This window comes from Podarcis gaigeae (assembly GCF_964106915.1).
Source record: "Podarcis gaigeae genome assembly, chromosome: 17".
Classification (NCBI taxonomy): Eukaryota; Metazoa; Chordata; class Lepidosauria; order Squamata; family Lacertidae; genus Podarcis; species Podarcis gaigeae.
In genome coordinates, this window is record NC_139694.1 from 25,320,666 (window position 1) to 25,392,754 (window position 72,089).

The 72,089-nt window shown below is 41.9% G+C and overlaps 2 protein-coding genes across 6 annotated transcripts in view; one reads left to right on the forward strand and one right to left on the reverse strand.

Annotated features, from left to right (window-relative positions):
• Window positions 1–6,521: 6,521 nt before the first annotated feature.
• TTC39B (tetratricopeptide repeat domain 39B) lies at window positions 6,522–58,116 on the reverse strand. Of its 3 annotated transcripts, XM_083719127.1 has the most exons (19): window positions 57,669–58,116; window positions 38,479–38,513; window positions 29,561–29,665; window positions 28,950–29,081; window positions 26,538–26,614; window positions 25,957–26,024; window positions 22,483–22,547; window positions 21,367–21,472; window positions 20,995–21,060; window positions 18,933–19,041; window positions 16,918–16,985; window positions 16,765–16,824; window positions 14,822–14,983; window positions 13,796–13,887; window positions 12,754–12,874; window positions 12,003–12,114; window positions 10,379–10,496; window positions 9,423–9,539; window positions 6,522–6,914 (listed from the first exon to the last, which is right to left on the reverse strand). In XM_083719127.1, the coding sequence occupies exons 1-19, from the start codon at window positions 57,726–57,728 to the stop codon at window positions 6,818–6,820; spliced, it is 1,770 nt and encodes a 589-aa protein (XP_083575253.1). In that variant the 5' UTR covers window positions 57,729–58,116; the 3' UTR covers window positions 6,522–6,817. The 3 variants fall into 3 exon arrangements, with proteins under 3 accessions (XP_083575253.1, XP_083575254.1, XP_083575255.1); XM_083719128.1 differs by lacking the exon at window positions 38,479–38,513 and having other exon boundaries at window positions 57,669–57,980; XM_083719129.1 differs by lacking the exons at window positions 38,479–38,513; window positions 57,669–58,116 and adding an exon at window positions 32,769–33,055.
• A 5,357-nt stretch (window positions 58,117–63,473) lies between these two features.
• Window positions 63,474–72,089, forward strand: part of SNAPC3 (small nuclear RNA activating complex polypeptide 3) — a 24,355-nt gene continuing 15,739 nt past the window's right edge. The window contains exons 1-3 of one of the 3 annotated variants that reach the window (XM_083719375.1): window positions 63,474–63,819; window positions 68,156–68,230; window positions 71,702–71,786. In XM_083719375.1, the coding sequence (XP_083575501.1) occupies window positions 63,572–63,819; window positions 68,156–68,230; window positions 71,702–71,786 (408 nt within the window). In that variant the 5' untranslated portion in view covers window positions 63,474–63,571. Of the gene's footprint in view, window positions 63,820–65,164; window positions 65,344–68,155; window positions 68,231–71,701; window positions 71,787–72,089 lie in introns of those variants that run through there. The other 2 variants (XM_083719374.1, XM_083719376.1) reach the window with 2 other exon arrangements.

Here is a 72,089-nt window from a genome sequence, read left to right on the forward strand (position 1 = left end):
AAGGGAGAGGGGAAAACATGAGGAGGCGCCAGAACCAATTAATTCTATATTTACCCCAACAAGACAGAAGTACAGGGGGGGGGGACAGACCCTCCAAGTGTCCCTATTTTCCAGGGACAGTCCCAGATTTACAGAAGCCGTCCCAGTTCCAGATGTGATCCTGGAATGTCCCACTTTTCCTTAGGACGTCCCTGTTTTCATCGGAGGAATATTAGAGGGTAGGGATCATCGGCCTAACCTACCCCTAACTCCTCTTGACTGCATTCTGGTGGCTGTTTTTACACAGCAGTAAATCACATTTAGTTCAGGGGAGAAATTGTAATTAGATAGCTAGCCGTGATTCGAAAGCTGCCGCCATCCTAAGAACATCATTTCTAAAATTCATGCACAGTCCAATTCCAAACCTTTCGCGTGTTTGTGAAAGGGTCGTTAGCGCCATCTGGTGCTCCTTTACGAAAATTACCAGGATTTTAACGTTGACGCATGCAGAAATCATATTATGCCAGCCAAATGTCTATTATTTTATCTTTTTTTCTTATACAGGGTGAAGCAGTTAATAGAACAGCCTTTACCAAAGGACAAAGGGGAGAAACATGCTAAGAGGAAGGCACGCTTGGCAAATCCACACCATGATCAACTCCAGCCCGGAAACCTATGTCCCCACTGTGGATGTGTGGATCCAGAATTGGCCTCCATAGTCACTTACAGGCTCACTGTTAAAGCCATGTTTATGGAAGACAATCTTACTCGGCTACGAGTGATCACCAAAGAAGTTATTAATCATATATTTATTTTACTATTTCATATTTTTTAATGTTGGTTTTTATTGAATTTTCAAAGGTTTTAACAAATTTACTTCACAACGTATCCATCACTTATATGTCTCTTTTTGACTTCCCAACCCTCCAGCGCTGAATGGCACCCCACTCCCCCAACAGGGGGGGGCAGAATTTTGAACAGCACCACCCTAGTGATGGGGTGATGACACCTTCCCCAGTAGCTCTTTAATTCAAACACATTGAGGGGTTTCCCCATCTTTCAGGATAATACTTTCCCCCTCCATTTGTATTTCAGGATGCCTATCATCTCTCCAAATTCCTGGGAGAGAATTCCAAAATAACGCGTCCCATTGTCTATGCGCAAATCCGCACTTACCATCATCTTTATATACACATCACCTAAACAACCTGAGATTTTAACTCTGCCCAGTTCCAGAAGACCCTGCATGGTTTTAGAATGACTCAGCCCTGGACCATAGAGGAGGAAGTAGTAATGGTAGATCTCTGTGTGATTTGCAGTTCAGAGAGGATTTCTGACTCCCAGTTGTCAAATAGCTAAAATACTCTCCCTTGCCAACAATCCCATGCACACCCGAAATAAGACTCTGGGAAGGAAACTTTGTGCAGGAAATACATTTGTGGATTTTTGTCCTCGGTTCAGAGGGAGGCTCTGTTCTTCATTCTCATTTTTCATTACCCTGCTTTGGACCTGGCTGTCATGAGTGAACATTAGGGTAAGGAAAAAATAAATTTAAGTAGATTCCACTAGCCTTAAATGCGGTCCACCCAATGGACTATAGGACCACAGAAATCTGGATTCCATCTTCATATCCTCCAAGTGTCCCAATTTTCCAGGGACAGTCCCAGAATTGCAAAAGCCATCCCACCTTCTGATTTGATCCTAGTACATTTCGGAGCACCATTCAAAGTTTGGTGCTGACCTTTAAAGCAGGCTTCCTCAAACTCGGCCCTCCATATGTTTTTGGCCTACAACTCCTATGATCCCTAGTTTTTTGCAGGGTGGTGAGAACCATGTTTTTTGTAATTGCAGAAACTGATTGTGAGTATTGGATGAGTGAAGTAAGTTCTGAGATCTTAGAATGGTTTCCACTGGAAATTATATTTAGAAAAAGTCAAGCTCAAGAGACTACACAAATCACGCTGAGCTGCGGAACAGCGAATAAGCTTGGCATATGGAGAAAAGCAAAGGTACAATGAGAAAAAAACATATTTGCCTTTATTTTTCACGAATTGTAATGAATGCCATTAAATAATACACAAAGATCTCATACAGTATACCATAGTTCAGGCTGTTTCGGCCCAATAATATAAACATGTCAGGACCTGCTATTCCTAAGGCATAAATGATCATGTAAAAGAAAAGAAAACCCTACATGGTATTCTTATACAAACGGATACAAATGCTTTAGGACTGAAGCTGAATTAAGTGGGAAGAAAAATGACATACAAAAATAGCTGCTATCAAAGATAACAAGACCCGAAAGTTTAGGAGAGGCTGACAGCATCAGGACCAGGACAGCTGGGATGGTTGTACATATTCGGAGGCAGGTTGGTTCCCCTTTAAAACTGCCCCCAGCACATACCACAATGATTCTGAAACTCCATTGATATTATTATTATTAGCATTATGGCTAAACAACGATTCGCCATGGCTATTTCTTTTCTATAGTTCAGAAGAAAAGCCGGGTGCAGTAAGTTAGGTTTTATGGACCAGGGCTAATGCTTCTACCTGTGGACATTAAGCACATTTAGCATCAACTTGGTCATAAGCTTGCTGGCAAACGACAGAAAGATTCACACAAGCACCCTTCTTCACGTGTTGGGACAGCGGAGCCGGCCCTCTCGGTCCCACCCTCATTAGCAACACTCGTGGGCCACGTGTTCAGCACATGTGAGGAGGAGCGCACTTTGAATTCAAATCTGTGTTGTGTCTAACAGTGCGTCATCGTAAGGACGCACTGGGAGCGCAGCCGGGTGGGAGGAAGAGACACAGGGTGCATGCGGTTGTGGTCGGGAACCCTTTTAACCACCAGAAGAATTCAAATCACATTGCATTTGTGCTTCTGTTCTCTTTTGGGTACTATTCTAACCCTGGCCAGGTAACAATGGGGCTTAACGAAGACCCACGGCCGCCATCTGCAGTCCTTCCTCCCAGGGAAAGCCGAATGTTACACTAGGGTCCAGCAGATAGGCTCAGCACTGGCCCCTTTGCTACAACTTGCAGCTCCCTGGGCCAGCCTTGGATCCAGCGATTCCTTGGCCGTATCCCGGACATACCTGTTCTGAAATGCTGCTTCAAGGCTCTACACGGCTACCGTCAGTGTGAATATGCGCACTTGTCCGCACTTCCATTAGGCAGAAGGAATAACTCTGTAGGAGCGCAGCCTTCCTGTCTGCAGAGCCCAACACAACCAGACAGAAGGACACCTCTCTCTCACCCAAGCGCTTCTAGCAGGGGGGATCGGGGCATCCCCAAACGCGGCCCTCCAACTGTTTTGGGATGATGATGATGATGATAATTATTATTATTATTATTATTATTATTATTATTATTTATTTATACCCCGCCCATCTGGCTGGGCTTCCCCAGCCACTCTGGGCAGCTTCCAACAGAATATGAAAATACAATAGTCTATTAAACATTACAAGCTTCCCTAAACAGGGCTGCCCTCAGATGTCTTCTAAAAGTCAGGTAGCTGTTTATTTCCTTGACATCTGATGAGAGGGCAGGCACCACCACTGAGAAGGCCCTCTGCCTAGTTCCCTGCCTAGTTCCCTCGCTTCTCACAGGGAGGGAACCGCCAGAAGGCCCTCGGTGCTGGACCTCAGTGTCTGGGCAAAACGAAGGGGGTATACTGGACCGAGGCCAACTCCCATCATCCCTGACCACTGGTCCTCTTAGCTAGGGATGATGGGAGTTGTAGTCCCAAAACAGCTGGAGGGCTGAGTTTGCCTATGCCTGCTCTTGTCAGTTGCCTTTCCTTTTAAAGGAGGGCAGAGTAAGAGAACCCGATGGCAAAATTCACAGCGATATATGAATATGATTTCTGCCTAAATTCTGCTCAGTTGCACTATAAACCTATGCCTTGCTAGAGCTGCAACTCTGTGTAAAATTATTTGGATGTAAACTCCCCTTGACAAAGTCAGACTTCTTTTCCAAGTAAATATGTGTATCATTGGACTGCACATCTCTCCAGGGTTTCTTTTTTTAAAAAACTACGGGTTAAGTGAAAATTCTTAGACAGCTTGCAAAATAAAACCAAGACAAAAAAGTATTTTGAGCTAAGAAGTACAGAAGCAAAAAACCCCCACTACATTCACCGTCAAATCCAGAATTAAAAATGGATACAGAGCGTGAATTCACTCCTTATGGATTGTTATGTTGCAATTGGCAAAACCTTCTAAATTTATTTACCGTATTATTTTCTGACCTTGATAAAAACAGTACAAGAGAGCTGTAAAACATAACCATTATAATTTACACCAATGTAACCCTTCAATAAACTTTCAATAAACTATTAATAATTTCATTGATATTTCCATTAAAAGGTAAAAACAGTTGCCAGTTATTAGAAGCACAATGCATTGTGTGTGTATATAATAGATATATATATATTTAAGCAACACGTCACTAAAAGAATCAAACTTCTAAATATTAATAAGCATATAATTGTCATAATAATGTAATGCAAAATGATAAGTCGGATTGATTTAAGCATCTTGAATAACTGCATCCCTATATTTAACAGCACATTTATTTAAAACTAAAAGTGACTCCACATGTTTACCATGTTCTTGTCTAATAGGATGGATTAAATAACCCAGTGATATTAATGAGATTTTGTACATAAAACCCTGGACACATAAAAGAGTTCTAATTCGCAATGATATTTTAAGAATGCTTATATGGCATGAGTCGTTCAGAAACAGTAAGATTAAAACTGCCACTAGTTAGCAAACATAATAAAATGTATTTTTAGATCGCAACTGCTTGTCTGCGAGCCTCATATTGGAACTGAAAACAATGTGATGAACATGAAGCCTGTCTCATGGATTGAAACCAAAGAAGCCATAAGCGCCAGAATTTGTATGTGCTTTTCTTGGCAAAAGTATGAACAACTCAAATCTGAAAAGGTGGTTTGCAAAGTGATCCTCGGACGTGGCATGAACTCTCTTTCCTATCTGAATTTATCCTGAATGTTACTAGGCAGACTCGCTACCTTGAAATTCTATTACAATCATCTTAAAATGCCCAAAGAGAAATAGGAATGCCACCTAAAGGAGGACGTTAAAAGTTGAAAAGGAGCCGGTGGCAAAAGTTATTGCAGAATATGGCAAAAAAAAAAAAGGCTGTTGGCTTTCAACAGAAAACCTATTTGTTAAAGTTTAGGAAGCTGTGCTGAGAAACCTAGACTGAATTGTCCTTTGACTCCTGCAGCTGTTGCTTATGAATGTGGACTGTGGGTCCAGTATCAATTAGCACAACTGCGATCATAGATCATCTTTTAAAAATAAAAATCTCTTATAGTCCAATTTCCCCATTAATTTAGCAGCTCATAAATTAATAGTCCAACTTTGCCATTCATTTAGCAGCTTATAAATTAATAACCGAAGTACAGAGTTCCAAAGAAGAAGAAAAAAGTTACCTTAAACTGTGTAATGACACTATGGGGAGGCATCTGATTACATCCTACTCAGAGGAGACCCATTGAAATCTGTGGATTTAGCCTTGGTTGACTTAAGTTCATTGAGTGAGTGTGATATAATCAGATGCTGACCATAACACTGTAAATACACAACAATAAACAGTGTATGTTCACGACAGATGACTTTGGTCCTTTACACTAACAGGAGTAGGACTTGCATTCTGGCATATTGAATTATACTGAGAAAAAGACCAAAAATAAAAAATGACAGAGAGACATTTCTGAGAGAATGTGCACACTATCTGTCTCCAGGTTCCATAGCATAATACACATAAGATGGTTGTATTAGTAAGGGAACGAACTGGGAAATAAGAAAGTTTAAGTGTATTACCATAGAACTGTATTTAAAAAGGTACAGCAATGCTGGCTGTATTTATGAGCATCAATTTCCTTGTGAACTGTTCACAATGAAATTGCAATTTCCCTCAAAAAAAATTACAGGAATCTCAGAATCAAATGACATTTGGTGGTGAGAACTGAGGGGCTGTCAAATGTCCACAGGACAGTAGAAATGTATTTTCTCATCATACAGTTCACTCCCAGTGACATCCCTTAATTAAATATATCTAGATATGGGGGAAATGACTGAATTGCTACCATTATCCAAGGGTTGCCCCCCTTTAACTCTACACAACTGACTTTGTGTATTGTAAAAAAACACAGCTTTGGAGGGCAACCCTGCGAAACCCCCATTTCTTTCCCTAATTTTGTTTAGCTGAATATTGTCAGTATATTGCACAGAATTCAAGCTAACATTCATGAAATGACTCATAAGTCCTTCACCTTTTGGCTACAATATGAAAAGTCATGTCTTTGGTACGTAAATCTAAGCTTTAAATCCAAATATACAACTATGGCTACCGGCAGCCAACTTTCTCAGTCTTAATTCATAATAAAAGTATTGCAGACATTCAAGCCTTCATGGACTGCTGAAACTACGAACAGAACCATCGCATAGTTCCGCACATAAACAATATTAGCCTTTGCATAAAAAAATAAAGTGTTTGAATTCCTCTTTTATTGCACCAGCAATTTTTTTTTATTTTTATAAAATACTCTCCTTTCACGTCAAGCTTTAAATTAATCCATTTATAAACAAAATATAAGATTTTTCCCTCTAAAATGTGAAGCGGAGATATGGAAGTGCGCCATAGAAAAAAGAAGCAGCTCAAAGGGGTGACGAACATTCAAATATCACAAATGATAGAAAATATAAACTACATCTCTTTTGTTACATCATTTACATGATTTCTGTAGGCTTCCAAGCAGTAACTTGTAGACACTTGTGTTGTGCATCACCCTCAAATGACATCAAGGCGTCGGAGCAGGAGTCACTTTCATACTATTAAGAGCTGCGTGGATTCGGAAGTGTAACCTAGATTCCATGGAATATTCCTTGTAATTGTTTCTGTAAGAGACAAAACGTTAGTTGGGCAACTAACCTTTTATTCCCTGTTGTTGTTTCTTGCTGGGCTTTTTTTTTAAAAAAAAAAAACACATATAGAAATTCAATTCAAATCTTTATTACAGTCAAAGACTAGCATAAAAGGGTGGAATACAGTCATTTAAAATCTAAAAGCGCTTTGGAAAGCTGAAAGGTATTAAAACAGAAGGTGAATATAGCAGTCTGTAAGAATTGAAAATAAGCTAGGAGCATTGGGCAGGTGTGGAAGAGCATAAAAAGGTTGATATTCAAAAGACTTTAACTATTAATTTGCAGAGGCAGTGGAAGACAGGGGTGCCTGGCAAGCTCTGGTCCATGGGGTCACGAAGAATCGGACACGACTAAACGACTAAACAACAACAAATCTACTTTTCCCCTTTGTGGATCACTGCCTTGTCATGGCAAAGGGGCTTGAATAACCCCAAGAAGCTGTGAGCTATGCTGTGCAGGGCCAACCAAGATGGACAGGTCATAGCCGAGAGTTTAGACTAAATGTGATCCACCTGGAGAAGGAACTGGCAACCCACTCCAGTATTTTGCCAAGAAAACTCCATGGACATAAAAAAGGAGAAGCTTTGAGAAGGAAGTGAGAGTTTCCAAGGCATGCTCTGGTTCATGGAGTCACGGAGAGTTGAACACGACCAAGATGACTAAACAACAACAAATCCAGTTTGTGGCACAGGTCATCCTCCGATGAATTTTGAGCGCTGCTGCACAGAATCTAGCAACGTTGTATGTTGTAGCAGGATTGGTATCTCAGAGCAGCAGGGAGGTATAGAATTGTCCTGTGTGCCCTGAGTACTTATGGAGTAGTGGGGAAATCAGGTTAATACAAATGTCTCTGTAATGCAGGCAATGGAGAAGGACACACTCTCCTGTTTCTATTTGTCCCGAGTCACGGGGGCATTGAGCATACAGAAATAAATGAAGAAACATGGAGAGAGAAAATGACAGAATAAGTATGCGGCCTTAGAGTCTGACCAGCTGCCACTGGAAACACGCCTGGCGGGCACCAGGGTTAAGATCTCCTTATTAGTGTGCCATAATTTTTGAATTATGGTGCTGGAGGAGACTCTTGAGAGTCCCATGGACTGCAAGAAGATCAAACCTATCCATTCTGAAGGAAATCAGCCCTGAGTGCTCCCTGGAAGGACAGATCCTGAAGCTGAGACTCCAATATTCATGAGAAGAGAAGACTCCCTGGAAAAGACCCTGATATTGGGAAAGATGGAGGGCAAAGGAGAAGGGGACGACAGAGGACAAGATGGTTGGACAGTGTTCTCGAAGCTACCAGCATGAGTTTGACCAAACTGCGGGAGGCAGTGGAAGACAGGAGTGCCTGGCGTGCTCTGGTCCATGGGGTCACGAAGAGTCGGACATGACTAAACGACTAAACAACAATATTAGTATTTCACTCCTCCAATGCTGCATTTTGTGATTCGTGTAATTCACATGCCTGTCTGAGAAGATGCGTGAGAACCAGATACAGTCCTATCTGTATGTACTATGTAATGTATTGTCACTTTTACTAGATTCCTGTCTGTTCTCTCGGAGCTGGAGAGAACGGTCGCCATTATGCTGTAGTCTGTATATAGTGTGTAAATAAATAGTAGATTAGATCTACAATGTTTCATGCTTCTTGCTGTGTTGTGCTAGAAGATTAGTGTGTATAAATCAAGCTGGTTTATGTCGCTGAGCACACTGGAGAAGAAGGGAGATGCCTTTTCCAGTGCTGCGCGCACCGGAGGACGCTCGGAGTTCTGGGGGCTTGCAGGCGGAGTTCTGGGGGCTTGCTTTCAGATGGGTTGTGGAAACTGGGACAAGCATTTGGGGTATAAGCTGTTCTGCTGTTTTTTACAGCAGAATCGACTCCTGCACAGGTCTGAGTTTAATGGCAGATTGGAGGTACATGGGTAAAAGCTGTAGGAGTGGGAAACAACAATGACCTTACTGTATGTGTCTGCTATAGACCTCCAAGCCAGACTGACAACTTGGATGATGCCTTCTGACAGCAGATTACCAAATATTCAAAAAGGACAGATATAGTGGTCATGGGAGACTTCAATTACCCATCAAGATCTGTTGGATCTCAAAATCTGCCAAGAATTGGGAGGTCCAACAAATTGCTCAAGAGCCTCGCTGACAATTTCTCAGAAGGTGGAAGAGGCCACAAAGGGATCATCAGAAAGGAGATTCTGACTAAACATCAGGAAGAACTTTTGGACAGTATGAGCGGTTCCAACAGTGGAAGGGACACCCTCAGAAGATGGTGGGCTCTCCTTCTTAAAGCAGAGGTGGGATGGCCATCTGACATGCAATTCCTGCATAGCACGGGGTTAGACTAGAAGACCCTTGAGGTCCCTTCCAAATCTACAATTCTATGATTGTGTGATATACTAGCTGTAAGTGAGCTAAAGTAAATAAGCTCATCTGTTTTGAGCTAATAATTGTATAAAGATTATCAGCACTTACTTTGCAGCTTCTATGAATCTTATTGCTTTTTCTCTTTCATCCTGTTGTTTGTACAGAAGACCCAATTCGTACATAGTGTATGGTATCAGGTAATTATCATACTTCAGCTGCTTCTCACTAAGAAATCAATAGGACAGTATGTCAGTATTCAAGGGAACCAAACATAGCGCAGAACCCAGGCAAGCCAAATGCCCCCATGCTCCCTTGCTTTAGGGTTTAGCAGGTAAAACTTTCCCCATATACAGTCATACCTCATGTTACGTCTGCTTCATGTTACATTCTTTCAGGTTACGTCCCGCGGCAACCCGGAAGTACCAGAAAGGGTTACCTTCTGGGTTTTGCCGCTCACGCATGCGCAGAAGCACAAAATGACATCACGAACATGCGCAGAAGAGGCGAATCTCAACCCGTGCATGCGCAGACGCACCGCTACGAGTTGCACTCTTTTCATGTTGCGAACAGGCCTCCGGAACGGATCCCGTTCGCAACCAGAGGTACCACTGTATATATATATTTCTCTCCATGCCAGGAAAAAAACCTAACTGCTTAATTCCTGCTTGTCTGACAGCTGTTAAATGCATGGAAGCTTTGGGGGGGGGGAATGTTAGGAACCCTAATCCATGCCCCCACCCCACTTTACACTGCTAAGAATCAAAGATGAACATTGTTCAGGAAAGCACAGAGGAGTCAATGGAATGTGAGAAAGAGGCTTTTCCTTTCATTCAATGTGTTATACCTTCAAACAGTGAATAAGGATTTACAACCATTGAACCACATATCAGCTGGGGAAGATCAGTTTTGTCTATTTCAGAAACTAAAATAAGATTCTTCCACAAAATCCAAATACTCTAAATTTAGGTGCAAAACAAACAAGCAAGCAAGCAGCAAGTGTTTTTGGATGCTTTCTGATGTCACAGGTTATCACTGTTTCCAAAAATCCCACTTCCTGTTTTTACCTTTGAATAACTTGATTGAAGCAGAGTTCTGCTTGTAAGCATCTTCCTAAATGTTTCAAACAGAGACCTTTTAGCAGTTGTAGCAGACAGATGTCATCCATGTAGTATTCATTGTGATCTGAAAATAAAGCAGCACAACATTTAAAATTGAAAACGTAACAATGGATGTGTACGTGGGATGGGTGGGAATTACTGACTCATCTGCAAAAGATGTCAAATGGCAACAGTGGACCTAACAGAAATGTGTAATACATTTAACTATCTATTTTTCTTATCAAAAGCAATTAAATGAAAAAACTGCTTGTTTAGCAATATTCTGACGCAGCAATGTAAAATATATCGTTCCACATTTCCCACCTGCTTTTTAATTCATTGAAACCTGGGAACCTGCACTCCAGCCTTTTAACTGATTGAAACATGTAGCTGCAGATATACATAACTAATTATCATGTCAGATCTGGAATGAAAATAGTTGATGAGTATGCCAAAGTTATCTATGCAATATTCATAGCACTGCCTCACAGGGATCTATGCAACTGTTAAAAAGTTAGTCAAAACCTAGGTCCTTGAAGGAGCGTCTCCACCCCCATCGTTCAGCCTGGACACTGAGAATCATAGAATCATAGAGTTGGAAGAGACCACAAGGGTCATCGAGTCCAACCCCCTGCCAAGCAGGAAACACCTCTGAGGTCCTTCTGCGAGGGCCTTCTGGTGGTTCCCTCCCTGCAAGAAGTGAGGTTACAGAGAACCAGGCAGAGGGCCTTCTCGGTAGTGGCGCCCGCCCTGTGGAACGCCCTCCCATCAGATATCAAGGTGATAAACAACTATCCGACTTTTAGAAGACATCTGAAGGCAGCCCTGTTTAGGGAAGTTTTTAATGACTGATATTTTATTGTATTTTTAATATCTGTTGGGAGCAGCCCAGAGTGGCTGGGGAAACCCAGCCAGATGGGCAGGGTATAGATGATGATGATGATGATGATGATGATGATGATTAAGAATTCTCCCACAACTGAATTTTGTCAGCCGCAAAGGACAGTAAAAGATGCTGAAAAAGAGGCTGAACCAACAATTCAGGGGACCAATCACCTGTTGTACATAGAGGCTGTCTATCAAATAAGACTACAGTACTTTACATCTTGAAACTTAACAGACTGTTAAGAATTTCTCTCTCTCCTCTACACTCCAGCACCTGTTTTACCCTAGACAAACAGAATTCTGTTTCACAGTGAAAGCAAAGCAGAACTGAAATTTTACATCCTTTGCAGGAATGAAGAGAATTTATTAACAAAACTTCTTCTGGAAGACTGGTGTTCTTCTTGCTCTGAACTCAGCTTCACTTCACGCAAGTATTGCATATTGTCAAACAAAGGATGTATGGTATCATGGGGATTTGTGAGTGTGAATTTCTGTGGGTTATATGAGGACTGGGATTATACGGAAAGGACAGCTTTCTATTTATCATGGCAACCAATGCAGTTTTGATGAAACTATGTTGCACTGAACAGACATCCATCGAGATTAGTCACTTCTTCCTTTACAGGATATAGTTAGAGGCCCCAGTAGTATTCATTACAAACACCCCTTTGCAGTTTTCAAATCACTCGTCTAAAACATTACTCACTGGTTTCATTTTTTAAAGCCGTTTCTTCTTTTTCAATTGTTACTAGTAAATTCTCGGTGAGGTCAGCTCTCATGCCAACAATTGAAAAGCCGTTCCAGACGTACATCATTTCCTGACAAGAATAAGAAACAAATATAGTAATAAATATCTATAGTATGCTATCAATTGACTTGAGTGTCTGAACAATCCCTGGATGATCTGCAGGAGATCAGGCAGAGCTTCCAACTCCTAATTAAACAAGGGCAACAACAAAAGGATGTTTCTTTCCTCTGCTAGAATCCTTTATGAGCTGTAGTATCTCAAATGTTTATGTGTGCTTAATGTTTGCAGCTCATCCCAGCTCAGGAGACTCAATATGTGGTTAGCATATTTTGCTAATCTTGCCCCTGATCACCACCATTATGGCTCTGGCTAGTGGATCTCAGGGTTCTAGATTCCAAAAGCCTGCCATGACTGATGTGCAGTTTATATCCAGAACAGAGCTGTTGCAAAGTATTCATAATCCCTCAAGCAAAGGCACATTCAGGCTGTACCTGATTCAGTAAGGCTGCCTGTACCTATAGACAAAGGTGTCTATAGCTGCCTTTCATTTAATAAGAGGTGAAAAGGTAAAAACGTAAACAGCTGATTCTTCTTTGAAAAAGTCAAGTGGAAACGTACTCAGCCTACATTATTCACAGAAACACATACACACAAACACATATTTACTCTGCCACGCAAAAGATGATTGAAATAAGTCGGGTGTAAATACCAGAGCAGGCACTATGAGCTTCACAGGCTGAGAGCCTCCATAGCGCCGAGCCTTTCTCACAGCAAACTTCTCCGTTGGGATGGATTTTCCTGCAATTCTTTGCTTCAGGCCTTCTACTTGCCTGAAAGAGATGGAACCGTGGAATTCTCAGTACAAAAACCAAACCTTTGACAGCAGAAGTTCAATGGTCTGCTGTCGAGAGATTTTGACGAAACCAGCAAGTTCCAAACCTGTAACTATTTCTTAAAAATTGAACTCTATATACTAGTAGAGTTCTTAGCAATAAATACGCATGTGGAATTTCAGGCAAGGTAAGAAAGGTATTTTTAAGGCTTATGAATTTATCTCATTTTTAAGCACTACAAGATGGTGAGCATAGCGTCTCTTCTCCCCCTTATTTTTTAAAACAAGAGACACAAATATTAGGTAAAGGCAGTGCTTTTTTCTGGGGGTACGCATTTTGTGAATCTTTGTACTTTTGTCCATTGTCCTTTTGTATTTGTTTTTCCCAATTTGAACTATAACATGGTGATTTTCTTGAATCAAAAGAAGAGTGCCCCTAAACATTTTTATTTTTTTTTAGAAAAAAAGCACTGGGTAAAGGTAAAGGATCCCTGGACGGTTAAGTACAGTCAAACTTGACTATGGAGTGCAGTGCTCATCTCACTTTTGAGGCCGAGGGAGCCAGCGTTTGTCTGCAGACAGCTTTCCGGGTCCTGTGGACAGCAGGACTAAACTGCTCCTGGCGCAACGGGACACTCTGATGAGTGCCAGAGCGCACAGAAATGCCGTTTACCTTCCCACCACAGCGGTACCTATTTATTTACTTGCACTGGCGTGCTTTCGATCTGCTAGGTTGGCAGGAGCTGGGACAGAGCAACGGGAGCTCACCCAGTCGCAGGGATTCGAACTGCCGACATTCTGATCGGCAAGCCCAAGAGGCTCAGTGGTTTAGACCACAGCACCACCAGCGTTGTGAGAATAGTTTGTGAGAATGACATAATGAAAAACATTTTTTAAATATATATATATATATAAATACCTAAACAAAGCTACAATGTCTTCTCCTGTTGTTCTCACTTCAGCATCTGAAAGCATACACAAAATGGCAGCTTTCTGGAACACGTATATTGCCTATAAAAAAAACACACAATCAAAATACTTATCATTCATTGTAACACATTTGTCGATGAGTCTACCCTTTTCAAATCATTTGTACACCAATTGATATTTAAATAAAACAACCTAATGCCTTAAATACTGCAAGGTTTACAAACGATTTGAATTTATTTTATACATTTTCTTCCCATACAATTCCAATTCATATCACTTCCAGAAGGATAGCTGAGGAGCCTTATGAAAGTGCACACCTAGTCTAAACCCAAAGGCCTCTCTGGTGTGGTGACAGGAAGTCTGCAGCAGCAGGGTGTTGCGGGGAGGCCATGAATCCTAAAATGCTGCTATAGGGACAGGCATTCTGGTGGCCATAAAAAAGAAGCTTATTTAAAAGCTGCCCTTATCATGCCATCATCGAGAGAAGTGTGTTCAAGTAGAGCTAAGGACGCTAAAATGTCTTGCCATTGCATTACTTTCAGGGCTGAAAATATTTCTTAAAAGTAGTCTTTAACAGACATCTTGTTAAGAGTGGGCCTGTTTTTTGACAAACTGTTACGGCTAAGAAATTAGATATTGATATTCTGTCTTTTGCCTTGGGTTTCTTCCTGTGAAAACACTTCACTCAGAAGTATTTAAAAAATAAAATAAACATTATTTATTAAGTGTAAAGTAAATGGAATTGGCTATATTGATATCAAACAAAATTATCTTTCTAGAACATGTTATAACAGGGTTGTAATACAGGCAAAGCATCCCCTTTGCATCCCTCCCACCCCCCCCCTGGCAAAAAAATTAACTGTTTTTCTGAGAAAGAATGGATATAGTCAGCAGTACCACTGTATTTGAATTTCAACACCCAAATTAAATAAGGCATATGCTGGGAAAGCAAGCATCAGCTGTAACTATGAAGGGGCTCTCGCCTCTTCATGACGATATCTGATCACCCATTTACCTTTGACCACCTGCTTTCTTTGCACAGCAGATCTGCATACCGATATGCCTGAAGCCAGTTCTGCTGGAAGGAATAGCACCACATCAGCTCCCAGTAGCAAAGGTGATGGATCTGCTTCCACTCCTGCTGGGCTGCAATGCATTCCTGGAATGTGACCTGAGCCTAGAATTCAAAAATATGTTGCAGAAGTTGCAGGCTGTATAATTAATAATAATAATAATAATAATAATAATAATAATAATAATAATTTATTTATACTAAAAAAATACTAAAATACCATAATACATCAAACATTAAAAGCTTCCCTAAACAGGGCTGCCTTTCTGCTCGACACCAAGCCTCTCGCTCCTATCCTGGTTTTTATTTGATAATAAAAGGCTACAGAAGTTGTCAAGCTACTTGTTTTTGAACAGCAAGACAACAGCCCAGGTGTTCTGGCCCCAAAGATACTTGGGAAATTATCAGGAAGAATCTTACAGAAAAAAGTGTTGTCTCCACTCCACAGCACTTGCTCTCCTCTCTATTTAAATCTCCCTTTGTATAGAGATTTTCAAAAGGAATACATGACAAATCTAAAGAATCATGAATTGTGCAGGCTGTGTATGTTAGCTAGATTTAATATGTTTCCCTTGATGATAGTGAGAGGAAGATATTTAGCTGTCCCAGAATCAGAACGTCTCTGAAAATGTAGTAAACAGGAACCTGATACTTTGGAGCATATTTTCTTTTCTTGTGATTTTGGCATTTATGCCAGAAGACAATTATTAGAGGCTTTACAACTCAATGGGCTGATTTCTTTGCCATCAACGGTTCAGGACCTGCTTTCGGACAGGAATGATCAAATTACTTTAATAGGGGCTGAATTTTTGAGTGCTGTCCATGTAGAAAGATTGGGTCACTATAAAGAAAATTAGTGGTTCTTAATTGATCGGGGATTCGGTAGTGCTGTATTGTATTATTTATGCAAATTGATTTTCTCTGGAATTAAAGATCTGACCGGGACAAACCTTGTTATGTTGAGCTCGTATTCTGCACAATTTGTATACGGTGTCTGTTTGATAATGTGTGGTTTGCTATGCCTAATAAAGGATAACTATTTAATAGCCCAGGTGTGGGGAACCTTTGGCTTTCCAGGGGTTGGTGAGCTACAAGACCCATCCGCTGCAGCCAGCACAGCCCATTGCCAAAGGTTCACCGCACCTGCAATAGCCCATGCCTTCATAAAACTGGAGTGAATGAGAAGTGGGGAGGGGGGCACACTAGGCAGGAAGAGTACAGGGCCATTTGATGATCCAACAAGGTCTTGAACAAAGGGTTTTGAAGAGCAACATGAAAGACTCTTATTCACTTGGCAAAAACCTAAGCAAGGATCTTACATGTTTGATACATAAGTTTATTTAAATTGATCGGGTTCAAAGTATAAGCAAGATGTTCATAGCACAGGCAGTTCTGTACAGATGATGAACATTGGAGCCCTCGGCCCAATTTATATTAATTGAACTAATAGCCATAGTGGGGACTATGCTGTCTTTACTTGAAAAATATTCCAGGTGTGGAATAAACAGAGAAGAGGTTATTAAATTCAACATGTACATTGTGAATTGCTCTTGCGAGCCATTAGCATCCTTGAATACCCATAGAAATGCAGAATTGTGAATGTGTTATAGAACAGGATTACTTTCTGCCCAATACGTCTACTTCATGTTTCCTAACCAGACTCGAGTCCACTGGTTGGCAGGGAATAATTTCCCATACGCATATTTTTTTTTTAAAAAAATGAATTAACAGTTACGTTAGAGGCAACAGGCTTCCCCTGGCTTCAGTTAAGCTTCAGTTAAGCTAGAATACAAGACAACAGAATTATATAACGAGCTCAAAAAGCTAAAAGCAGCTTTAAAACAGCACTTCAAATTTTACTGTTAAAAAGAGTGGGGATTTATTACCTTTTCAAAATTTCCTTTCAATATGTCTATTCTGGCATCATAAAACAGAATGATGGCACCCTTGAGAGAAAGAAAAGCAACACATTAGAGTGTTTTTAATTGCAACAAAAATATCATGTTATAAGGAAAAAGAAAAAAAGAAAAGAAACCAACCTTTGGAAACTTTTGAAGGTAAGGCTGAAGGAGGGCCTCTGCTTCTAAAAGGTTGGCTTCCCCTGTTCCTGTGAAAATAACAAAAGTTTCTATCAGAGCCCAAAGTTGCGGGTTAATCTGCATACCCAAAGTCATGAAAACCTATATTATTGTTTTCTTGATGTTTTCTTGATGTTTTAATATTCTGTAAACCGCTCTGAGATTTTTCTTAAAAATATAAAACGGTATAAAAATGAAATGAAGGAATTAATAAACAAACAAACAGAACAATAAAAATATTAAACTGCTATCAATAAGTTGCACAGTAAATGAACAGGACAGAAATGGAGCAGAATACATACAATTATTTCTGCACTGAAATTCTGCATTCTTTACCATGCTTATCTTATTTATCCTTGAGGGGCTGGTGCAACCAGGTTCTGACCAAAAGGCAGTTAAATAATTAGAAGCCCTGGGAATGTGTGCTCTCAAGTCCTCCCTAGAGCAATGTGGAGCAGTTCCATCTCTCAGCTTTCACCTGGAGCAGCTATTCTATCAGGCTTATAGAAATGACAGGGCTGTGGACTGAAAAACCAGCTCCTCTTATATTATATATTTGATGTTAGCTGCCCTGAGGAGGGCAGGATATAAAATACAGTGGTATCTCGCAAGACGAATGCCTCGCAAGACGAAAAACGTGCAAGACGAAAGAGTTTTCTGTTTTTTGAGTCGTTCCGCAAGACGAATTTCCCTATGGGCTTGCTTCGCAAGACGAAACGTATTGCGAGTTCTTGCAAGTTTGTTTCCTTTTTCTTAAAGCCGCTAAGCCGCTAATAGCCATGCTTCACAAGACGAAAAAACCGCAAGATGAAGAGACTCGCGGAAAGGATTAATTTCGTCTTGCGAGGCACCACTGTAATAATAATAATAATAATAATAATAATAATTACTATTACTGCTACTACTACTACTACTATTCCCTTCTAGAAATCCTATCACTCCACTGGTCATTATAAAATTTCTTTAATAAGTGTTATGAGTTTGCTTTTTTCATCCTCCCTACCAATCTCTTTTCCTTTTCTATCTTTTAGATTATCAACCTGAAGATATGGATCGTCATTTCACTGGCATTTGTAAGGTTCTCCAAAGAGCAGGATTTTTTTTTTAAAAAAAAGCTTTAAATAAAGAAATAAATAAAATACTGCAAAGCAGTTCACTAGCACTTGTGGTGGTTCCGCCATTGCAAGAGGCGAGGTTACAGGGAACCAGGCAGAGGGCCTTTTCAGTAGTGGCACCCGCCCCGTGGAACACCCTCCCAGCAGATGTCAAACAGATAAACAGCTATGTGATTCGCAAAAGAAATCTGAAGGCAGCCCTGTTCTGGGAAGCTTTTAGTGTGATGTTGTATTGTGTTTTTTCTATTTGGGAAGGGGGGGGGGGACTGCTCAGAGTGGCTGGGGCAACCCAGTCAGATGGATGGCATAGAAATTAATAAATATTTGTTGTTGCTGTTGTTGTTGTTGTTGTTGTTGTGGCTAACTAATCCAACATCTCAAACCCACTTCAAACGGTGAACTTGCTGGGCTACAACAGAGGTAGAGAATCGCGTTTGCTCTGTAGGCCAGATCCTTATCAGGATTTGCCTCCTGGCGCTGCTCACCTGTCAATCACCCAATATCACAAATGACATCAGCTGATTTGCTGCTCTGAAGCCCTGACTTTCAGCAAGGCACAGAAGAAGGGTTTCCCCCGCTGCTTCCGTGCAAACCTCTTCAGGCAGCCCAGTCAGCAGCGCCTGCAAAGTCCCTGTTCTTACCTACGCAACACCTGAAGTCATTCATAGGGCAGGTGGTCATGGCTTGCCCCAAATGGCCAAGTGGGCAGCCCAAGTTTGGTGACCCCAACCCCTGGGTTAAAATGATGAAAATACAGTGCAAGAAAACAAGTAAATGCCCCATTGAAATATATTAGGGGTTGGATTAAAAGCTTTGGTTTTCCCATGTATCCCACCCAGGAATTTATTTTTCAGTTCTTACCTAGGATTAATGAAACGTAAGTGTGGTATAGCAGCAAGGTGAAAGTACACAGTATGGCTCTCAGACTGGCACCAGAAGCTCCTTCCCGTAACTGCTGGAGACCCACCTCCTAAAAGCAACCAAAGATCGCACAAGATAAGATGCAGAACTAATACTAATTATTTCAAGATGCAGAAAAAAGGAAGGGTTGCAAGAGGAAGAGATTGGGGGTTTTTTAACCACCCTTCAACAGTACCTAAACCGAATATAAGCCACACTTGCAAATAAGCCACACTTTTAAAATGCAGTGGGGGGGGGGGGGGAGAGAAAAAGACAATACCCGAATATAAGCCGCTCCCTTAAAACTCCGGAGGCATTCACACCCATAAATGGCAAATGTAGAAGAAAATCCTACGGGGACTAGAGAGGACCTGCAAATGGGTTAAACACCTGTTCGTAGCACTGTAAGTGCAAATAAAGAATCAATAATGCACTGTAAAATACAGGGAAAGGGATGAATAACATCAGAATTAATTGCACAACAGTCTCAAGCTCGCAAGTCAGCAACAAAACATTTTTTTGTTCCGTTTTATCGTATGTCTGTTTCAGCAGCGATATCGTAAATGCCAATTTTTGTAAGGTCGCATTTTTAAGCCGCACTTGAACTTTTCACAGTCGGAATTGGGGGGGGGGGGGGAGAGTGTGGCTTATTTTCGGGCCAATATGGTAGGTCCCAGGGCAGTTATAGCAATATAATATGCAGCACTAAAAGCAGTTTTTTAGGGCCGCCGGTGGCGCTGTGGGTAAAACCTCAGTGCCTAGGACTTGCCAATTGTATGGTCAGCGGTTCAAATCCCTGCGGCGGGGTGAGCTCCCGTCGTTCAGTCCCAGCTCCTGCCCACCTAGCAGTTCGAAAGCACTCTTAAGTGCAAGTAGATAAATAGGTACCGCTTTATAGCGGGAAGGTAAACGGCGTTTCCGTGTGCTGCGCTGGTGCTGGCTTGCCAGCTGCAGCTTCGTCACGCTGGCCATGTGACCCGGAAGTGTCTTCGGACGGCGCTGACTCAAGGCCTCTAGAGCGAGATGAGCACGCAACCCTAGAGTCGGACACGACTGGCCCGTATGGGCAGGGGTACCTTTACCTTTAAAAGCAGTTTAAAACAAAATTCGATCACAACCTGAGTGGGTCCTGGAATAAACAGGTAAGGGGACCCCTGACCATTAGGTCCAGTCGTGGCCAACTCTGGGGTTGCAGCGCTCATCTCGCATTATTAGCCAAGGGAGCTGGTGTACAGCTTCCGGGTCATGTGGCCAGCATGTCTAAGCCGCTTCTGGCAAACCAGAGCAGCACACGGAAACACCGTTCACCTTCCCGCCGGAGTGGTACCTATTTATCTACTTGCACTTTGATGTGCTTTCAAACTGCTAGGCTGGTAGGAGCTGAGACCGAACAACGAGAGCTCACCCCATTGCCAGGTTCGAACCACCGACCTTCTGATCGGCAAGTCCTAGGCTCTGTGGTTTAACCCACAGTGCCACCCGCGTCCCAGGTCCTGGAATACACATCTCAAAATTCAAAGGCCAGGGTGGAGAGATGCATCTTCAGCATATAATAAAAGCTGGGCAATGAAGGTGCCAGATGCACCACTGTAGGGAAGCAAATTCACAATGTAGGGGCTGCTACAAAATAATGCCCTTTACCATGGGCGTACCCAGGGTTTATGTTAGGGTGAGGCCACCTGCCATCATCTTCTGTCTGGCTCTGTCTAGCAGATTCGGAATGAAAGGTCTCAACAACATTTGTTTAAATTACTTTCTTTCAACCCCAAGTGCTCAGAATAAGGTCTCAAAATCTTTCTACAATTTCTTTTAGTTAATAATTTTTATTTATTTACTTGATGGGGGGCAGCTGCCCCTGCTTGTGCCTGTAATTAATCATGGCACTTGAATAGTTATGAAATCAATTACTTAAAAGTTTACCAAAATGCCTCCCACATTCAGCAGCCTGCACCTATATTTCCCCAATCCATGATATACGCTATAGGTACGTTTTAACATCAATGGTGAAAAGAACTTTTAATACCCTGTTGCCTGAAAACCCAATAAATTCTAGAAGTCGGAGGATTCTTCCTGGTAAAAGGGACAGCATCTGCAACAAAATCAGCAACACAAAATCACTAAAATGTTTAAAAGAAACTGCAATATCTTAAAAACCTAAACAGCATAAAATAATAACAAAACACTCTAATATTTCTGTGTTCAAATTAACTTTGATAGAATAAAATTATAAATTGCAGCAGATGTGTATATAAAAACCGCAAAAGTTTTCTATTGCTATAATGGAAGTCTGCAAAATTACAATCAGCTTTTAAATTTTATTATGCTTTAAAATTACAGCATTACAGGCCATGTTTTACGTCACAATTTGTACACCAAAAACTGACAAAATCCATACCAAATTGAATGCTCCTATTCCTAGCTGCACGCCCCCTTCAAACTGGTAGTAGGTTTCATTCTTGTTTTTGCTGCCCTGGGTCATCTGAAGAACCTGATGACATTCTCTTTTTGAATAAAAAAAGAAGAAGAAAAGTTTTCATGTTAAATGGAATGAAAGGTACCTTAATTACTACGACATGTAACTGGAAATTAACAGAATTGCACTTGTCTCCAACTGACTGTAATTATTTCGAGGCTTAGCTTATTATTCAATATTGCCTAAAACAAGGCTCTCCGAAAGTATTTCTCCTCGCGTGCCTAATATTATTTTAAAAGCAGCGTCAGAGTGCATGGTGCTTTACAGACTAACAACAAAGGGCAGGGATTTAAGAGTAACTTGCCTGCTCCTCTACTTCCACAATATATGATATCAGGGATATTTTACAGATATAGTATCTGTAACAGTGTCTCACTGTTAACAAATCCCCACCTTCTATATTAAGCTTTTGTATACTGTCTCTAACATCACAGAAAGCCATGGGACTTACTCCTAAGTGAGCATGTATAAGATTGCAACTAAGAATTATAAGTGCAGGTAAATATGCTGTCTTTCAAACTTTTATTTCTCCCATTGCTGTTTCACATCCTTCCTCTGCCATCTTGCTAATACCCCTCCTGGGAATCATGTCTCTTTTGGGGCGGGGTGAGGCAAGGCTGAAGTTCATTGCCAAATGATTTTAAAAACCTGGTGCCAATTTTTCTACTATCTTAACAGTTAAAAAAGTAAAGGGACCCCTGACCATTAAGTCCACTCACAGATGACTCTGGGATTGTGGCGCTCATCTCGCTTTACTGGCCGAGGGAGCGGGCGTTTGTCCACAGACAGCTTCTGGGTCATGTGGCCAGCATGACTAAGCCGCTTCTGGTGAACCAGAGCAGCGCACGGAAACGCCGTTTACCTTCCTGCTGGTGCGGTACCTATTTATCTACTTGCACTTTGACCTTCTGATCGGCAAGCCCTAGGCTCTGTGGTTTAGACCACAGCGCCACGTGTGTCTAAACAGTTAGCAGGGAATTAAATTGCTGAAATATATAAACAGAAAAGAACAAGTAAAAAAATGTTACAGAAACTGACTTGTATATTTGGTAACTTGTCCTGATTTTGAGGCCACCCTTGATGAAGTTGATCATATTTTCATCCTGGGGGGCGGGAATGAAATTAAACAAATCATTAGGTGATATTCAACTAGGTTTTTGTGTTAGTGCAAGGATTAATGCTGGCGCAACAGGACTTTGCCCCTTCTCCTTCCTCCCCCAATGCTGTCCCCAGATCTGCTGTGGAGGGTTGAAGAAGCCCCCATAAGAGATTCAGAGAGCACATTAGGGGGTGCAAAATACTACTTAACATTGCATTTAATGCAACCCATTGCATATATCATACCTATATCACTTGAACAGTTTTACCTGTGTAATGTAAACACTGGAAACATGCAAAATATGTATACATGAAGCTGAATGTATTTATTAGGCTGTGCATGCAACTCTTAATCAACGGAACACTATTTATATATAAATGCTTTATACAAACATTTCCAAAACAAAACTTCACAGGAAAGAAGCATTTATATGTATCAAGCCATACTGAAGAAACACCACTAGATGGTGCCACAAGTATCCAACAATAATTTGATGCATTACTGGGATAATAACAGAATCATACAGTGGTACATTTGCAGCACACAAAAATTGAATCAGGAATAGCCCAATCCGAAGACTTCATCATCCACCGTAATAAATATTGGGTGCTTCCACCAAGTGCATGCATCATCCTTGTTCGGCATTCTTCTGCATCCTTCCAGTGTGAATATTGGAACCTACTGCATCTCCAACAGGTATTGTATCATGATTTGGAGACTGGAAACAGCAGCATAATGATTCATAAATAGCAATGGACTATTTATTTAGTGGTTAATATGCATTAAATAAGTTTCCCTTGCAATATAAGAACTAAACAGCCATTTCAAAGGAGCAAAATCCTTTAATACTCTGGACAAGTCCCCAAGTTCTATTAAATCAATATTATTGTTCGCCTGGATGGTTGGATAGTGTCTTTGAAGCTACAAACACGAGTCTGACCAAACTGCGGGAGGCAGTGGAAGACAGAAGTGCCTGGTGTGCTCTGGTCCATGGGGTCACCAAGAGTCGGACACGACTAAATTACTAAACAACAACAACAAATTGTTCGCCTGAAATTTCAGTTGTTGCCAGGTTGTAGCAAACAGTGAAACACTAGTTCCCAGCTGAGCAGCCTTTTTTAGCTAGACTGTGCGTCTCAGTGCATAAAAAGGCAACAGATGACCTTGCCATATAGCTACACTGACCTCTTTTAGTGCTGACATGGGTCTGAACTCGTTATTTATGCCACGGCTAGCTTCCTCAAAAGCTCCACCTGCAAGCTGATCTTTGAAGCTGTAGTGCTGATTCTCATTATTAAAAATTTCTGCACTATTGCATATGGGGGGGCGGAGCTAGCATTAATGAAGCTGTATAGAGGAAGATGAGAGTGAGAGCCATTTCCACAACAGCAGCGGCAGTTTTCTCAACAACAATTGTGAACTTGGCTGTCAGTTCCCCACACATACAGCCCAATCCATGCTAGTCTTTTTCATGCAGTAGTGTACTTGTGTACAAGATCATGTAGAAGAATATGGCAGGGATTTGACAAAAAAAAGACTTATTGAAGGTCTAAAACCAAAAGCTCTGAGGTATGTAACAGCCTTTGCATGCATCATTATCAATAGGAAGAAGAATGCCAAGAGCTGTGATCTATGGAAATGTTAAATGATCCTTATTTTGCAAAGATAACAGTAAACAGCTAAGTCTTCTAAAACATTTTTTAGAGACCTGCTTTGTTAAGGTTTATTAAATAATGTCTGGAACAAGAGACGGCAACATTTAATGCAGAAATGCATATGAATTAAAGATAAGAGAAAAGCAAAGACCTGCGGTACTCTGCTAAATCGCTTTTTAACAGAATGACTGAACAGGCAAAGTGTGCCGATAATTGCAAAATGCATTCTTGGAAATAGATCTTCTTGAACGTTATTGCACATAGCATCATTGTTTCTGGGACTCTTCCTTTGCTGACCAATGGAAGAACCTCATGGATGCATTAGCAGATACTAATTAACATTAGTAGACAGTTAGAAGCAGAGGCCACTTATGCTTCTGAAAACCCATCTTAAGGTTTAAAATGTTGCATGTGGTAAACCTGTATCATTTTAAACATTAAACCAGAGTGTTTTGACCTGCTCTTGGTGGTGTGTGTCTAAAACAGAAACACGGTTTTAAATATACTTGTATAATTTTTTAACACAGACTGATAGCCAGGAAAATGGATTTGCGATTGCAAATAAATTCTTTTATTTTTGTTGCCTGTAAGTACTCTATGTGAAGTGTATTTTTAGTCCCCTGTGTTCCATTTTTCACAGAATTGGAAAAGTGTGCGGGTTTTTTAAATTCTCCTTTCTGGAAGAGTGTGTGTGTGTGTGTGTGTGCGCGCGCGCGTGTTTGTGTGTGCGTGTGCGTGTGCGTGTGTGTGTGTGTGTGTGTGGAGCCTTATCAGTTTCACTGCTGCTGGGAAAACTTAATCTTCCGATCCCTTTCCCTGACACCATTTCTCAGGCTGCTCTATGGAAGGAAGATGGGAGTTCTTTAGTCTTTTTCTTCAAGTGCTTATGTTCAGAGTAATACTTTCATTTGAAAACAAAACACAATCTGACAATCTGTCAGCAAAACTGACAAGGCTTTTCCTCAATCTTGCCAGGGTCACCAAAGGGCCGAGAGGCAGTAAAGGAAAAGTCAGTGCTGCCTGCTAGAAGGAGATCCATGACAATACATCAGAGTCGAGCTGCATGGCAAACTGTAGGAGTTTCTTCTTCTGAACTAACTGGAGGCGACAAGGTGGCATTTAAAGTGGGAAAAGCTTAGTTTGTGAACACTGGTACTGTAATGTACTTTGATTGATGTGGGGAAAGGTTTTCCTGTGTGATCATTAAAACACTTGTAAAAGCACAAAATTTCAGCGTTATTGTTTGCTTCGGAGATAATATGTACCATGGGCACAAGTTTCAACAGTTTTCATTAATACAGTATTTCAAGCTCTGGATTTTTACCAAATGCACATAGTGGACTGTCTTGAAAGAGAGGGGCAGGAAGTGCATCTTTCTTTCTTAAGACACAATAATCATGATTTCTGTGAAATGAACTTGTTCCATAGCATTACTGAAAACCCCATTTTCACATAGTCTGCTGATGTGGGACTCTAATGTTATTCATTCTTTATCAATTAAATTTATATTCCAAAGGAATATAGGAATTTTATATTCCAAAGGAATATTCTTCCAAAGGAGCACAGGGCAGAAAACAACCAAAAGATAAAAACAAATAAAAAAATTAAATGTATTAGAAACATTATAATACAGATGCAGACTGGCAAAAATTCCCGCTTATAAGGCTTGCTGAAAGAGGAAGGTTTTCAGTAGATACAAAAAAGATAGCAAAGACAGTGTCTGGCTAATATTCCAGGGAAGGGTAGTTTGTACATTACCTGTACAAATGTCAGTGCTGCTTTCTGTAGCAAACATTCAGCATAACAGATTTCTGCATGCATTTCCTCTATTAAAGATAAAACGAAACAAATTAATACAAAGCTAAAATAGTAGCAATGAATAGTACTAAAGGAACAGTAATAACAAATGTTATCAAATACTTTCCTGCAAATTTTGCCCCATAACTAGAGTCTTTTTAAAAAAACAAAAACTAAAGCTCAGCATCTGGGGCATCTGCCCAATGGGCACCACCAGAAGCCTTCACAAGTACCATGGTGCCCATGGGCACCAGGTTGGTCACTCTTGGTCAAGATAATTGATATCTCCCATAATTGACATAATTTGATCTGCTACCAGAGGCAGTACTTTTGGAGGAAATAAAAAAATCAAGTTTTTTCCATACTGAGAGAAGACAGCAAAAAAGAAACCAAAACACTGTGCTTCTTTGAGTCCCAATGTACAGTCTTTCTACAATTCTTTGCCCCTAATACTGTGAAATAGGTTGCTTATAAATTCACAAAAATGAGCACTGATTATATAAGCTTACAGAGAAAACACCCCCACCCCATATTCTTCTTACCTTCATTCAGCTGATCTACGGACTGCTTCGAAACTAAACTGGACAATGATTCTACTACTGTGTTCCTTTTCCTGAATCTACATGAAAGAGAAAGAGGCAAACATTTAATTTTAGCAAAAGAAACTGAGTCATTCATCAGACATTTGTGCCATAGCTGGGAGTGAAAAGGAATGCAATCTACAGAACCTTAATACAATAGGCCACAATATTACAGTGGCACCTTGGTTCACAAACTTAATCCATTTTGGAAGTTTGTTCTTAAACTGAAACTGTTCTTAAACCAAGGTGCGCTTTCCCTAATGAGGCCTTCCACCGCCGGTGCCCTCTACCATTTGGCTTCCATTCTTAGTCCGAGGTAAAGTTCGCAAACCGGGACACTACTTCTGGTTTTGCGGAGTGCGTAAACCGAATCGTTCATAATCAGGGCTGTTCTCAAACCAAGGTACCGCTGCATTGCACAAACAACATCCAATAATTTAGTGTCCAGAAAGCAGGGTTCTAACCACTCAGTCATCCAGCCCACCTGTCATAGTAAACATGGGAAGAACTGAGCACCTCCTGTCCCTGGCTCTTGCCCTGGGAATGTAGCTGATTCCCTAGAAGTGCATGAAGGGCCATTCATGTAGCTTCCATGCAAATGTGAAATGTTATTTGTCATCTTTGTGTCTAGCCATACCTACAAGGTCGTTCTTCAAGAAAACATATACAGAGAATCAAGGAGAATATCTGAAAATTGCCTCTCTGTTTTATCTGATCACATAACTACCAAAAATCAGTGCAGACTGGCCTCTCTCCTCTATACAAAGAAGGCATTCCAAATGATACTCACATCCCAGATTAATGTGAACTTTTCTAAGATAAATGGTAATTTAATATGCTTGTGTATAAAAGCCTCTTAATTTTTCTTATATAATACAGTTGTTTTAAAGGCTTGGGTCACTTTTTTAAAAAGTAGTTTCAATTAAAAAGTCACACCATGGTTGTGTATCTAGCACAAATCACACCATTTCCAGGGACCGAGTACATGAAGGTGACCCTAACTGCAGACCTTATTCAGATTCTATCCTATTTCTCTGCTACAATGCCAAAAGATTATATTTATCAGTTTTTTATCAGCAATTCCATCTAACAAAGAATACAGTATGTCACATCTCTAGATATTATTCTGGTCATGCCTAAAGAACCTATTCTTCCAGTCAAATTGAGTAAATCTATGTGATTCTCCCCCCCCCCCCTTACTTCTTACAGCAGTCTGAACCAACCTGGACCATGCGATCCTCATTTGAGGCCCTTCTTCATGTGCCTCCTCCATGAGAGGTCTGGAGAGTGGCAACACGAGAATGGGCCTTTTCTGTGGTGCCCCCATTTGTGGGAGGCTCAGCTGGTATCTGCATATCTTTAGGCACCAGGCAAAAACATTCGTCTTCTCCCAAGCCTTTGGCTAATTACCAATGTATTTTTGTGTTTTCATATTGTAAACCAACCCTGTGATCCTTGGAGGAAGGGTGGTATAGAAATTTAATAAATAATATTAATAATAATATTCTGTAGGCAACCACTGCAGAAGCAGTCAGGAAATCTGTCTATTTCCAGCACAGGCTCCAAAATAAGTCAATTAATCTAGCCCCAAACCAAACCTCTTAGTGTGAATACATGACTTCTGTTTTTTAATTTAGCAAAAGGTGCTGGACTTTGGAATTTTAATGATTTGCTCATTACTTCAAGTGGAAAACTGGTACAAGGCTCTGAAAGAGACTTGAGTGAAATGGTAACTTGTACAAAGCTATGAAAGTCATCAGAGGCTGTGTGAATATACATATATATATACACATACATACATACATACATAGTGGACTCTGGCTGCCATTGAGACTGGAAACATCCTCTGACATCACAAATGACTCAGGCTCCAATTCGAACCACACTTACCTGGGAGTAAGCCCCACTGAATTCAACAGGACTTACATTTGAGTAAGCATGGTTAGGATTAAGCTCTTCTTTGCAAGACTAACTACACAACCATTTTAAATGTTAGGCTGACACTATGGCTACTACCACAATTCCAAACTATATAATGCGTATCCAACAGTTATCCAGTTAAGTTATTCCCAGATTCACCAAAATGAACTGAATTTAGTCACGCCCATGGATTTCAATGGGCTTACTGCAAGCCGGACTAACTTTGGATATCTTCTGATTGGGTACTGCTCTAGTAATCCTAAATGACAAGGACCAGGATCATATTCTCTATTGAGTAAGTGCATATCAAAATTACAAAAAAGTAACTTTTCTCTACATCTCTTTTCATTACTAGTTTTTTTCCTGTTACTTGCTAAGAAAAAACGTACACGTGATTTTGCACAACCCTCCGATACCAAGCATTCAACAACAACAAAATTTATTCATGCTTACTTTTGGCAAGTTTGTAGAGCTTCTTTCATTGTAGCGATTCCCATTTGGATATCCTGTTGCTCAAAGGTCATAGCAGCCTGCATAACTAAAATAGTACTATACCCTAGGGCATGGTACATGCTACCTTTAGACCTGTTTTGAAAAATAAAATAAAATGGGCATTTCAATCAAAATGGTAGTTCCACTAAAAAAATTAGTATTCTTCGAACACAAAATTACATGTTTCATAAAAGTAACTTTTAAATGCTATACATCTTTCAATGTATTCTGCACATAAGATGATTTTCCTCAAATCTCTTCTATAATTATGCTTATTCTGCAACCTAGTTCTGTTCTGATAAAATTACAAATGGGTCTGCACATTTTTCCTCTTCAAGTTAACATGCACAACGGCTCTTATTACACCTCAAATTTTGAACTAAAAGCCACTGACCAAAAATAGGTCACTTTAGAGAGTTTAAAGAAATACTTGCAGAAGACTTGCTTTGGGGAGGGGAACAGAGCTAGAAATAATGAAAGCTACTCTGTTCAGAGGCCTTAATCTCCAGCAAACAGATGGCATGCCTTATAGCATCGCCCTGTACTGCTTCTAGCAAACAAAATAACCTCACCAGGGACGAAGCAATTCCAGAGCTTCCGAGAATTTGTTGTTCAGAAATAAGTTCAGTGCCATGGTGCACTCTTCCAGAGAACACTTCAGATCCATCTTGGTGGCCCTAATGGAAGGATTGGGAGAATAGTTAGAATTTTGCACTATGCCTAAGTGACCACTAACATTGCATTCAAACTAGCAGACAAATGCCATGGTACAGCTCAATTGCTGGATATACTCAGGTTTTTTAAATACCAAAGTAAATGGACTTTCCACACTGCTGCTGAAACTTGTTCATAACCTCTTTTGGCAAACTGAAAACTCAAACCAACAGAAAACATACGGGATCGTCTTCATTATCTACTTTCTAAATTAAAAGACGCCTGTTTCTTGGGGAAAAAAGTGATAACAAACCTAGGCAGCATCTTAAAAAGCAGAGACATCACCTTGCCGACAAAGGTCCGTATAGTTAAAGCTATGGTTTTCCCAGTAGTGATGTATGGAAGTGAGAGCTGGACCATAAAGAAGGCTGATCACCGAAGAATTGATGCTTTTGAATTATGGTGTTGGAGGAGACTCTTGAGAGTCCCATGGACTGCAAGAAGATCAAACCTATCCATTCTAAAGGAAATCAGCCCTGAGTGCTCACTGGAAGGACAGATCCTGAAACTGAGGCTCCAAGACTTTGGCCACCTCATGAGAAGAGAAGACTCCCTGGAAAAGACCCTGATGTTGGGAAAGATCGAGGACACAAGGAGAAAGGGATGGCAGAGGACAAGATGGTTGGACAGTATTCTCGAAGCTACGAACATGAGTTTGACCAAACTGCGGGGGGCAGTGGAAGACAGGAGTGCCTGGTGTGATCTGGTCCATGGGGTCACAAAGAGTTGGATACGACTAAACGACTAAACAACAACAACAATAGTATTGCTAGTGCTACTTTGTAAATCATTAGTATATTTATATTGCAAAGGGGGTACTGTGGTTGAGAAAGCATGGTTTACATCAGCCCTACAAAGTACCCCAGCTTTGCTACACTAAGACTGCCGCAGCGTTGGAAAGGGGGGGGGGAGTTGAGAGGGAATAATGACAACTCTGTAATGTATTTATTTATCAGATTTATCAACTGTTTCACAGCCAAAGCAATCAATGCAGTAAGATAAAATACAAAAGATGCCTATTCTAAAAACAATAATAAAATTATACAATTGGTATTCTTTGAAATGACTGGGTCACACTCCAGGGAAAGCCTTCTTAAACAAAAAGTAGCTGCCTAAACATCAATACATTAGGTGCCAGGTTAACTAGATGGTTAACTGATTAGAGAGGGCTGGTGATGCAGTGGAACCCAATGGTTTGGTTGGTCCATGGCCCGAGGACACTGAACTGCTTAGGCTGTTATTGCAAAATACAGTTCAGTGGCTTACCACACAATGCAACAAGAAAACCCAAGGCTCCCAGTTCAATCCCTGGCAGTAGGGTACCCTAGAGTAAGTTTGTAAAATCCGCTTTTCTCCTGATATATGCCCAAAGCTGTATATGCCCAAGGCAGAGTGTTAATATGCATATGGATTGCATAGATCCATTTTTTCCAGGTGCATTTCTGTGCATGTTTGTCCATAGCAGTGCTTTCAACTGAACTCTGTCTCATTGTTTCCCATCCACACTAATGATAGCTGCTTGAGAGGATGTATCTGCACTTTGTTTTGATCCAAGAGTTGCACTTCTGAAAGTGCAAAAAGCAAGGTGGATAAGTAAGTTCAGAACTGCACAGGAGTCTGGGTGGCATGAATGAGGTCAGTCCATACTGAAATTCACAAAGACTGGATTTCTCAAGCATGCCTACATAAAAGTAGTACTACTTTGGCACTTCCTTTAGTGATGATTTGGTTCTTTGCAGAAACCCTGCCTAGCCCTTATCACCCTGAAGCAGGCAGTAGGTGGTAGTAATAATCATACAATCACAACAATATATCTTCAGTACACCAATTAAATATACAGTACACCAGTTAAGAAAAAAAATCACTTTTTTGTTAACAAGTCAATAAAATATATAAAAAATACAAAAAGCAAAAGGAAAGGATTAAAATAAGCACACCCATAGAGAATTTTTGTGGCATAAAAGCATTTCATTGGGTAGAGTTTCAGCCAACACAAATGCTCTGAGAACTGAGCAGGAGGTATCTCCATGATAAATTGTGCTCTGTTTTTTGTTGCAAAACTTTTGCTTGAGATTGTTCCCAAATTGCCTCCTTTCTATTTTGCCAGGAGGAGAAAAACCAAACCTTTTAAACTATTCTTTCAAAATACTGTAGCCATCCTGTTGGGACCTGCACATGCCTTGAGACCAAGTACGGTACTCCTGTGTCTTAAAAGTAAATATTGTAATTGATGTAAAACAACAACAACAACAACAACCACCACCACTAATGCAACTTTATACTAATGAACAGCTGGAGCTGGGAAGAAAGTACCTACAGCTGAGCTCATTTTAAAATTGAGAGTGGGGGTGGGGAAATCCTGTTACCCTACATAGAAGTCAACACAATCTGGCCTCATGTTTTTGGTACCAAGACTGCGTCATTCAAATGCTGGCCCAGATCCAAACACCTTATTAAGGCCAAATGATCCTTTTTCTATGGCTTCCTGCAAGTTCACAGTAATTCATATTAAGTTTACTATAACTGAATCTTATTGTAGTGAATCACCTTCTAAATTTGCTGCAAAGTCATTTCAGGCTTATTCTCTCCCCCCCCCCCCCCCCCGATGGCATTACAAATAAACAGCTATACTAAAACTAAACACCAAAGTCACCAGATAACGGAAGCTATTAGTTCCCTGAGAATCAAAATAAATCTCATACATGATAGATAGCTCCGATTTATTTTTTTAATGGTGTGACAATTTCAGCCATTCATCCAGCTATACACACCTTGCAGTATTCTGCAACCTATAAGATTGGCATCAGCAGAAACACAATGATAACTGCTAGAAATAAGCTATGAATGGAAAGGAAAACCAATCGCTTCTGAAATAATTCTGAATGTTAATCTCTTCCACGAAAGAGTTCACAGATATGCTGAACTTGCTTTTTTTACAGAATGCAATAAATTTTTATTAAGACAACCTCATAAAGCAATTTCCCCATAAAATTATTGTAATTACACCCTGACTTTTGCCATCGATTGTAGTAACCACTTAGCATAGATAAGACATGATATACTCACAGAATTAAATGAGTAGATAACTTTAGATGAATAACTGCAATTGCTACAGAAAGATAAGCCTCTCTCAGGCACGTTTTGTTTCCGTCAAGAGCCAGACAAGGCAGCAAAAACCACCTAGATAATATCCCATTTCCTCTGTTTTATTCCTCAATACTCATGAGGCTCTTATTAATTAGTTATCAGGCAGGAAAAAGATATAAAAGTTCACACAGAAGCAGCTGTCATCTCAGGAGCCCTCCATATTGCAATTTAAAAAGAAATGTCAGTTGAAATAGCTGCAGCTACAGCAATGCTGCTAGATGATGCCTCTGCAGGAAGAGGATGCTGGGAGATTTTCCCAATCTATGCTGCAGCCTAATTCTAATCCATCACTGCCTAACTACAAAGGGGGAAATGAAGACCAAATGCAACTCTGTGATTTGTGTTTGAAGGATGAAAAAGATTTTTGTGCTCCAGATTTCTGTGCTCCAATTAACATTAAATGTTTTAAATCTGATGAAAAGGAGAACCAGGCTATTTTACGCCGCATTTAAACAGAACAGAGCGCTAGAAACAACAGAGCTGTTTAATAATTCATTGCCTGTTCTAAAAATAGTATAGCAAGAAGTATAGAATGGTAGTTATTTACTGGAAATTCAGTCTGTTATACTTTATGTTTGAATTTCTCTTAAGTAGGTGTTAAGTATGATCCATGATAGTGAGATGGATAACTATATAGCATGCAATACAACAGATATCTAAGGAGAAATGTTAGAGAGGGCATGGAAACTCGAAGAAGCCAACAGTATGAAATATTCTTCCACTGATCATAGAATCATAGAACTGCAAAGTTGGAAGGGACCCCAAAAGTCCAGCCCAACCCCCTTCAATGCAGGAATCTCTCACTCAGAATGGGGCTCAAACCCTGGGATTAAGAGCTTCATGCTCTCCTAAGAAACTACAGAGAGAGCAAGTGAGCTTTCTAGAAGTCTTCACAAGCCATGTTAAGTCATGGGTAGGCAAACTAAGGCCCAGGGGCCGGATCCAGCCCAACTGCCTTCTAAATCCGGCCCACGGACGGTCTGGGAATCAGCGTGTTTTTACTTGAGATGAAGAAGAAGAAGAAGAAAAAGAGTTTGGATTTGATATCCCACCTTTCACTCCCCTTCAGGAGTCTCAAAGCGGCTAACATTCTCCTTTCCCTTCCTCCCCCACAACAAACACTCTGTGAGGTGAGTGGGGCTGAGAGACTTCACAGAAGTGTGACTGGCCAAGGTCACCCAGCAGCTGCATGTGGAGGAGCGGAGACATGAACCCGGTTCCCCAGATTATGTGACTGCCGCTCTTAACCACTACACCACACTGGCTCTAGAATGTGTCCTTTTATTTAAAATGCATCTCCCGGTTATTTGTGGGGCATAGGAATTAAGATGAGAAGATGCATCTTGGCTTTTCTTTCCAGACTATTTGGTAGTGCCCCAAATCTGTAAACCCGTGTTGCAGTTGCATCCCACTCCACAACAGTAGCAAGTTATGGTGGTGGCACCACATTGGCAGTCATGGTGGAAAAAGGAGTGGCAAGTAATTAATGGGGGAAATTGTGATGGAGCTAGATTTTCCCTGCAATGCAAGGGGTTGGACTAGATGACCCTTCCAACTCTAAAATTCTATGATTCTAGATTTGCTGGTTGGGGCTAGAAGAGAGATTAGAGCAAGAAAGGAAAGTCTGGCAGAGAAGGAATGTGCTAAGAAGAAGAAGCGAAGCCAAAGTCTCTCTGTGTGAGCTTCACTCTTGCTGACCAGAATAACATGTCTTGTAGGCAGAGGAGTGATGTGACCAAGAAAGGGGTCCAATAGCAGGATCACTGAGCGTGGGTGGAAGGAAAATCCCAATAACAGCATTTGTTGGAGCACTTACTGAAAGTGGCCTCCACCAAAGCAAATTTGGCAGCCTTGAAACACTTTACGAAGGTGGAGGGCTGAGCCCAGTTGTCCTCCCAGGGGCCATTGCTACTAAGGGTTAAGTGGTTGCTATAAAAAGTAAGCAAGCAGCAAGTAAGGGTGGCATTACAAAACATGCCCTTTGTCGTGACATCTTCAAAGCTTTTGCCTAGTCTCAGACTCCTGATCCTGTGCTTGAACTCTCTAGCCAGGGCTGGCCCAACCATGAGGCAAGGTGAGGAGACCGCTTCAGGCAGCAGGATCCACCGGACAGGCAGATTCTGATGCCAATCACAGGGTGATTTACAACATGGAACACAAATGTCAAATGTGTACACACAACATAAAAATATAAATATAAAAATCAAAGCAGTTATATAAATGCAGTTACAATATTAAGAAATACATGGGTTCTTTTCACTTTTCTTTATGATGTCTGCAGCTTATGCATGTGGTTAGACAAACTGCAGCACATCCAGATCTCCCATAAGCACAAACATTTATTAATATAAATCCAAGCACAGAAAAGCTAAACACACACTCATAGAACCTGAGTACTAGCAAACACAACTTGGCTTATCAAATACTTTAACCAGTAATGGAACAGTACTCCACATTCTTGATGGTATTTTAATTTTGTACACCTTAATATGGATTCCTTTATCAAGAGATAATAGTGAAAACTTTAACCACAGTTTTGAGATTAAAAGGCTAACCTTTCTTAAACACTTCTGGCTTCTATCTCTGCAATAATACCGCACAGAGCAGCTTGGGTAGGATCAAGGATTAAGAATATCCAACTTCAGTATGAGGAAAGGAGAGGGAGAGGGAAAGGCACTTCTAATGTTTCTTCATACCTGCACTTTGTGATTTTACAAGAAATTCTATTTTTTTAAAAAAAATATTTATGATATATCTGTATTTCTACTTAATGTATAGATGCAATAAAAAACAATTCAAAGCCACTGATATTGAAAATTTTAATGCTGAATAGTTAGCATCTTATGGCACCTTTTCCATGCATGAAGTGCCTCAAATACACTCTCAATAATCCTTACAACCAGTAGCAGTGGGTGGAGCAGTTGGGGCTGTGTTGCTACCCTGACTTGCTAACACTGCATGTCCCTGCTGTTTATTGAATGGGGAAGGGACAAGACTCCAAGAGCTCAGTGTAGTGTCAACATAGCCAATTCTGCCACTGTGCCGGCACCATAATCTCAGTGAAGTAGCATCAAAGCATGGTGTTGGGAAGTGAGGTGCCCCTCCACCCACAACACCCTGCCGCTGCTTACAACCAGTGCCAGATTTACTTATAAGCTAAACAAGCTATAGCTTAGGGCCCCACGGTCTTGGGGTACCACCAATCTTTCCCATGCAACAGTCACCCAGCTGAGTCATCCAGATCAGCTGAGATCAGCATTATCCCCATGCTGTAAGAACAGTGGTTTGCTTAAGGTCACCTATTACATTTATGCCTGAGAAGAGACTGGATCCAGGGACTTTGCCTACAGGTGTCCATCATACATACAGAATTGCAACTTGGGCCACAGCCTTTTCCTCATTTACCTGGGAGGAAGTAAGCCACACTGAATTCAAAAGGGTGTCCTCCCTGGTAAATGAGGAAAAGGCTGTGGCCTAAGTTGCAATTCTGTATGTATGATGTTGATAAATGTGTTCCCTCAAGGGTTCCTGATAGTAATGATGGAAGAACCTATCATGCAGGCAGCCACAGTGCTGGAAAAAGCCTGAGTCTACCCTCAACCAACTGGAAATTTATCTACAGCCATTATGCTCTCCTTACTCTTTCCTTACTAATGCAGGACCTTAGCAATAGGTGGGGTCAAAATATTTCACTTTTGACTACAAGCTGCGAAAAGAAGGTGGGACTTATATGCACATGGACATCTGCAGATCAGCTGGAAAACACTATCTATGCAGTTCAGATGGTGTAGGTAAGACTCACAAAGGTCAATGGCACAATTTGAGTAAATTTGCATAGTTGTATAAGTATGGCAGAACAACTCATCAAGCTTGAGATCTTTAACAAACATATTGTTCTAAAAGACCTTTCTGCACTAATTAGACAGACACATCCTAGCAATGATGGCATTATTTTCAGTGTTTTTTTGATCGCCATATTGGCTGTGATGCATAAGGAAATCTGATATTGTAGCTGACAGCACTGCGCTCACAGTTATTTTGCTGTATTGGATAAGCATGCAGCAAGCAGGAGCAGCGTACGGTTCATGTGCAATTCAAAAAAGTGAACAATAACAAATGTGCCCTTTAGATGAACTACCAAATAAACGAGACCACAAAGCTGAATGGGATCAAATCGGGCTACACCTTCATTGACTACAGATGAAGTGGTTTGGCATAGGCACTGGGCAAGCATTTATTTCTGGCCCGTCTGCTAGAAATGACATCAGGGTCAACCCAGCAGTGGGGATTCCTATGACTTAGATCATATAGGAGGATCCCTACAGGGATCGCCGCCTCTAAGAGCACTAAGGCCCAAGCCCCCGCAAGGGCAAATGGACAGAAGCAACTCCATCAGGAATCCCTTTAAGGGGATAACCTTTTTCTGGAGGGGAAAGCGAGAGTACAACAACCCTTTCAACCAAAACTAAGGTTAAAAGGTAAAGGGACCCCTTACTGTTAGGTCCAGTCACGAACGACTGTGGGGTTGCAGCGCTCATCTTGCTTTATTGGCCGAGGGAGCCTGCATACAGCTTCCGGGTCATGTGGCCAGCATGACTAAGCTGCTTCTGGTGAACCAGAGCAGCGCACAGAAACACTGTTTACCTTCCCGCCGGAGCGATACCTATTTATCTACCTGCACTTTGACGTGCTTTCGAACTGCTAGGTTGGCAGGAGCAGGGACCGAGCAACAGGAGCTCACCATGTCGCGGGGATTTGAACCACCAACCTTCTGATCAGCAAGCCCTAGGCTCTGTGGTTTAACCCACAGCACCACTTGCGTCCCTTAAAACTAAGGTTACCCAGTGCCTAAACTGCCGAAGTTGTGATGATTGCTACAAGGTAAGCAAAACCTCCAGGGCATAACCAATTCACCTGATAGGCAAATTCCTATTCAGCCCCCAAAATACAGTGACCACTGCAGCCATAGCAAAGTCAAGTCAATGAGTAAGTGCAAAATTACTGGAGTGGGTGTCGGGGGCTGGTGTAGGCTGTTTTAAACCCCCTGGGAGCGGACCTGAGGGAAGCCTGATTGTTCCCTCAGGCCCGCCCCTGGAGAGCCCCACCCTCCGTGCCACCCTGCCATTGGCCAATTCGGCAGTCTGATGTGGAGCAGGATTTCAAGCCAGGAGTGTCAGCCAAAGCTCGCGCTCCGGCACGCATCAGACCCGAACACACAGCCCTGTATCATCGGCGGGACGGAGGTGTTGGCCATCTCACAAGGCCGCCACACCTCTTAAAGGGGGTAAGCAGATCTATGGACACTATAGAGTGACTTTTGTTCTCTCTTCTCTGAACCACAAGCTGAGATGAAAAGAGACTGGGACCGTGCTGAGAAGCCCTAAGTTAAATGTCATTACAATAATAAGCTGACGAAATAGGGAAGAAGCAGTAGGTTAACTACGTTCTGCAGATACAGAAGGAAACAAGTAGCAGGAACATGAGGAGTTAAGGAGAAGCAGTGTTGGAAGTGATGTAAAAAGAGCAGAAAGGATAACACTACATTTAATTTAAATGTATGCTTCTCACTTCCGCCTTTCTTCCCAGCATCTCTATTAGGAGAATGAGGTTTTTAAAAAATCATACTTACACAGGGATGTTTTCAAAGGCATCCTCAAAGCTTTCCTGCAAATTAGTAAGGATAAATTGTTAGTAAGCTGAAATTGGTTACACTACATTTCAAACTCTTGTTGGCCGGAGCTGACATTCAGTTTGTGTAAACAGACTCATTCAGAACCAGCTGAACACCAATTCACTGGATCTGGGAACTATACAGTGGTACCTCGGTTTACAAACTTAATCCATTCTGGAAGTCTGTTCTTAAACTGAAACTGTTCTTAGTCGCTTTCGCTAATGAGGCCTCCCCCGCCAGTTCCCTTCCACTGTTTGGATTCCATTCTTAGACCAAGGTAAAGTTTGCAAAATGGATCACTATTTCCGGTTTTGTGGAGTTCGTAAAACGAATCGTTCTTAAACAACACTGTTCTTAAACCAAGGTACCACTATATATACCGTATTTTTCGCTCCATAGGACGCACTCCCCCCCTAAAAAGTAAGGGAAATGTCTGTGCGTCCTATGGAGCGAAGCCAGCAAGAACCGCTGCTGCTGACACGCTCTGCGCAGCTCTTCCGGCTCATTGTAAAGCCAGCAAGAGCCACTGCTGCTGACCTGAGCCGGGGAGGAGGGAGAGGAGGGGATTCCGTCCGTGTAAGCCATGTAAGCGGCTCCTCTCCCACTTTCCTGCTTTAAAGCAACTACGGAGGAGGGAAGGAAGGGGGCCATGGATCCTCTGCTAGCGAAGGCAGCAGATTCCCTCCTCCCGGGCTCCCTTTGAAGCAGCAAAGTGGGAGAGGAGCAGCTTACACTCGTGTATGCTCCTCTCCCACTTTCCTGCTTCAAAGTGGAGGGAATCCGCTGCAGTTGCGAGCAGAGGATCCATGGCTCCGCTTCCTTACCTCCTCCGTAGCTTGCTTTGAAGTAGAATAGATGCCGGGCAGGAAGACACAACCACACTTTGACCACTGGAAAGTCCACCTCAGCCTCCCCAGATATCCACTGAGAAGGCCAGGCTAATCTTGATGGCCATAAATCAGGCTCAGAATTATAAACTGAACTTAGATAAGCCATGGTTCTCCTTCCTACCCTCCTCTGATGCTCGCTTTAAAGCAGCAAAGCGGACAGGAGCCGCCCGCTTTGCTGCTTTAAATAGTTTAGTGCAACATTTGATTCAGAATATTTTTTTTCGTGCTTCCCTACCTCTAAAAACTAGGTGCGCCCTATGGAGCGAAAAATACGGTAGTTTATTGGGTTTCGCCCAGACCATCCAGGCACTAGCTCAGCACCTTCACAGCCATGCCAGACTCAGATGACAAAGAGAAATGTAGAGCTGAGTGTCTTTGGCATACTGATCAGTGTTTGAAACGCCCTTTGTTTTAGGCGCATTTTACAACAGGGAATTTCATTAGCGCAAGTAGTTTCTGAGATCTGGGTGCAGTACTGCACCTAAGATTTCAGATTGAAACTGCAGAGTGGAAAGAAAGGGGGACCTTTTTCTGTCTCCCTACTTCTAGCTACTCTCTGAAGACTGGAGAAGAGATCCTCTTAAGAATATTAGGGTGGTGGGCAGGGGAAGGACTAGACCATGTGAAAAATGAACATAATATTTTAGCTGCAGTTCACTCATTTTCAGCTTTGTATTCTTGTTATAAAAAATTACAACTAGACATTCCATTAATGCACCCATAACCTAGGTTTAAGCTGCCATTTAGCTCCTAGCTTTCATATCTCAGTTTCTAACACTGATACCAATGGTTCTCTAAAAAAAGCCACAAACATGCATCAGATCTGTGGATCTTATTCATCCCCCAATTGACAGAATGGACATGTTTGCAAGGGGGTGGGGATCAGTAAAAATAATTCCAAGAGCGGGGGACACACAACAACAGCTAGTTATTAGCCCTCTGGCAAATTATTAAACCATTTCAACTTGAATTTCAGAGGGTTTGTACACATAGCAGTCAGCTTATAAATGTATTGATTGTCTTAGACTAGAGACTTAGTTTAAATACTGCTTCGTGAAAAAAGACCAAGCTGGGGACACACAAGTAATCTGGGATTTGTTTGCTTTTGTATTTAGAGGCAGAATAGGATAATGCATTGCTATGTTACCTAGACTGCATTTCACCTCTTATGAACTTAGATCAGATGCTCTAAAAAAAGAGGAGCAATTCTAAGAACTTGACTAACAGGACAATCTGTTACAGATACCATCCCCTGGTGTGCCAACAATTGGATGAGTGTGTCATATAAGGGCAACATACAGTTCATTCATTTGGCTTGTCTTTGTTGTTAAATCAGGGCACAATTTTCCCTTCCAAGGATAGAAATGTAAGTATATATATTTACAACAATGGGTAATAAAGTTTTATGGCAACATTACTTAAACATGTTTATGTTCGGGTATTTTTATTATTTTTAATTAATTAATTGATTGATTGATTATTATTTGGGGAAGTATTTTGGGGGTATTTTTATTAATTTATTTTCTGTTGTAAATCTCTTCAAGCCTTTTGTTGCGAATTCATGATTTTAATTAACTAACTAAACAGTGAGTAGGGACAAGTGATGTAACTCGTGATGTTTTCCCACTTTTCATTTTTTGCCAATTACTGAGCCCATGTTGTTTCACAGCTCATTCTCTTTTGATTCTCTTTCATCAAATTTCATAATTGCTTTCAAAAATTATGTGTGTTATGCAACATGTATTTGGGCCACATAACTGATAACATATTTTGATTTGTGTAATTTTACTACAGACATACAATGTATGTGCATTTGGAAAGGATATGACTTGCATTAAGTGACAGTAATGTAGCAGGATTGATTATTACAAAAAAAAGGTCGTTCCCCCCCCCCCCATTTTATTTCTTTTTGAAAATAATATGAACCAACGCATCATAATCCAACAAACATTCACGGAATCTTGCTCAATGTGTACACAAAATAGCAAATTTTGTAATATTTCATAGGTAATTTTGAAAAATACAAACATCATTCACATCCCTAGTAGGAACACACCATTGGGTCACAAGAAATTATGGACACTGGCTACCAAGTAGCTGGCAGTAGAATTCTAAACTTGGCAACCTCTCTATATGCAAACTAGGTACCAGTTCCTGCTATCTGATTGAAGTAGGTACATAGGGATTTATGTTTGCTGTGTTGAGACTGCATATTTATTCAACATTGTATTCAATATTGGGCAGGAAAATGTTCAAGAAGGATAATGAAAACTAGAAGAGGTTTCATAGAGAGTTACAAGGATGCTTTTAAAAAAGACCCAAGTGGCAGTTTAAAGAATAAACTAATTTATTGTGTCATGAACTTTTGTTGCCAGGAGACTATCAGATACAGCATGGGGTGCAGGGATAGTTTTGGGCAGGAAATTAGCATAGAGACATAGCTACATTCCATCAAATAGTGTGTTCAGTTTATGCACACTTTTTTTAAAAGCAGTATTATTAACAAAAATTAATTGTTCTTGGCCCTAAAACACTCCAAATACAACTTTCAGGGTTTATGTTTCCCTCCCTGGGCTTCACCTGCAGCTTTCAGGGCTATTGCTCAACAAGTCCGGGAACCTCTGTTACAATAAGCTTCCTTGAAAAACTTGCTCCACCCCTGCACCAAGCAGGATATTGAACTACTTTCTAAAGGTGCGTTGTCACAAGATCTAATGGAAGAACAGAAGCAAATGATTCATTTCCAATTACTGGGGTTGAACTATTCTTCCTGATAAGGTGGGGAAATTAGCAAGAGTTCTAGTTGTGTAACTTATTCAAACCACAGTTCCATCATCCTATGCTGAAACAACATACTAATTTTTTTTATTTGGGTTTGTAAATGTGTTTATCTGATGTTATTTTAAAAACAAAGTATTGTTTTTATTAGAATACTTATATCCTGCCTTTCAAGAAAAGCTCTCAGTATTCTCAGTGTATAACAAAATTGGGCAACAATTAAAAAATACCCTAATGTTTTTGCTAAAGTGTCATGCACACCTTTGAGTCTTATTGGCTTTACTGTTAATTCTTTACTGAGCTAGATCTCTGAATTCTCAGCAGAAGAGACTCTTGGAAATGTAAAGGGAACAATGATGTATGAAGTTCTCTATCTACCCTTCTTGTTGCCTCACCATGCCCATGGCAGGAATATCCACTAAGTCCTGAGGTTATGCTGACACCATATCTGGATAACATGATAAATTAATGTCCAAAGGGGGCAGTGGGCATCTCTTGGATCCTCTTAATGGGCTGACGGCATCATCTTAACGTGCCATTTACAAAAATCTGCCTAGGACTAACAAAGAGTTGGCTACCATGGAGAGTCCATACTGTCCATAATGATAGATTCTTTCATGAAGCAGAAACAAAATCATACAATACGATTTTCAAAATCTACTTGTACTAACACAGTGAACATGTTATTACTATGCACATTTCTCACTACACACTAATAATGCCTCATGGACGCTTTTGCTATGATGCAATTCTTGCTGCAGCCCCACTACATTGTTTCGTCTCCATTGCAAACTTCTAATATCTTTAGAGGCCAGCCTAGGTAGCAGTTTTGTTATAAATTTTAATTGTTATAATGAAATCAGTTCTTTCCAAATATAGGACTAAAATAATAGTTATCTTGAGCACCTACTATTTACATGAGGGGGGAAAGCAAGACACTACTTGCTTGTAAAAACATGAACTCAAACTGTTTTCAATCTCAGATTACAGTCTAAATTTATCTTCTAAATTTAAGCCAACTGAAATAATGAGAACCTAAGTGAAGATCTGAACTGGAATATGAAAGATCATTCAGGTGATCTACTTCAGGTGTCACACACAGGCATGTCCAAAGTCCGTTTCGGGGGCCTAATTCGGCCCGCCAGGCCCTTAATCTCCTGGAGTAAAATCCTAAAAAAAGCTCAACAACTTTGGTTGGCCCTTCGGTCGGTCCTCACAGCCCTTCATTTCATCAAATGTGGCCCTCTTTTTTTAGTTTTTTGTTTATTAAAGATTTTCTTGTTTTACAGAAGTATGTGTAATGTCTCTCGTATTTTTTCCGTGTAACCTTTTTACAAATCAGTTTCATTTGTTGAGACTTTGGACACCACTGATAGCTCAGTGTGGTTGCAGCTGAAGGGGTTTTGACAGTTTGCTTACATCATGCAAAATCAACAAACTGTGCTTAATCTTAATTATTGCTTGTTTCAAACAAACCAGTTACCATTAATAAGAATAAGAAATTGAATTTATATACCCTCCCTATACCCGGCAGGTCTCAGGGCGGTTCACAGAATAATCAGAGCGGTTCACTGTCTGGGATCTGGATGACATGCTGAGTTGTAGAAAATCAGAAGCAAAAGCTTCCACTCTTCTCAGGTGTGGCTGCAAGGAGCTGCATGTGAGCAAGTCCAAAGCTTGCAGTGTCTCATTACTGCCATTGACCATGGTATTCTTCTGGAGCGGCTGTCTGAGTTGGCGGTGGGTGGCACCACTTTATGATGGTTCTGGTCCTATTTAGATGGTCGTTTCCAGAGGGTGATGCTTGGGAAGTGCTCTTCAGCCTACTTCTGCTTTACATCTTCAGGTGAGGCAGTGGATGTGCTGGACCGCTGTCTTGTCTCGGTAAGGGACTGGATGAGAGCCAACAGACTGAAGCTGGATCCAGTCTGAGGCACCAGACCAAATGGTTGAGAGTTTTTCCAGGAACAATGCTTGGGTGGGTGCTGCCTTTTAATTTCTAAAGAGAAGGCAGTTCTATCTCCTGAGCTCACTGTTCAGCACTACAGTACTGATATTAGGAAATAAAGCTGTGGGGGCTGGTGGGTCTCTTCCTGTAGCTTGCGGGGTCATATCTGGTCCACAGGTTAGCCACCCCCACTGTAGACATAGACAACACTCAAATTCAAGGTACATTTCTGCATTTAGATAAGGGGTGGGGAAACTGTGAACCTTCTCATTTGTTGGTTTCCAATTCCCTCCACTCCTGCTCAGAATGGTCAGCAATGCTGGGAGTTGTGGTCAAGCAACATCTGGATAGCCACATATTCCACACCCCCAATCTAAAGACTGTTGCCATCTTCACGAGAAGAGCATAAGGGTCTTCAATGCTTATGAATTGCTGCTTGTCTTCGTTACCTTTGTTCTACTATGGAGATACTAGAAGCAAATCCTTTTGCATTGAGTGCTCCCTTGTGGTCAAGCTTTTTACTTCTCCCTCAGAAGACTGTGGCACAAGCAACCTGTTGTAAAACTAAATAGTGAAATTCATGCCAACCCAGAAGTAAAGCCTATTGAGTCCAATGGGACTTACTCTGATGTAAGCGTGCATAGGATGGCAGCCTAAGGCACTTAGACTTTCAACGCTGTAACTCCATGTGTTTATGCAACAATTGCCCAAATGTTGCCTGGTTGAAGCAGCCCTTTGTAGCACTCACACGACAATTTTTAATACTTCCCCATTCCCTTCATCACATTCAACAGAGCCCATCCATCTTCACTGCTGTGTGGAAACAAATTGTGCAAACGTCAAACGTTAGTATCAGTAAGAATCATTAGTCACCAATGGTATCTTCTAACTTTTAAAAGAGTTTAAAGGTTGAACATGTACTACCTACTCCAGCTTTCATGTTTCTATGTAGCAGTTGGTGTTGTTTTTTAAGGGCTTCTTTTTCTTCTTTGGCAATCACTCGTAGCCAAGTAAGATTGTCTTCCATAAACATGGTTTTAACAATGAGTCTGTAAGTGACTGTGGAAGCCAATTCTGGATTCACATGTCCTTCCACAGTGGGGAGATTGGTTTCTGGGTGGGAGTTGATCACGGTGTGGATTTGCCAAGCGTGCCTTCCGCTTAGCATGTTTCTCCCTTGCATCCTGTGTTCAAGCATCTTCAAAGCCCATGACACCTTTGGTAAAGGCTGTTCTCCAATTGGAGTGCTTGCAGGCAAGTGTTTCCCAATTGTTGGTGTGTAAACTACATTTTTAAACTGCCTCGAGAGAGTCTTTAAACCTCTTTTCTTGACTTTTCTTTAAAGGCAGTACCAGCAAGACTACCTTGGAATGGTTTAGTCAAATTATTATTAGTTTAGGTGAATAAGAACAATCCCAGGCAGTTCAGAGAGAAATGTCCAGATTTTTAGCCACTGATGTGCCATCAGTGACCCAACCCAATAATGCATTATCAAAAAAAGGATTATAAAAAAATTATGACCTTTGTGGACTTACAGTGCAATCCTTAACATGTCTACTCAGAAGTAAGCTCTACTGAACTCAGTGTGGCTTATTCCCAGGTAAGTGGGGTTAGGACTGCAGTCTTACCTTCTGAGTCCCATTGATTTTGAGCAGGATGAATTCAGGCATGTGTTTGACTCTAATGAGATTTAGAAACTGGATTGAATTCTGATGGATTAAATTCTTTGCTTTTTTTTTTAAAGAACGTTCACAGTGAAAATCGACTTAAGAGTTTTCCAGATTAATATAGACTGTATATAATTTTTGCTTAAAATCATTGTTTTCAAAGCATTAACCTGAATTTTATATTCAGAGTCTTAGAATATAGTCCATTTACTATCCAATTATTTTGTTATAGTGGTCTGGACATTTCAGGTGGAAGACAATCTGTATGAAGAGCATATGCAACTGTAAAAATCCAGTTAAACCTACCTGCCTGTGTGCCACTAATTGACACTTAACACTAAAGTAGCTGGCACTATTAAGCTCTTCTGCTAAGCTCAAAAGTCTCTCTAAAACCTTGAGGGAAGGGATGGTTACAGCTCAATGTCTGTGTCTTTTAATGTAATTTGGATTAAAGCACTATATCTGGACACAGCTTTGATTTTGTCAAGAAACAGCAAAGAATAGCCAGCTGATTTTGGCACAGATTCAGTGTGGCCAGTCTGAGAGTGCAGAGAAACAGCAGTTCATTTGTCTTCACATGTTTTACTTTAGCTCATTGTCTATTTATACATGCCATCTGCTTCCAGCTCTATCCACATTTTTCTTTAGCTGTTATGACAACAAGACTTGTCTTCTACCCTCCGGTAGTAAAAAATCTCTAAATAGATTTATGGTTGCATTGGAAGATGATGACCACAAATTTATGCTATACATTTGCTGAACTGGGAGCGGGGCAAAAAAACAGGCTCATGTGTGTCCCCCAGTCTTTGTGCAGAGAATGAGCAGAAAGGAGCAGGAAAGTTAGAGAGGAACCAAAGTCAGACCACCTCAATCCAAGTACATCAAACGGCCAGACTGATGATTGAGATGGAATACATGCAATCCACCATCTGCACGTGTTCGAGCCACATGTGACCACTGACACATGCACCATTTTTGGCCCCAGAAGCAGCCGGGTGCGGAACGGCGTGGGCTTACACACATCCCACCAATGTATGCAGTGCCTCAGAATGTAACCCCCACGTAAATGGGGAGTTGGCTCTACTTAATGGACAACTTTGGTCAGTTCTGTACTATAGTAGGGCAGCCTTTCCCAATCTGTTACCTTCCAGATGATTTGGGCAATTCCCATCAACCCCAGCCAGCCTGTTATATATAAAAAAGAAAATATAGATGGCAGCAGGGAAGCTTTCCTGTCTTGAAATATATGAAATCTGGAACCAAGCCACAGGGGGTACTACAGATTTTGGGGTATTTTCAGTGTAGACACTGCAGGTCGGTTATGCAAAAAGCTTTTTTTTTCTATTCCAAACATGCAATGTTTAGTCAAGGCAATGATTATTCATTGACATTACAGAAGTTAAATATTACTAAGGGGCTTTCTTACCACTGTGTTTGGTTTGCATGAGAACTATTCCATCTGATCCTTTCTGAGCTGAGTAGCAGACAACTTTCACGGCGATATGCAAAAATATCCAGTGGGTGCTTGTTTGCATAGAGGAGAGAATGAGCAACTTTTTGGAGACCATGAAATACTGCATAGCTTGTTTTCTGCTCCTCTCCTTCCACTACACTGTATTGCATGTTCCAAAAAAAAAAAAAAAAAGGAAAGGAAAGGGAAAAAAAACCTCATGTTGGCTTACCAACACCTTTCCTTCCTGTCTTCCCTTGGATTTCCATAGGCCATGCTGCTCTAGAAACTTATTCATATGAGCCTTTGTGCTTGACTGCAAGTCCACTTCCGCCTTAAGGAGGAGGTGGTGTTGCGGGCTCTCACGACCCCTCCACATGTGTGCGCAGGGGGTGGGTGGCCAGCCCTGCGCGACTGGGGGATTCCCGGCTGTGTCACTGGCCAGGCCAACCAATCTGGTTGGTCTAGGGGTGTGGCCTGCCCAATAAAGGCAGGACACAACTGGGAGATCTCTCTCTTTCTGGCTTTCAGCTGCTTCGGTTTCCCCACCCTCCCGTCTTTTAAGGTTTTCATCTCTTTTGACCTTGCTATGGACTTTGGTTGGTCGCCGTTGAGGGGCCTGATAGGAATGTTTCCACTTGGCAAATTGGCACCAGCCCCTTGGTTTTCGCCTACCTCGTAGCAAATTGTCACAACTTTTTAAGGTTTGGCGGTTAGGCATTGAAATATTTCTGGAGAAGAGAAGAGGGGAGCTAGCGCCTTCACCTGCCCCACATATTGAAGGGTATTCCGTTAAAGGATTCCAGGGGGCGTGGCCCTGTCCAAAGCCTAGGGAGGTTAGGGCCTAAGGCACGACCCCTATTGGTGACCCCCAGGGGAGCTCCTAGTTGATGTGCATCAGGGGGACTCCCCCTATTGGTGGTTAACCCTTCCCGGACTCCCTGCAGACAGGCTGGAGTCAGATATGGTTGGTTAGATCCAGTGCCTAAGCCAATACCGTTCATCATCTGTAACCAATAAAGTTGTGGCCTTTTGTAGCCCATTAATCTTAAATATTTGAGTCATGTGTCTTTATTTAACCAAGTGGGGGGGGGTCAGGACTTGCCACGCAATGTAGCTACCTCACAATTTCTCGGCAGCCCCCCTTTTGGAGTAACAGATGGATAAAAAATAACAGAGGTTCATGGGTCCTCCCCCCAAAAAAATGATTTTTAAATATATAAATTCAACCTGCTCTGTAATGTTTTGATCTAGATTTTTATTTTACTAGATGCACGTGATTTCCAGCTTCACCTGGTTCACCAGCTATGGCCTTTGCTGGACAGGGGCAGCTTGGTCACTGTGCTTTGTGCTCTAATAACTTTGTGTTTGAGCTATTGCAATGTGTTCTATATGGGTCTGCTGCTGAACACAGTTCAGACGCTGCAGCTAGTACATAATGCAGCTGTGAAAATCTTGCTATGCTTCTCATTTAGGCACCGTATAACTCCAGTCCCAAAGCACTGTCAGAACAATTTCATTACTTGTTTTATATACTGTACATTTCTTACCTCTTTTAGCTTTATATATTGTATAATAAATAAATAAAGGAATAAGTTGGGCTTCATCTCAATAAATAAAAAGCCCAGTGTGCTGAAGCAGTTTTGGAATCAAATATTCTGTACTCATTAACAGAAGAAGAACATTGTTTCTGTAATGGAAAATCCTATATTCCACATTTTGTACATTGATGCGCTTTCATGTGACGTCAAAAAGCAGCAGAAATAACAGCAACTTTAACAGGTTCTTAAAATAAGGTTAGTACAAAAAAGGCAGTACAAACGTCATTTTAGTTGAAACGAGGTACAGTGGTACCTCGGGTTAAGTACTTAATTCATTCCAGAGGTCCGTTCTTAACCTGAAACTGTTCTTAACCTGAAGCACCACTTTAGCTAATGGGGCCTCCCGCTGCTGCCACGCCGCCGGAAAACAATATCTGTTCTCATCCTGAAGCAAAGTTCTTAACCCGAGGTACTATTTCTGGGTTAGCAGAGTCTGTAACCTAAAGCGTATGTAACCTGAGGTACCACTGTATAGAATTTGCAGCATTGGCCTAGAATCCTTCTTCTCAAGACCAGTCTAACCATGTCAACAGTGTGATGCAGCACCAAAAAAAGCTAATAATATTCTATGCTGCATCAATAAAAGTCTAATGTCCCAATCAAGGGAAGTAATAGTAGCACTCTGTTCTGCCTTGGTCAGACCACACCTGGAGTACTATGTCCAGTTCTGGGCGCCACAGTTTAAGAAAGATATTGACAAGCTGGAATGTGTGCAGAGGAGGGCAACCAAGAAGATCAAGGGTCTGAAAGCCAAGCCTTATGAGGAATGGTTGAGGGAGTTGGGCATGTTTAGCCTAGAAAAGAGGAGACTGAAAGGAAATATAATAGCCATCTAAAGGGCTGTCGAATAGAGGATGGAGCAAACTTATTTTCTCCCGCTTTGGAAGCTATGACTCAAACCAAAGGATTCAAGTTGCAAGAAACGAGCTTCCATCAGGAAGAACTTTCTGACAGTAAGAGCTGTTTGACAGGGGAAAGGTTTCCCTCAGGAAGTGGTGGACTGGACTCCCCTTCACTGGAGGTTTTTAAGCCACACACACACACACACACACACACACACACACACACACACAGCTTTACTGTGGCCCATAGACCCAAAATACAAAGTACAAGGTTTATAAGCAGAGATTGGATGGTCATCTGTCATGGATGCTTTAGTTGAGATTTCTGCATTGCAGGGGCTTAGACTAGATGACCCTGGGGGGTCCCTTTGAACTCCACAATACTATGTTTCTATGATGGTTACTCTACAATTCTGCAATTTTATGAGAGTTACTTTTTAGTTTTTACTAAACCTTTGCAAAATATGAAGCTTCACGCAGTTCTGACTTTTCAGAGATTGTTACTCAGAGAGCCTTAAATGACATATATTGTGTTTAAATGACACCATGTAGAACATTCTTTAGTCAAAAACAAAAACCGGGTCCAAAAATATCCTTTAATAGCCTTCAACAGAGGCCAGCAGGCAGTACATTTTAACCAAGGCAGAACTACACAAGTTCTCTGTGGCTTCCAATTATTTTATATCAAGCTGCTCAGTTACACCACAAGAGAATCCCCTAGTGGCCAATTATTGCCACATGAAACCTCCCTTACAACACTGGCATAGTACACATTGGCATAATAAACTGCAATGTGCTGGCTGACATTTTCAAAATACATTCTTGGAGCATCAAAATATTTTTTGTACTTCCTTCTAGAAAAGAAAGAACTATTACATTAAGAGAAGTGTTAGAATAAGGGACATAAAGCAGGGATGACCAGGTTAAATTCTCCCTCACCAATAAAGCTTATTGGGATAATACTATGTAATCACCTTGAGCTACTTTAAGGGAGAGCAGTATAAAATTATATAGTTTTCCAAAACTGGTGTTCCTTGCTTTTTGAGTTATCACTTTGAAATGGAAGTTGCAGATTGCACAAAAAGTGTACATTTCCTATAAAAGACACACACCCGGATGGCTATATATTCAGTTGCACAGATATATTCAGCCACATGGAGAATGGGCCCTACACATGTAGAAGGGGAATCCAGGATTTTCTTTTGCATGGTGGAGCCCTTCATGCACAGGGCCTGTTTTCTTTGAGGCTGAAGATGGAGTTGCCAGCTGATGGTTGAATGGTACATCAGTGCCAAAGGGGTATGACCAGCTGTCTTGAGTCCATTTCTCACTTCAGTGCATAGGGATGTTTGCTAGAGCACTTTTATACAGCTGCACAATTTCAGGATTTATGCTAATTATAGACTCCACGAGTTATGAAATCTGAATAAAACAACCCTTTGGCAGTTTAAGACATATGAATGAAAACCTTTCTTTGTTTATGTGTTTATGATCTACAGTCACCCGGCATATTTTATCTGGGCGGTTAACCAAAATTAGCAAAATAAAACAACATTAAGAATATAAAATAAGAGCAGCATAAAAGATGGTTCTTTTAGCAGATTTACTATATATTTTAGAAAGGAGGGAAGGAGTCCTATGCTTGCCATTAAACCATCATAATTTAACTGGAGTATGGTAGCAAAACAGGTCTTGAACTTTATTCTGCAAGTAGAATTACTTCCACTTCAAAGTAATTTATGCAGCCCAAGCACATCTTGTTTCCCAATTTCAGGCATTAAAATCAACCAAGAAACTCTAAACCAAGCTACAGCAAAGCATGAATGCGTGTGTGGGTACTCCCAGTCTTCCTGCTGCAATGCGACTCTGAGCTACGCCATGGTTTGGCTTAGCGATATGTGCAAACTGGGTTAATGGTAAGCAGAAAGTAGAAAGTGTTCATGCTAACATTAGATCAGTCTACTTGTCTTTCATTAAAAATTCACTTTAGGAGAGAAAGACAAATCACAGAGTACTGTGCATAAATGACTCCTCTTCCTTTCTAAAGCTCAGGATACTCTCCTCAGCCTTGTCATCATTTTGCCTTTGACACCATTTCCAAGAGCCTTATGAAAACCTGCCTTTTTACTTTTCCAGTTCCATCCACTTTTGTTCTCCAGTTACTTCATTTTGAAAGGATCTTGTGTACTTCAACCTTTACTCCAACGGAGAGACATCTTTAGAGCTGTTCTCTCATACATTTTTTCCTCTGGAGTTCTTATTCACATGTAGAGCATCAGATCCAAGTCATTATGCAAAGAGATGCTATGTCTGCCTCCCATCTCTTGAGCCTTCTCTTTAATCCAGACAGTTTTATGACCATCTAGCTTAAATTCAACTTCAACTTGTCCAAGCACCGGGAACTGCCTTGGAAATGTATTGTGAGCAAATAGGAGAAGATTGACATATTTATGTTCACATAGTGTCTGTGATAATAAGACATGAGTCCAGGATTCATGGACATGAACATTTCCCCTGCTTGGTGGCAGCAGCTAGTTAATTGTAATTGTAGTTAATTGTTTATGTAAACATAAACAAAGTTTAAAGACAGATTACACAAGGTGTCTCTTTAAACTTCAAAGGGGCAGTTTCCTCAAATGACCTTGGCACTATTGATTGTGTCTTCCATGATATTTAATTTGTAGGAAATAGTTCATAGCAGGCAAGTCAACTTGGTATTGGACAAATAGATGCATTGCACAAGGGTAAAAGGCTATTTTAATTTGCTTTCTAATTTGACTTGAAGATATGTAATGCTTCCATCAAGAGGCTTCAGTTTTCTTAAAGATGGAGGAATCTTTATGTTGTCCCCTGGACACCAATTGCATGTCACAAACGTACTCCTTAGTATTATGCTCAACGGACATAATCAACACTGTATTATATATTGTAGTAATGCAACGTAGGCATTTATTGTTCTCTTTGATAGCCCCTTGCTACTTTTTATTTTTAAATAGCCAAGGCTTTATTACATGCATTTCCTAAAAAGCAAAACGTATTTTTAACTACATTTTATATGAAAATGCATGTAGCAGAGCCTAGATTAAAAATAATGATAAGAGGAACAGACGAGGAGGGGAAAGAGGGGTGGTGGTTAACACTCTCCCTAGCCATGACATTTTTCTCTGCTCAAAGTGTCTCCCCATGGCTGCCTTTTCTTCCCGCTAGGTTCACACACTACTCTTGCATAAGCCTTGTAATAATTACCAAAGGATCCAGTGTTGCCTGCACTGTTCAATGTGTTGTGCAAGTTGATATATGTAATCTCTGTGAGAAACAGAAGTGAATAAAAATTGTGTAAGTTAGCCTCAGGGTTAGGTTAACATTCAGGACCTAGAAATGTTCATGGCACCATTTTATCCAAAAGGTCCAGAAGTCAAAATAAGTTTAATTTAGGCAACTACATCCTGTATACTTCATTTTAGTGATACTTTTGTCAATTCTCACATTAATTAACTCTTAAATGGGGGGGGGGTACTTCAAAGACTCAAGTTCTCTCTCTCTCTCTCTCTCTCTCACACACACACACAAAATAATATATTTCAATAACCAATCCTTACATCTTTCAATTTCTCCAGTCAAAAGCATTCTTAGAAAAAAGAAGGAACTGCAGCCTATTTTCTACCTGCTTCACCATTAAAGCCAAGAGGCAAATAAGACATTATGGAATCACAATTGTGTGCATGGCCATGAATCAGCCTCATGCATGCCTACATATGCAGACTCCTCCCAGAAACCTGCAATTATACTTGGAACTCTTCAATTAACCATAGTTTCTCATTATATCTGAACCAAAAAAAAATAGTTACCAGCTTCAGGACAATTTGGGATTCCTGCCTTGTTTTTAACTTGATAGGAGTAGTTAACAGGTTTGGAAACACTGAACTTTAAAGTATGCCTAATGGAACACTTCCTGTCTTATTGCAAGAAAGAAAGGAGCATCACAATGGCAAAAGACAAGATATTCCGTACTTTTCAGTGTATAAGACTAGGGTTTGTTTTTTACTAAAAATAATTTTTTTGGGGGGTAGTCTTATACACGGGGGCAATCTCTCCCTCCCCCCATTTCCTTAATTTTGAGTCCCCCAAAACAGGGGACATATACAGGGGCGTGTTATACACTGAAAAATACGGTAATCCAAATGTGGTCTAAGAACCAGGTCTTAATTTGTATAAGACTGGTGGTTGGGTACATTTTAAGTATTCCATAGGCAGTTGGGATGTGGAGTGAAACTCTCAGCTTGCGGCAGGTTTAGGGAGGGAAGCAGAGACAACTGTTCTTCCCCTCAGTGGCGGATACTTCCAGTCTGGGAATCCCATCTGCAAAAAAGACAACTTGGAAGAAGTGTTTTCAACAAGAAAACTCATATTGTGGTGAGGGTACAGCTTTCCTGCCTGTGCAGTGCTTTAAACTGCGGTCTACTCCACCATGATCCTTTTTTATATTGATTCAGCCCAGCCCAGGTGAAGGCAGCCCACCAGTTTCTAAGTGTGGGCGTCTGTCCTACAGGAATATGAAAAGGACTGAGATCTAGGGTGAGCTACAAACAAGCTTTAACAAATTAACATTAAGGAGCTAGATTTAGACCACTGTCTACTCCAGCAGAGCATCATAAAACTGCCTACCAAAAACTAGCATATGAATGGATTCTGACTAAGAAGATTTGCAGAAAGGCAAGTTGCTGAACTTTCACTCCCTGGATAGCTTGACAAACTTACAAGAGACCTGAAGGGGAAGCTTGACACAGAATAGAATCCCAGAGAAAATGGTAAATTAGGGGGAAATTTAAAACAAAACAAAACACCACAGTATGGTTAACTTCACAAAGTGAAAAATATGTGTTACACAGATTTAGAAGGAAAACACAATTTACTGAAGCTTTCTGGACAGTATCCAAAATACACTGTTTTTAAAATAACCAATACTCCCGTTGTCAAAACAAAAAAAAATCCTTCCAGTAGCACCTTAAAGACCAACTAAGTCAGTTCTTGGTATGAGCTTTCGTGTGCATGCACACTTCTTCAGATACTTCTTCAGATAAGAAGTGTATTCTTCAGATACACTTCTTCAATACTCCCGTTGTTACTCTTCTCTTCATATTCCTAAATGATCTACTAGTATTATTAAAGGGACATGGGTGGCGCTGTGGTCTAAACCACTGAGCCTCTTGGGCTTGCTGATTGGAAGGTTGGTGGTTCGAATCCACATGATGGGGTGAACTCCCATTGCTCTGTCCCAGCTTCTGCCAACTTACAAGTTTGAAAGCACACCAGTATGAGTAGATAAATAGGCACTGAGGTGGTGGAAAGATGAACCGCGTTTATATGCACTTTGGCATTCATCACCGTGTCCCATTGCGCCAGAAGTGGTTTAGTCATGCTGGCCACATGACCCGGAAAGCTGTTTTCAGACAAACTCTGGCTCCCTCGGCCTGAATCGAAATGAGTGCCTCACCCCACAGTCACACTGGACTTAACCATCCAGGGGTCCTTTACCTTTACTTTTTACTTAGTGTTATTATATGTCCCAATATTTAAAAGATTCATTGAAGCAAAGAAATTTATGTGATGAGATAGCCCTAAAAAGCAGTCAGAACAGTTTTAACAGCCATCCTCATTCAATAAAATGGCTAGGATATAGTAGAATTGGCATATCAAGCAATTTGCCAAGTGAAAAGGAAGCCTGCAGCAGCACCACAAAGGCTGCTTAGGCATGACTACTGAGTCACCTTTCTTCCCCTGATAAAGTCTTGACAAAAATCTAGATATATACCAATGTTGTATCTATGTTGGGCAGGGCACAGTTTACAAGCAGGCCAGGATCTCACGCACAAGTGTTGCTGCTATGCATGATCCATGATAAGAATTATCTCCTTCATCAAACCCCCAGTACCAACTTCAGGTTGTACATAGTGCCATTAATTACATTTTTCCAGGTTAAAACTAATAAAAAGCTCAGACAAAACACACAGAAATCCAGCTATAATATAAAAGTAAACTAAAATTCATCTCTAATTGCTCCTATTCAGGATAGATGCCTACTATATCTGGTTCCATATTTTTCATATTGCATCATTTGTCCACTTGCTCATCTGGATTGTTTTACTAAACTCTCTTTTGAATTATGCAAGCACCTCTAGCATGAGGCATTCTATTTCCTCCTGCTCTTTACAGCACAGTATCTGGGTGACAGGGGTCATATGTAGGTGGTTTATTATTACAGAGTGTAGAATTTCAATGGTACGAGCACTGACTTCCTAAATGACCTAAAATATTGCAGTCATGGTTCCCATAAGGAAATAAAATGTACAGCGGAAGAGGGCCACTCTAGACTACTTTCAAAAACATAAAAGAAACACCATGGCTTCAGCTTAAAACAGCTGCAGGAATCATATATAGTAACGACATAACATGAGGCTGCTAGAGATATTCTATTTGATCTACATTTGGGGTCTTCCCAGATAAGGGGCATTCTGACAGCCACAAACATATCAGGTTAGAAGAGACTGTGGGAGTCATTGTGGTTAAAGTGTTGAACCAGGACCTGGGTTCAAATCCTCATTGAGCCAGTCACAGTCTCTCAGTCACTGATTTGTTGGGAAGATAAAAATCCGGAGGGAGAAAACATGCATGCTACCCTGAACCCCTTGGAAGTAAGGTGGGATATATGTGTAATGGTAAATATAATAAAAAGAGACGAGGATACTTGGGCATGATGTCTGCAAGCTTTGTATCATGAACTGCTATCACTTATTTGCAGGCTGCAGCTCTGGAATTCTTTTCTGCGCTTCAAAGCAATTCCTGAACAGATGAATTCAGGGGGCAGCTGCCTAGGCCAAATCAAATGAATAAATAAAAATACTTAACTAAAAGTAGAAACGGTAGGAAGATCTTGACAGGGGTTTCTTTTCCTGAGCACTTGGGCTCAAAAGAAAATAAAACAACTGTGGCCGAGACGTTTCATTTTGAATCTGCTAAGACAGAGCCTGACAGAGGGTGATGACAGGTGGGTATCCTGCCTGTGACACACACACAACCAACGTAAATCCTGGCTACACCCCTAGACGAATTATAAAAATGACACGAAGGGTGTTGTACACCTAATAAATAATAACGAAAGCACCTCGAGGGATAATGAGATCTCAGTTCTGAATGATTCTATGTAATTTTGCAACACAGCATCGCTGCTGACCATCACATTTAAAAAAAAAAGATGCAAGAGTTCCATTTTGTCTTTTTATTCTGCACCCCCCCCCAATCCTTTCGGGTGAGATTTGAATTTACCATTATTGAACTTAACATTCGATATTTATGAGGTCACATCGGGGCTGGATTTCGGTTTGATGAGGCCCTAAGCAACTGAAGGTAATGGGGCCCTTTATATGCCCAGCTGTCCTTTGTCAACAACAAATTGTCGCTGTTTTTTAATGTTGAATATATGCTATATGGTGATTTACGGACCTAATAGGTATCTAAAACCATTTTCACATAACAGCCTACAACACAAAACACTGTTGCTGTATGTAGGTTTTATTTTATTTGTTTTTTATCTTATATTTTGGAAATGTACATCCAGGGGTTTTTTTCTTTAATTTTTTTGGGGGGGTCTCCAAGAGAGCGGGGCCCGAAGCTCTAGCTTGTTTAGCTTTTACGTAAATCCGGCACTGCAACACAGCAGCACCTGTTGGTCGCCAGGCGGCGAGAAAGTGAGAGGAGGAGAAAACCTTCTCTCCCTTTCTCCATCCTTTCCCACGCACCGACCTTCCGACCCATATCCGAAACTCGACGAACAACCCGACGCGCCTTGCCCATTCATCACCTACGGAAGGGATTCACGCGTTCGGCACCGGCGTAACGGCTTTCACACGTTCACGCGTGTGTGACACGCAACTCTCGCCCCCCTCTCCCCCTCCCCCCGCGCCCACGGCGTTACCTCTTCGCCTCCTCCTCCTCCTGCGCTTGTCCCTTCGGTTCCATTTCTGACACTCGCCATATTCCCCGCGGGGCCGGCTCGTCTCGTGTGAAGGGCGGTGAGGCTCTCTCTCTCTCGGGTCAGGATGTGAGGGGATCCAGGAGCGCCGTGGCAGCGAGACCCTCCCTCAGCCCTTCGCTTCCAGGATAGAGTCCGTCAGGTCGGTTGGCGGCGGCAGCGGCTCTTGTCTGACTGAATCCACCTCAGGCGGCTGTTTGCCGGCGTCCTCCTACCCGCCCGGCTCGCGCCCGCTCCTCATCTGCATATCACGCCCCGCCCATCGCATTTAAAAGTCACACACGCAAAAAGTGGGGGCAGTCGACGTTCTACACACACACACACCGAGCTCCGCGTCGTGTCGACTCCGCCCACCGTATTTACATGACGAGGAGGACCGACCTATGGAAGCGCCCGCTCGTCCGCCTGCATTTCACGCCCCGCCCACCGTGCATTAAAAAAAAAGAAAGAAAGAAGGAAGCGCTTCGTCTGCCTTCTGTCTGCAGCCGGCGTTCTGTTTCTACACACACTCACACATCCCGACTCCACCCACTGTATTTGCATGACGGGCAGGACCAACCTATAGAAACGGCCCCCGCGCTCGTTATCTGCATATCACGACCCGCCCGCCGTGCTCTTTAAAAAAAGAAGAAAGGGAAGCTCGTCGTGGGCTTCCTGCCAGCATCCGAGTTCGACTCCTCCGCCCAACTTTATTTGCATGACAAGCAGGACCGGCCTGTAGAATTGCTCCGCCTTTGCTTCCTATAGGCGCGCGGCGGAGGCGAGGCGCAGTTAGCGTATTCCTTTGGTGGCAGCCTCATAATGATCTTAATTTGCGTCTAAATGCAAAAATGGCCTGACCGCAGAAATTAAGAGAAAAAGAAATGTTCCATTATCCTTTGTTCTATGAAAGCTACCTCCGGGTAATCATTTTGTGTTATTTGACATATTTCTAGACAGGTCTGCATTTAGGAGGTGGTTTCTAATAAATCCAGTGCAAAAACAACCCCCCCAAAAAACCCGACATATCAAAATGCCATAGTAGAACAGTAGAGTTGGGCGGGCCGTTTTATTATTATTTATTTATAAAATTTGTATACCGCTTTATAGCCGCAATTCTCAGGACAGTTGCAGCATAAAAACACAAAATACATAATAAAAACAAAAACAACCCAATAACATAACCCAATAAAAAGTGCACCTAGACATTCCGTTGTTGCACCTATAACCTAGGTTTAAGTTGCCATTTAGCTCCTAGCTTTCATATCTCGGTTTCTATCACTCACATAATACAGCTTGACCCCATTGGATCTGCTGCAATGAAAGAGATAGGTGTTGTGGTTGAAGTGATAAGTTCATAAGATCAAGAACAAGCAGAAAAGGCAGCACAAATAAAATTCACCCTCATCCCTTGTTGGGTTAGCACAGCCTTTTCCTTTCCTTTCCTTTCCTTTCCTTTCCTTTCCTTTCCTTTCCTCTCCTCTCTTAGAGAATCATCTGCCACAGATGCTTTAGCTGAGATTCCTGCATCGCAGGATTTGGACTAGATGACCCCAACTCCAAAATTCTCTGATTCAGGTCCAAGCTTTCATCAGCTACTTAACTCTATATTGTGCAAGGCTGATTTATCCCACGTTTTAAGCTCTTTTTACACACCCCACTCTTTCCTAATTCCCAACAGCTGAAGGAATCATGTGTAAGATTTCCAGGCAACCTTGCCACTTCTCTTAAAAGGACCAGGCTTGCTTAACTTCAGAACAGCAATCATTTACTTTGCAAACTTTCCGGCTGCAATCCAACACCTGTGTTGTTTCAGGTGAGGCATGGACTCAGTAAGGAATGATGGGAAAGCTTTCTCCTATTTCTTGCCCAGTTCTCCATTCACCCAGGTGTTAAAAATAAATAAAAAATATGAGCGGTGCAGTCTTAGACTTCTAAGAGTGGAATTCAGTATCCACGGCTAGAAAATTCTCCTGAAAAAGACCTCACCACTCCTTAAAAAGGTAAAGGGATCCCTGACCATTAGGTCGAGTCGTGACCGACTCTGGGGTTGCGGCTCTCATCTCGTTTTATTGGCCGAGGGAGCTGGCGTACAGCTTCCGGGTCATGTGGCCAGCAGGACTAAGCCACTTCTGGCGAACCAGAGCAGTGCACGGAAACGCCATTTACCTTCCCGCCGGAGCGGTACCTATTTATCTACTTGTACTTTGACGTGCTTTCGAACTGCTAGGTTGGCAGGAGTCACCACTCCTTACTACAACGTAATTTCATGTTCAGTTTCTGTCAATCTCACATCTTCCATTTCAGCTGCAATTGTTAGGCAGATCCAGCCTTTGTTTGCATTGTTTTTCAGTCACACTCCCTACTGATGTTTCCGGGAGCCACACCTCAGATGATTGCAGCAGGCTCAAAGATGTGATGTATGCCCTACTTTTATTATAGGATATATTACCTGGGTGTTTCCATGCCTTCTAATTAGTTTCCAGCAACTGCATAACTAATTTCAGACATGGGGTATTTTTTCCCCACCCCCTGCCCAATGTTTTGACATGAACACTCAGTGCCGGATTTACGTTTAAGCTAAACAAGCTATAGTTTAGGGCCCCACTCTCTTGGGCCCCCCAAAATAAATATTAAAGGAGAAAAAACACCTGGATGCAAATTGCCAAAATATGAGATAAAAAACAAATAAAATGAAACCTACATACAGCAACAGTGTTTTGTGTTGTGTAGGTTCCTATGATGTAAGTCATGGTGATGTTAAGTAATGCTGGCCTGCTCCCTAACATATCACTGGTTTGCTCATTTCTATATACAGTGGTACCTTGCTTCTCAAACTTAATCTGTTCCGGAAATCCATTCCAAAACCAAAGCGTTCCAAAACCAAGGCACGCTTTCACATAGAAAGTAATGCAAAATGGATTAATCCGTTCCAGACTTTTAAAAACAACCCCTAAAACAGCAATTTAACATGAATTTTACTATCTAACAAGACCATTGATCCATAAAATGAAAGCAATAATCAATGTACTGTACTATAAAATAAATAAGACAGTATTGTCATAATAAAAAAAAAATCTTACCTGCACTGATGATAGTTCATTAAGTTAGAGCTTAATAATTATTTCACTATTAATAAACAGTGGTACCTCGGGTTAAGTACTTAATTCGTTCCGGAGGTCCATACTTAACCTGAGACTGTTCTTAACCTGAAGCACCACTTTAGCTAATGGGGCCTCCTGCTGCTGCTGCGCCGCCGGGGCACAATTTATTTTCTCATGCTGAAGCAAAGTTCTTAGCCTGAAGCACTATTTCTGGGTTAGCGGAGTCTGTAACCTGAAGCGTATGTAACCCGAGGTACCACTGTACTTCTTCTTAATTGTATTTCAGTTCAACAATTACTTTGATAAAATATGTATCTTGTTATGTTCAAATGGCTTTAGATACCTATGAGATCCATAAATTACCATATAGCATCTATCCAACACAAAAAACAGTGACAATTTGTTGTTGACAAAGGATACCTGGACATATGAAGGGCCCCATTACCTTCAGGAGCTGAGGGCCTCATCAAACCGCAATCCAGCCCTGTTACCACTACTCAGAATCTGAACTTGGCAGTTCCATCAGCGACTACACATGAGGTAGAGATGCTAGGCATTTCATCAGGTTGGCAAACATCCATAGGCCTTTTTTGCACATAATGCCAAACCATGGTTTATTAAACCATAGTTCCATTGGTAGCCTGAGCCCTGTCCAAAGGCTTAATGATAGTTCATTTATTGCCATCAAACCACAACCTGAAGCCATGGTTTGTTGGTTGCTCACAGAACTTGGTTTAACTATAGCTTGGCATGATGTGTGACTCTTGTCACTCTTTGTGAACCATGGTTTTCTTTGTCCCCCTGCCCCAGGTACAGGCAAAGCTAAAGGCAGGAATTCAGTATCCATGGCAAGAAAATTCTCCTGAAAACAAGGGCAAGCTTTAGAGAAACAAACCTTGTGCTTTCAGTAATCTGTGGGACAATTTATGTTTAACTTGTGATTTAATAAACAAGCCCTAGCCTGGGGTTACAGATAAATCAGTCTTCCTTCATTGGAGTAATTTTTATGTTTTATGAAATCAATGAAATTTGTGTCTGGGCGGGTTGCCATATTTCAAAATCCAGAAAGAAAAGTTTCTGAGCTTTTTTTTTGGGGGGGGGGGGGCGGCAAAATCGGCAAAAGCAACACTTCCGACATGGACTGCCATACAACTACTGGATTTTCCCGGACCTTTTGCCTATTCGCACCCGGACACTGCTTGCGGGTAAAGTATTCCGTGTATGTCCAGGAAATTCCAGACATATGGCAACCCTAGAATCTCTCTGCCTTTCCTTTCCTCACACCCTTTTCTTTCTTTTCTGCCTTGGTTATTGAGCAAACCAAATTATGCCAGCGTTTAATGACTTGTAACATCGTTGACTGGTTTTGTTTTTTACGAACTAATTAAATTGGTCTTGGTCAAGGTTGCCTGTCCTTTACACAAGCAAATTCTCCAGATCTTCTTCAGAAGACTTGCCAGCTCTTTAATCCTTTTCACGAGTGAGTAAACTATCTTTGGAAATGCTGTTGGCTTGCCACACCTAGGCGTTTAATGTGTTTTGTTTCTCCAGAGCTGATGAGCTTCCTGACGTTTTTGCATTGCCTATGATGACAGCTGCACCTCCATCATTTTTAAATATATATATATATTAACAGGACAATCCCAAATCCAAATAAAAAAGCAAAGAAATGAGACTGATCAGTAGAGAATTCTGAGAACACCCCACTGTGTTTTCTGCACAGTGAAGCAGTGTGAAATAAATATGAAGTAGTATTAGGAACAAAAAAACTCAGTTGTTCATTCCTGTAAACATGTTTAACAAAAAAAGTGAACAAAAATATTCCATTTAATTTAGTTTTCAGATTTCAAGAGCAAAGGAAGAAGCTTTTATGTTCTGATTTGGTTAAAAAGGATACTATCACAGAGCCTAGAACTTGCTGATCAGAAGGTCGGTGGTTCAAATCCCTGGGACGGGGTGAGCTCCTGTTGCTCAGTCCCTGCTCCTGTCAACATAGCAGTTCGAAAGCACGTCAAAGTGCAAGTAGATAAATAGGTACCGCTCTGGCGGGAAGGTAAATGGTGTTTCCGTGCGCTGCTCTGGTTCACCAGAAGCGGCTTAGTCATGCTGGCCGCATGACCCGAAAGCTGTACGCCGGCTCCCTTGGACAATAAAGCAAGATGAATACCGCAACCCCAGAGTCGGTCACGACTGGTCAGAGGTCCCTTTACCTTTTTACCCCTTTGATACACAGAATGAAACAACCGTTTCCTCAAAATGTGATTCATGGATTAATGGATGCTTGTGTTTTCCAATTATTATTTATAAAATATTTCTACCCGGCTCTCATAGCCCTAGGGTAATCAGGACGGCTTAAATGGATATAAAACAGAAAACAAATTAAAATAAAACAAACAGTGACAAGCTCCCCACCTCCTGGAAAAAAGCACCCAGCCTCTCCTGGTTCAAAACGGTAAATGTGCGCACTGGAATCTGGGTACGCCTTTAGGCTTACACTAAAAGACATTTCTAATTTCCTTATGGGAGGAATGCGATCTCGGCAAGCTGGCTTCCTTAGCAATTCACTGCAAAAACAAGCGAGAGTCGTGCAAAAGCAGACAACATCCGTGCATGCATTTTTTTTTATTTTTGGGAGGCGCTGGAAGAATCAGAAACTACAAATCCCACAAGCCACCGCGCTCTTGCTTTACGACTTTGTTTATTTTTTTCATTCCCCGGGCCTTTCTCTCTCTCTGTCTCCATCCCCGGCTTGCCGCTGCAAAGATGGCTGGGTGCAGCAGCGGCAGCAACGGATCTGCTTCCCGGAGGAGCGACATCCCCGAGTACGAGACGCCGGAGCTGAACACGCGTCTTTTGCACGTGGGAACCTTCGGGGATCTCTGGAAGGAGCGGCTGCGCGAGGCGGAGCTCTCCCTGCAGCCCGAGGCGCCCGCAGACGAGGACGATGCCGCGCTGGTGCAAGAGCTGGGCTGCACGCCGGAGGTCGCGGCCGAGCTGAGGGCCGTATGCAGGTGGGACGGCCGGGTCTGGGGCTCCGGCCCCCGAACAGCTGGGCTGCAAAGTTCCTCGGCCCGCCCTTCACCCCGCATGGAGATGGCAGGACTCTAGGGCGCGCACCGGTGCCGGGTTTACGTATAAGCTAAACAAGCTATAGCTAAGGGCCCCACTCTCTTGGGGGCCCCCCAAAAAATTCAAGGAGGGGAAAACTAGATGTACATTTCCTAAATATAAGATAAAAAGCAAATAAAATAAAACCTACATACAGCAACAGAGTTTTGTGTTGTGTAGGCTCCTATGATGTAAGTCATGGACCCCGCCTGCTAGCCTGCTCCCTAAATTATCCCTGGTTTGCTCATTTCTATATATAAGGTGCCTACATTCTGCATGTGCAAATGGCTTGAGATACCTGTTAGGTCCATAAATTACCATATAGCATATATCCAACACCAAAAACAGGGACAATTTGTTATTGACAAAGAACAGCAGGACATATAAAGGGCCCCATTACCTTCAGGAGCTTAGGGCCTCACCAAACCTCAATCCGGCCCTGGTGTGCACAGCCTTCCCAAACCACGCTGAACCCCCTTGCAGAAAGAAGTATTTCTGGCTTTCCAAAACAGGATTGCAACTAGGGTGGCCATCTTTGTTCTGGCAAAATGCAGGGCAGTTGTGGGGCACCCCCCCACCCCCGTGGCATCAAAGCAATCCATTGCTATCTATTGCAGGTTAACAGGACGGCCCCTTTGGAATCCTTAAAATTTCATTTATGGTTTTCACTATTACAGGTACTTTACGTTCATAAAAACAATGCATTAAACATTGCCTTCCTCCCCCCCCAACTATCCATTGCTGCTGCATATTCTAGTCCTTCCATAACCTCTCTCTCTCTCTCACTTTATCTCGGCGAGATTTATACTTCTGAATTTACTCTTACCCTACTAACGTTTTACAGTGATTCTTCATACATTCTACAAACATTTCCCAGTCCCTCTTTGATACCCTTTGTGGCCCTCTGGAAATTGTCTCTCTTTTACACACACACACACAAATGTGCAACTTTGCCTGTGCTTGACAACCCAGAGCTTAAACACATGGCCTTGCGCACGCCTTTTCTGACACATGCATTTGGAGACGATCCCTAACTTGGCAGGCACACACACACACACACACACACACAGAGAGAGAGAGAGAGAGAGAGAGAGAGAGAGAGAGAGAGAGAGAACCTCAAATACAGGACAAAACTGTACCAATGCTACAGTACTTAGCATTTTGCACTGAAATACGGGATAATCCTGTCTTATACAGGACAGGTGGCAACCCTAATTGCAAGCCTAAAGCCAGAATCAAGGCTCAGGCCCACGGAGATATGCAATGCAAAAGGCTAGAGAGGCTGCAGGTAGGCTGAATGTCCGGTTGCCATGGAGCTGTCCAAATGAAGGCGGCCTGGTGGCATCGGCTGTTGTTGTGTCTAGGCAGTGGGTGATCTCCCCTTATCCTTGGCAACAAGTGCTTCTGCTCTCTGTCTTTCTTTTACTGTGGGTTTTATTTCATTGTTGTTGTTTAGTCGTGTCCGATTCTTCGTGACCCCATGGACCAGAGCACACCAGGCCCTCCTGTCTTCCACTGCCTCCCGCAGTTTGGTCAAACTCATGTTCGTAGCGTCGAGAACACTGTCCAACCATCTCGTCCTCTGTCGTCCCCTTCTCCTTGTGCCTTCCATCTTTCCCAACATCAGGGTCTTTTCCAGGGAGTCTTCTCATGAGGTGGCCAAAGTCTTGGAGCCTCAGCTTCAGGATCTGTCCTTCCAGTGAGCACTCAGGGCTGATTTCCTTCAGAATGGAGAGGTTTGATCTTCTTGCAGTCCATGGGACTCTCAAGAGTCTCCTCCAGCACCATAATTCAAAACCATCAATTCCAGTTCTCACTTCCATACATCACTACTGGGAAAACCATAGCTTTAAGTATACGGACCTTTGTTGGCAAGGTGGTGTCTCTGATTTTTAAGATGCTGTCTAGGTTTGTCATTGCTTTTCTCCCTTTAAGACCTCAACACAGCTTCTTGTTGGCCTTCAAGGAGAACAGTTCTGCTCCCCGCAGCTGAATTTGAATAGAGAGGAAGTTGGAGGGAGCAGTCAGCTGCCTGTTACAGCAACCCGGACAGGGAAGGGGTGATTTGGGGCGGGAAATCTAAAGCTGCCCAATCCATACCTCTGGCCCTTGCAACAAGCAGTGGACTTGCTGCATTACAAAGTTATTGGCGCCTACTCTCTACCCAGACCTTTTGAAGTTTACCCACACACCCCAAAAAAGAAGAGAGATTATTTTCGCACATAATACCTGAGTTTGGAACATGAGTTTGGGTTGAGGTCCAGGGTTGGCATCATTGGGCCCATGGTCCAGTGGGCAGCTCCTACCGCTCCTTGGGGGTTACCAAGCCCTGTTTCTCTTATGTCCCTTCAACCTGCACTTTCCCCCTTGAGTAAACAAGCAGTGGTGGAGCCACGTGGACCTCGCTGCAAGGACAGGAGGGCCAGGCAAAACAGTGGCGCGCCTGGCTTTGAGTTTCTCTGCCTTCTCTCTGCTCCTGGGTTTGGGGCTGGTTTGTAAGGAGAGGCTCACTTGGTTAGATGCTGGCCAGCAAAGGGACTGACCGCTGCCCAGTCCACCGGGGGGAGCACAACACATGCCCTGCCCTGGGGCACCAGCAATCCATGCTACGTCCCTGTAAACAAGCAAGTAGAAAGCACAGTGGGAGCCTTCTCGTAGCTCGTGCTCTCCTTGTGAGAAGCAGATGCACATTGGGTCCAGAAGGAGAAGCGAGTGAATGGGCAGTGGCAAAAGGGAAGAGGGCATCTGGACCGAAGGGCTCCCCAATCTAGATACGGTGCTGGTTGCAAGCTTTCATTCCCACTGGTGCAAAATCATAGCTGCTTCACCAATCCAGCATTTGTTTCCAGTCTCGAAGGAGATTCTAATAAAGGTTTACTCCAATACGAATGTCCTCTCCAGCGAATGAAACAAATTGTTATATTATTTCAGCAGATTCTTCATGGATTGCACACTTATGCAAGAAGGACATCTTATAAGAACACCACTTTTCTTAGAAAAAGCTCTTCGTTGCTCCTCTCGGTCCGATCATAACATACTTTACTCTCACCCCCTAGACCAGTGTTTTTTACATGAGTAGAATGTGTCCTTTTATTTAAAATGCATCTCTGAGTTATTTGTGGGGCATAGCAATTTGTTCATTCCCCCCCCCCCCTGCAAAATATAACCTGGTCCCACACAAGGCCTGCTGCTGAAAAAGTTTTCTGAACCCTGGTCTATACAGAGAGTGGATCTACATACAGGGGGAAAAAACCACACGCTATAAATAAGTCAGAAATTAAATCATTATAACAAAAGGGGGGGAAAACACTATGGAAAACTGCATAGAATTTTTTTTTTACTCTCCACCACCATCTGATGTTTCATATTTATAACGCATTCAAAACACTGTTTTTTACCACTGTAGCTGAGTCCTGAGTCTATTTCTCAACTCTGCTATTTCAGATTGTTGGTGGGACTCATTACTGACTACTCTTTAGGGGGGGTGGGAATCAAACAGACTGAACTCTGCATATTGAAAGCTAGCATTTCAGAGTTGGGTTAAGTAAAAATAATTTCCCCTTGCATGCTAATTTTCTATCTTCAGTTATCGTAAAGGTAAATGGGCCGCTAACCGTTAAGTCCAGTCGTAGACGACTGGGGTTGTGGTGCTCATCTCGCTTTACTGGCCGAGGGAGCAGGCGTTTGTCCGCAGACAGCTTCTGGGTCATGTGGCCACCATGATTAAGTCGCTTCTGGCGAACCAGAGCAGCGCACGGAAACGCCATTTACCTTCCCACCGGAGCGGTACCTATTTATCTACTTGCACTTTGACGTGCTTTCAAACTGCTAGGTTGGCAGGAGCAGGGACCGAAGAATGGGAGCTCACCCCATTGTGGGGATTCGAACTGCCAGTCTTCTGATCAGCAAGCCCAGAGGCTCTGTGGTTTAGACCACAGCGCCACCTGCATTATCTTACTATTATGTTAAAAACCTCCTTGTTGGCCCTTAGTGATAACTACGCTGTAGTTCTGCTTGTAGCCCGAATAAAATGTCTGTTTGCAAGATACAAAGTCTGCAGTAGAGACAAGAATCGAACACCTGGCCCTGAAAACGTTTTGCTTGCAGTTGTCTGTGTTTACTCCCATCCTAGCCCACAAATAGTTATTTCTTGGAGACTAGCTCTTCCTATGCTTTTTACATGATGACTTTTTATATGGAAATAGATCTGGGATTTTTATTTTTCTGTTTCTCTTCTAGAATTGATGCACTAAAGAGCTCTGGGAAAGAAGACACAGACGTTATACCTGAAGACACGAGCTTAATAACTCTTAGGTAACATTGAATTTTAGTACAGTCAAAATCCTGAAAAATTCTGGTAACTATACTAATGCTGTGAACAAGTTTTGTTTAGGGCGTTCTTTTAGCAAATGTCTGGGGAAGACGCCATAGCGGCTTTTGACTGTGTGTGAACAGGAATGTTTTAAAATTTGTAAGGAAAAAAGGATACATTTCTGTGCGTCTTTAGAGTCCCTTTTCTCAAATTCCATCCTTTCCCCTTCTCCCGTGTAATGATTATTTCTTTACTACATCGTTCCATCTGTCGCTCCCCTTTTTCTTGTTCCCCACCCCCAGATCCCTCTGCACCCCACGGAACCTCCTTTTTCTCTTTTCCACCATCTAGATGTTGCTGAACTACCAAGTCCCATCAGCCCCAGCAAACATGGCCAATGGCAAGGGATGGTGGGAATGGCAGCTCAACAATATTGGGGAGACCAAAGTATCCCCACACCTTCTAAAAGTAGAACACCCTCTTTTTCCTCTCTCTCTCTTTCCTTTTCCTCGCCCACACCTCCTTTTGCACTGCCTGTTGCCCTTGTTCGCCCTGTTTTTCTTCTCCCTCCTTGGTAGCTCTCCTTTCTCAGTTTGTACTCCCTAGATTCCTCCCTTGGAACTTTTGCACAAGGCTAGTTCTCTCCAAAGAAAACACGTGCTGGATGTTGCACAGCTCTGAGTTGATTAGGGTTGCCATACGTCTGGGAAATATTATTAATAATAATAATTTATTATTCGTACCCTGCCCGTCTGGCTGGGTTTTCCCAGCCACTCTGGGCAGCTCCCAACACGATAAAACATCAAACATTAAAAGCTTCCCTTCAGATGTTTTCTAAAAGTCGGATAGTTTATTTCTTTGACATCTGGTGAGAGAGTGTTCCACAGGCAGGTGCCACTACTGAGAAGGCCCTCTGCCTGGTTCCCTGTAACCTCACTTCTCTCAGTGAAGGAACTACCTCAGAGCTGGACGTCAGTGTCCAGGCTTGACGATGAGGGTGGAAAATTCTCCTTCAGGTATATTGGGACTGAGGCCCTTTAGGGCTTTCAAGGTCAGCACCAACACTTTGAATTGTGCTCAGAAACATACTGGGAGCCAATGGAAGTCTTTCAGGACCAGTGTTATGTGGTCTTGGCAGCTGCTCCCAGTCACCAGTCTAGCTGCCGCATTCCTGCATGTCTTGTTTGCGGGGGAGGGGGGGCAAACAGGCCCATCTGGGTGGATTCTTACATTTTAAAGGGAATGGCCGGGATTTTTTTGGGGGGGGGAGGTATTTACCGTATTTTTTGCTCTATAAGACTCACTTTTTCCCTCCTAAAAAGTAAGGGGGAACGTGTGTGCGTCTTATGGAGCGAATGCAGGCTGCGCAGCTATCCCAGAAGCCAGAACAGCAAGAGGGATTGCTGCTTTCACTGCGCAGCGATCCCTCTTGCTGTTCTGGCTTCTGAGATTCAGAATATTTTTTTTCTTGTTTTCCTCCTCCAAAAACTAGCTGCGTCTTGTGGTCTGATGCGTCTTATAGAGCGAAAAATACGGTATTTATTTGTTTATTGGTTGTTTGGGCTCGGGCAGCTCTGCATGCTGTGGCCGCTGCCAGCCCGAGCCAGGGAAAGAGGTGTGCCCCGGCTCAGGCTGGCAGCGGATCGGGATGTCCTCTTTTTTGCTCTTCAAGATATGTCAGCCCTGGAGTTGATGGAGAGGAGGAGCGATGGAGGCATTTTCTAATCCACGCTCTTTTGATGGGCTTAAGTAAGCCTTGCATGTCCTCATTAAGAGTTTGGAACGTGTTGAAAAACAGTCCTTGGAGTTCGATTCAATTTATTATATCTGTATGCTGCTTTTCATTTGCGTGAATCGCAAAGCCACGGAAACAAACAATTAACAAAAACATAATAGGACACGGAAAACACGGCATGAATCCTATGGAATAATTAACAAATCATCAGTAAAACAGTAACAAATTGTCTGTAGAACAATTACAAATCGTTAGCAAAATAACAACTGCCTGTAAAACGCTATTAACGAAACAGATTAAAAAAATTAAGCTAAACGGTTAACAGCATTTTATAGGATTCACAAAATACTGCAGTTTGTCTGAGGCACTTTGAAAAGTGTTGTTAGCCATGTATATCAGTAGCGTTATGATAAAATTGACTTGAATACCTCTGTTTTAGGTCCATCTATTTTAGAAGCAAACCCAATCAATTTGGGATCCTCTTGCAAAGTTCACATCCTGTCCCGTCCCTTTGGGTCTCATCTTAAAAATGGGACGTTTTGAGCACTGTGCATTTCAGGAAGTGAAAACGTGAAGTTGAGTACATCACGTAACATCAAGATAAACTAGGCCATTCAGGTTACGGAACGTGTGACACCCTGTACTGCCCATTTGAAAAGCACAGAAATAAAATTTGCAGAAAATTGCCCTTTTATGGTAATTACATCAATCTGTAGTTATGGCTGTGGGTGCCTTTGAAGTTCAGGAACTGCAGTTAGTCCAAAAGGCAGCTGTCTGATACATTAGCATCATATCAGAAGTGTGACTGCTTGTCACTACATGTGCTTGCTCATGCTCTGATTTTCCCCAATTTGGAGCCATTATTCCTGACAATTGGCCTGGAAGTTGTGGTCCAAGACAGTTGAAGGCTAATCTCCTCAGATGTCCTCAGCGTGGATGTCAAAGTCACCCAGGGCCTGTGTTCCTCCAACATCTCACGGGAGACAACTTTGCTCAGATAGTGAAGAAGAGAGGTTGTCTAGTGAGAGAGAACGGACTTATATGAATTGCAGCGACATCTCCTTGCCCCCCTAAATCCTCTAGTCCGGGCTGATGTTGCGCCGAGTAACCAGGCGCACAGAGCTTTCATATTCTCGGGAGTTCCTGTTCCTGTTTAGAATGCTTCATTAACTTTGCTAAGGAAGTACACAACAACAGATAACTTAGATATGCTGGCCATCCACTCTGAACCAGTTTAATGACATATCTGGGCAGGGATCTGCGGCACCTAGTTAGCTGTGCTCAAGGAGTTGTGGGTGCTTATAGAAGACTTTTTGGTTATTTGGTTTTTATTCTAATTCCCTGACGACAGTCGCTTTCAGAGAATGCTTTGAAACGTCAGCCAGCAATTTGCAGGCTCCTGTTTGGGACAGAGGATGTCAAAGCCTCGCTTCGGAGCGCTGAGTGTTTGTCTCAGTTCCTAACTGTTGAGAAACACTCAACTTTATTTAATGACCAAATGGCGGCTTCCTCTGCTGAGTGGGATTTAACTACAGTTGTCCCATAAATGGCATACAAGAAAGGCAACACAGAAAAAGGCAAAAAAAATACACGTTAAACTCAGATTTCAATTAAAAATGCCTGCTGGAATATATAAAAAGGTATTCAGTAGGTGCCTGAAGTTTCTGTCGTCAGCTGCCAGGAAGATACAACTCCAATACGTCATTCCCCATCTCCTTTTTCTTCCCTTGTTCCATAGGATTAGACAGAAGGCTCTGACCAGGCGAAAAGAGACGATCACTGTTGATCGGGCATGCAGACAGGAAACGTTTATTTACGAGATGGTAAGGCTTCTCTCACCTCGCCGTTGCCCAGCCGACAGACTCAAGCCAACCAGACAAACTCACGTAGAATTATGGCGACATATCATAAGCGAAGGTCTCTTTTCAGGCTGTGTGCATGTGGGGAACACTTGCTACATCTGTGGGGCTGCATGGATTATAGGGCTGTTTAGGGAAGTTTTTTTAATGTTTGATGCTGTACAGTGGTACCTCAGGTTAAGTACTTAATTTGTTCTGGAGGTCCGTTCTTAACCTGAAACTGTTCTTAACCTGAGGTACCACTTTAGCTCATGGGGCCTCCTGCTG

What these genes read in the sequence shown, in the direction of transcription:
- TTC39B (XM_083719127.1), bottom strand. Translation starts at nt 57,728, where the DNA reads ATGGCGAGTGTCAGAAATGGAACCGAAGGGACAAGCGCAGGAGGAGGA. An exon ending in GAGGAGGAGGAGGCGAAGAG is followed by an intron (nt 38,514 to 57,668) that starts GTAACGCCGTGG and finishes ACTAATTTGCAG; the next exon opens with GAAAGCTTTGAGGATGCCTT. An exon ending in AGATTCATAGAAGCTGCAAA is followed by an intron (nt 6,915 to 9,422) that starts GTAAGTGCTGAT and finishes TGTCTCTTACAG; the next exon opens with AAACAATTACAAGGAATATT.